This window comes from Talpa europaea (genome assembly GCF_964194135.1).
Source record: "Talpa europaea genome assembly, chromosome: 4".
Taxonomy (NCBI): domain Eukaryota; kingdom Metazoa; phylum Chordata; class Mammalia; order Eulipotyphla; family Talpidae; genus Talpa; species Talpa europaea.
Window position 1 is genome coordinate 17,748,803 of NC_140070.1, and position 57,698 is coordinate 17,806,500.

Below are 57,698 nucleotides of genomic sequence, written 5' to 3' on the forward strand. Positions count from 1 at the left end.
CACCGCAGACCCCGCACTGCAGACCCGCTCCCGCCGCGCTCCGCGTCCGAGCTCGCGCCGCCCGCCGCGGGGTAGAAGAGCTCGGCGGGGGCTGGCCTGGCCCAAGCCCCGCCCCGGCCCAAGCCCCGCCCCGGCCCAAGCCCCGCCCCGCCTCCTCCCGCCGCGGGATAGGTGAGGTCGGCGGGGGCTGGCCCGCCCCAAGCCCCGCCCCGGCCCAAGCCCCGCCCCGCCTCCTCCCGCCGCCGGGGTAGGTGAGGTCGGCGGGGGCTGGTCCGCCCGAAGCCCCGCCCCGCCCCCGGCCCAAGCCCCGCCTCCTCCCGCCGCCGGGGTAGGTGAGCTCGGCGGGAGCTGGCCCGCCCGAAGCCCCGCCCACTCCCAGAAGCCCCGCCTCAGCCCCGCCTCCTGAGGGGCCGGCCCGCGGCGGCGCCGCAGAGTCCCCCCAGTCCCGCCCCGCCCAACGCCCCGCCCCACGGCCCGCTCTACTCCCCGCCCCACTCCCCGCCCCGCTTCCATCCGCCGCTGCGTCCCTCCAGCCCCGCCCCGCGCCGTCAGAAGCGGGCTCCAGCCCTGGCCCCGCCCCCCGAGCGCCGAGGACCCCAGGCGGCTTCCTTATAGGCCCCGCGCGCTCCGCGCCGTCGCGCCGCGTCACGCTCCGGCCCCGCCCCCGCGCTCGATTTGAAGCCGGCGTCCGGCCGCCGCGTCCCCGCCGCCGGGAGCTGAAAAAGCGCGGGCTTCCGCCCGGGGCGGGGGTTTGTGGGGTGTACCCGCCGCAGGCCGCAGGCCACGGCGCGCCCCAGGGGCGGAAAGAGGAGTCAGGGGTGGCCTGAGGGCTAGTCCGACCTCCGGGAGGGCGAGGAGCGAGGAGCAGGCCGCGGCGCCGAGTGGGCCGCCGGCCTCACGTCCTGCCGGCCCCTCCCCGAGGTAGAGCCGGGGGTGCTGCTGTCCAGCAGCTTTTGTTTGGGGGTGGCGCGCCTTTCAGACGCTCTTGCTGACTGAGTCGTTGGCAGAGGCGAGCCCCGACCCTGGCGCGCACAGTTCAGCGGCTGGTCGCCAGGGGAGCTGCCCTGTTCCCCGCCCAGGAGCACCTGCCTTGAACCAGCGCCCGGGGACGGGGAGGCTGAGCCGAGCCGCCAGGTGAAGCTCTGTAAAGTGCAAGGCAAGTGGACTAACGGGCGAGCTTTCTCCTGCTCTAGGCTGGCACCCTCCTACTGCCGAGGTGGAGACAAGTAAGGACACTTGGAAGATAGGTGAGGAGCCTGGCAGGGACAGCATTGTCTTGGTGTAGCACCCCTTTCCTGAGGCTCCCTGCCAGAAGGTGCCTTAGACTTGTGGCAAGCTTTCAGGCCAACTCAGTTTGGCTGGATTGGGGGAGGGTGGGGGAGGGGGTTGGTTATTTTAGGTGTTTCATTGGGAAACTCGTATTAGAAACTTCTCTCTGCACACTAATTTTGTTAAAAGGTCTAACACACTGAGTATGCTTCATTTCCCTTGGGCATAGGGATGGCCAGATTGCCTTTAGAAGGAGCACATTTGGGGGGGTCCCTGAGTACCCCTGTCATGCCCTTAAAACATTTTCAACCGGGTCCTGACATTCTGAGAATAAGTCAGAGACTTATTGTTAAGAATTAGCTCGCGGGCAACAGTTTTGCCTGTTGAGGTATAAACCAATCCTCAATCTTGTGAGGATTGTAGAAAGGGTGAACTGGAAAAGAACAATGTGTCACCATTTTCTTAGCCCTTAAAAGAGATTTTTGAGAGATTTAAATATGAACTACTTCTATTCAGGCATTTACAGGCAAAATGACCGAAATGGGGGGAAAATTAGTGTATTTAATTTCTTAAGGTGTTACACATCTGGGAAATAAAGTATAATATTTAGTAATTAACATGCATGGTTATAGTTGACCGCAAACAAAAAGCTCTCAGCTATTCCTCCAGCGACATGAGTTTATTTGGAAACAACAACAAAAAGGCAATTTGGCAAATAAAACCTCATGCCCAGGCACAGGGACCCTTCCTTAGAACTAAAGCCAATGCCCCCACTTTCCTGATGGGGCAGGGAAGCAAGATCACTTCTCAGGAATGCAAGGCATGTAGTTTGCTGATTCCAGTACACTCTGTTAGCCTGCAGACCTTAATTAAAAAGGGCTTCTGCATATTAATTTATTTTTTTAAAGATTTATTTATGTGTACAAGAGCTGGGGTACAGGCTAGAGCCAGAGCATGGAACAGAACTGGCAGACTGACGAAATACACTGATGAGGGGAGCAATACACTGATGAGGGGAGTGGGGGGCTAGACAGGAGGGTCTGTTGCGCCATGTGGGTTGCTCCTTGGTCAGCCGGGGATAGAACTCATGCTGCAGAGGCTGTGGATTGCTTCATAGTGTTTAACCCCTTGCGCCACCAGGGAGGCCCTGTATGTTAATTTTAAAATACACACACACACAAGCACACGCATGTACGCACACTAGCATTTGTTGAGTACTTATCCTGTGCTCTTAGATCTTCCCAATACTTTTTTTTTAATTCTTTCAATAACCCTGTATGTAGGAATTCCAACCCCAACCTGAGCTTAAAAAGGTTAAATAGTTTGGTTTTTGCTAAAAGAGTCATCACTGGAGTTAAACTTGGATCCCAGGAATACAATTTGGGCCTTTTCTTCATCCCTCCCAAATTGAAAGACGCCCAATGGTGGCTGTCCTTTTCTTGTTAAAAAAAACCTGAAGAGGACCCACTCTTAACCTCACCTGTGTGGTTCAGCGCTGCAGGTATTCGCAAGGAAGGCATTGGCATTATCATCCTTACCCCAGGATGATACCCAACACCCCACCCCCCAGCTAACTGGCCTAGGAAATGCTAAAGCATTAACAGTTTTCTGCTTTACTAATTGATTTTCTAGAGAAACTTTAATTACAGCAAACCAGCTGACGGAAAAGTCTTCTGACTCTAGTAATTTCCTTTTCACAGAAGTGGCAGAACTTGATCTGGGCTTTGAAGGGGAAGAATTTGGGGAAGTCCTTCTAGGTGAGAAAAATAAGCAGGAGAGCATTTGGCTTGGAGGGGCAGGGGTCAGTCATTAGCATTCATTGGTGAGCGACTGAACAATAAGGGTAAGAGATTTGAGGTGGATTCTGGAGAGAGTTTGGGCTTGTGGTAAACTAGTGCGAATTGAGCGATGCTCTGAGTGGGTAATGAGTGGCCCTATGAAAATGATTGTAAAGGTAATTGGTCTGGCAGGATTATGCTGTTTGGATGGAAGCTTCTGTGAGGATTGTAGAAAGGGTGAACTGGAAAAGAACAATATGTCACCATTTTCTTAGCCCTTAAAAGAGATTTTTGAGAGATTTAAATATGAACTACTTCTATTCAGGCATTTACAGGCAAAATGATCGAAATGGGGAAAAAATTAGTATATTTAATTTCTTAAGGTGTTACACATCTGGGAAATAAAGTATAATATTGCAAATGAATTTTAATCATATACTTTATTATGAATACCTTAGCAGTGGGAGAAATAGTATAAATGTACTCCAAAAAGAAGCCATAAAAAGAATCATATTAAGGAAATATTGCCAAATAGTAGAACAGTACTGACTAGAACTAGCACATGTATGCTAAAATACAAACTACTTCAGTCTTAAAGCAGAGGGAGAAGTTGGAATTGGGAACCAGCCAAATAAGGAAACTAGGACTAGGCTAGGGAGAATCATGGCATGGCAGTGAAGGCAGTGTTCTTGAAGCATCATGCCCCTGGAAACGGGGCCATCATGTGGCATGGCTGGGCAAATCCAGATAGAAACATAGTCAGAACTACCTAGGTTGACCTTCTGAGTAATCTGTTCACCTCCATCCGGTCCCTTCTCACACTACCATTAAACTAAAAGCACTAAGCCAGCTGCTTTTGTAGCCTGGTCATCCTTAGTTGTAAAATCAGAATCAAACATGGTTTAAACATTCCAGTGCATTGTTAAAAAATAACGCTTTTATGCCTACTATTTAAAAATATAATAATTACTTTTCTTTGGAATTTGGGAAATGTTAACAACAGTGTGGTTGCTGTGTGAATAAACGTTTTGCAATTTTAGGAAAGAAAGCAGCACTCTTTCTATACCAGGAATTAAAAGCATTTCTAATATGGTAACATTCTCCCAGAGGGTGGGGATAAGGAATATGATCGTCTAAAGCCAGACTGTGGGGCCTCCCCAGTGGCACAGCGGTTGAGCGCTGGGTTGCGAAGCTGCCCGCAGCCTCTGCGGCGCCGGTTCGATCCCCGGCTGCTCCCCGGCCACCGGAGGAGGGTCCCACATGGCGCGCAGACCTCTCCTGCCGCCCGCTGCTCCCCTCAGCAGTGTACTTCGGTCCTTCTGCCTGCTCTGCTCCCCGCTCTGGCTCTGGTGAATTCTCTCACCCTCCCGTGCTTCTGACTGTACCCAGTGCATGTATAAACAAAACAAACAAACAAACCAGCAAACAAATAAATAAAGCATGCCTCTTTAAAAAAAAAAAAAAAAATATATTATAAAAAAAAAAAAAAAAAAAAAAAAAAAAAATAAAGCCAGACTGTGGATGCCTTCCTCGTCTCCATTTCCTCTGCCTTTGTCATCCAGCCCTGCTGCTCAAATAGTTCAGGCCCCAGTTGTCTTCCATCCCTCAACACAGCTGGTAAAATTTTCAAGCTGTGCCAAGCAAAGGAGGGCATAATATATTCTGAACTTTTTTCTCTGTTGACTCATGGTTTACTCCTCCCAGTAAGTATTAAACTGGGTTTTCATTGTGACTGCATAACTGTATTTTTAATTTTTTAAATTTTTTTTGAAAAAGATTTATTTTTAGGGCCTCCCTAGTGGCAGAGTGGTTAAATCTCAGCGCTATCAAGCTATCCGCAGCTACTGCAGCACGAGTTTGAGCCCCAGCCAGGGAGGTGACCCACATGGCGCAGCAGACCTCTCCTGTCTTGCCTGCTGCTCCCCTCAGCAGTGCATTTCAGTGGATCTGTCTGTTCTGTTCCCCACTCTGTCTCTGCTGAATCCTCTCACCCCCCACACCTCTTATTTTTATTATGCATATAAGAACTGGGGTGCAGGCCAGAAGTGCAGGGAGCAGGGGGGCTGTGGATAGCTTGATAGCGCTGAGACTTAACCCCTGTACCACCGGGGAGGTCCCCTGTGACTTCATGAGTTTCATGTATGACCAAGCACCCCTTTGGTCATATCAGTAACTTTACAAATGAAAAAATTTTGTCAGTGTCACTAGGTATCAACATCCAACCCCAAAACTTAATAGCAACCAAAAAAAGCCCAAATTTATTTTCTCTTACATTTTGGTGGAGTGAATGACTGTTTCTTCACTTGAACTTACTTGGGCTTCCTCATACTTTGAATTTGGATGATGACTAGATGATCTAAAACGTCTTAACTCATCTGAGCGTTGATGCTGGCTCATGGTTGGGGTACTTTGATTTCTTCTCCAGATGATCTTTTATCTTCTTTGAAGCTGGTGTTACAAGACAATCTCATGGCAGGACTCCAGAATAGCTATATATGAGGACATAGCAATTCTTAAACACTTGCTGCTTCACATCTGTAGATGTGATGTTGACATGAGCAAGTCATATGGCCAAGTCCAGTGTCATTATGGGAGTCAATTTAGGTGGCATCTCTATGGGAAGAATAGCAAAGAATGTGGGACCATTCTTTAAAATCTATAGTGGAAACTTTCTCTTTTCTTATAGAAACGTCTTCTTTCATTTGTAAGTAAACCGTAATTCCAAATGGAAAAGTATTGACAGGTCAACTTCTTGGCATTGCTAATGTGGACGTAAAACCACCTCAATAAACAGGTTAAAATGTGATCATTTCACACTGACAACAAAAACGCAGTTATTAATAGACAAGGTTAAGATTTGTCTTTCCCTTTTTAAAAATCATACTTATGGTTACTATAGACATCCAAAGCCCCAGCAAGCTTTTATTAGAATTCCCACTCATACACTGTGTTATCCCTCCAACTAGCAGATGTGGTAGAAGAGAGGAACAATAGACAATCTGGAAGAGAGAGCTAAGAGCTGCTTTTTGGTGCCTCAAGATGAAGTTGGCACTAAGAAGTAGTTGCACAGGAATAAAGCCAAGGTAGTAATGCCAGCTAGGCAAAGTAGATAGTGCTTAATGCAATGAAATGGTTATGTTAAACACCATAGTGATACCAAAAAGTCATATTTAAATGAGACTTTGTAATTTATAAAACATTTTCATATGTTTTAACACATCCTCAAAATAACTATGTGAAATATCTGAGATACTCCCATTTTGAAGTTCATTAAGATTCAGGGAACTTGTCCCAAATTACAGTATATTGGAAGGAGGAGGCAGTATCTAAAGATTTCTGATAATCATCACTGCTTTCATTTCACATTAAAACATAAAGCTTCACATTAAAACATAAAGCAGACAGGAGTCAGCATTGGGAAATGAATTTTGAAGTTTTATCAGACAAGGTATAATGTAAGTAAAGATTTTATTTTTGCGTAGAAGAACTGGGGTATAGGCCAGAGATGGGGGTGAAGTGAGAAGATACATGGGGGCGGGGAGGGGGAATTAATGCCCTTTTTGTTTGTTTTAGTAGTAATTGATAGAAATCTTACTTGGACTAGGATTTGCTCCCCCCATACTTCTGAACAAATGAAGAGAAAATGGGAAGTAACACTGAAACAAATTGAAGAACGAGCAGCCCTTTATGAGAAGAAACCTTTGTCCTCAGCATACAGACCAAGATTGTCCAAGTCAGAAGAACCACCTTCCATTTGGAAACTATTTCATCGACAAGCTCAAGCTTTTAATTTTGTTAAAAGCTGTAAGGAGGTAGTTTGTTCTTTTTTTAAGCGCTACTGTAACTTAAGATTCAAAAAAAAAATCTGTTTATCTTCATTTCAGACCACATACTCTACCAGGAGAATTTAATTGTAGTCTTAATATCACAGTATTTAGAAAACATCACTATGAATCATTGACCATTTAATTTATACTAATAAGAAAAAAGAATAAAGTCAGTTGAAAATATAATGAAATTTAAATGAAGCTATGCTTAGCACAGAGTGACTTTTTTTTTTTTTTTTTTTTTGGGACCCTCGCCTGCGGCCGGGGAACGAACCGGCGCTACAGAGGCTGCGAGCAGCCTTACAGCCCAGGGCTCAACCACTGTACCACCAGGGGAGTCCCCAGAGTGACTATTTTTATGGACGGAAAATAATGACTAAGTTTAAAACTAATCCTATGAATGAGTGGAATATGAGGTTTTTAGGAAGAAATGGAGGAAAGAAGTGAATTTAAGGACTAGGAAATGAAAATGTCTCCAATATCATAACTTAGAATTAAGTAAAATTGTAGTGCTGGAGCACACATGTACTTATTTTTCTACTCTGTCCTTTTGTGCTCTGGACTAGTAGGGGATATTTATAATCATTTGTAACACATTAGGCAAGTGGGAAGAGGTGCTTGCTACATGCCAGCCTTCCAAAGGGCATGGTGCCCCCAAATAAACAGATATATATGGCATCACTGGTTTGTTGGACACTGTGGAGGATACAAAGAAATATAATGGAAAGGTAAGATACATATAAGGAATCTAACATAGATACATTGTATCTGGTCACTGATACCACTTCAAACTAAGTGCTAAGTTTTTGTGGGAGGGTGGTCCTTTTTCCCCCAATAAAGAAAAACTCAGATCTCATCAGACAGGCTTAGGAAATATAGGAAAACCTTTCATGCTCATTTTGTATAAGCCTAATTCGGGTATCATAAATTTAAATACAGATTCATTTGATTTTATATAAAAAAATACGATTTTGCTGGACTGAGAATCACAGGTCCATGAAATTTATCTCAAGAATATTTTTAATAGGATAAAACAACTTAGTCCTTCTCTGATTCTTACTCAAAAATATGGGTGTTTTATTCCTTTATAGGCTCAACATAAACACTTACCTTAAGTACCTTAGCATTTACATAGTTTTAAAAAATAAGTTTAATTTTATAAACAAAAACTAAGAGGAAGTCAAGAGTAGAGTGATTAAAATATGATTTATCTTTTTTATTTCTCATCTGGATATCCTGATCGTTTCTGCCTTATGTCTTACTTGAGTGATTAGGACATACAAATAACTAGGTTTTGTTTGGCATTGATCTGGTAAGTTTTCTTGTTTTTAATACATATGTTCAAATTTCAGCTTTGAAATTTAAAAAAGATTTTTTAAATTGGGGTAACATTAGTTTACAACATTGTATATGATTTAGACATATAGGACAAGTTTTGAAAATTTGATGGTAAAATTCTTCATGAACATTTTATAGGTATAGTTGAATTTAGACATGCATTGACTGATTTTTTTTAATGTTCTTTTTGATGTTATGAAGGATGTTCATGTATTTGCTCTGGAATACAAAGGGAGCGATGGACAACGTGTTTACCTTGTAACAACATATACTGAACTTTGGTTTTACTATAAATTACGGTAAGTAGTTTGTAAAGGAAAACACGTTAAAGTTACTCTGCCTTCATCTAGCAATGTTTGTGACATTAATTCACACTGAATTGTTTTCATAGTTCTCAAACAAACAACTAATTACCAGTTGCTCCGTTTCTTTAAGAATTGAATTCTGGAGGTACCTTAGAAACATTGAATTATATCACCAGGTGTTGGGAGAAAAGCAGCTCTGAGTGAAGGGAGGGAGGGAGGGACAGAAGGGAAATTCGTATACTATTTGTGGCACGTAATGACACAATTCCCCCATCCCTTTTCCTTGTTCGAATTACTGCAAATCTTTGTTGTGTTCAGATGCCATCTGAACTTCACTTAGCACAAGTTATCATTTACTTATCAAGTCAGCAACTATTCTTACTAATCCACATTAAAAATGTCAGCAGGAGTGTAATTGCAAACATGAGCACTGAAAGTTCATTGAAGTGAGGTAATTCAGAATATTTTTAAATCAATTTTTAAAATATTAAAGTGTGTTACATAATACCAAGATCATCTGTGAATAAATAATAGTATGATGTTGACAGTATCTTAAATATTACAAAATATGATTGATATATCTTGTTTGATAGTAATTATAAGCCATAAACTTTTGATGAGTAAATATTATAAGCCATAAACTTTTGATGAGTAATTGTTCAGTTAATCATTGTCATTTATCATTAAATTACAGATAACAGTGATTTTGAGAATTAAGACCAACTTTTGTGATTTAAAAGATATAAGATATAAACCTAACAATCTTAAATTATTCAATTCAGAAAAAATCTCTTACACTGCTATGAAGTCATTCCTGAAAATGCTGTATGCAAGCTTTATTTTGATTTGGAATTTAACAAACTTGTTAATCCTGGAGCTGATGGGAAAAAAATGGTTGCATTACTCATTGAGGTAAATGCAGACACATGTTTTTCTCCTTGTCTGTGTATCTCTTCATTCACTCATTTACCCATTAATTGAATCCAGGCTATATAATAAGTAGGGTCTGTTTTTCTTGCTACTTTGGCTTTCATTTCTTACTCTTACTTCTATGAGTAAACTGCAAAAAATGAGGAAGATTCTGTTTATGTCCTAGGTTTAATAATATTACTATATCTAGTAAAAAAGAAGCAGCATTTTGGGCATTTTTTGTGTTTTTTAAATTATGTTACATTATAGACAGCTGACTCTGGTAAAGGCTAGGCAAACTAATTTTTACTGTCAGGTACTGAGTTGGACTTCAAGAAAACTGATAAAAATAGTTTCGGAATTTGTAAATTGTCAAGAATTTTGGAACTTTGTTTTGTATCATAAGTGAGGAAACAAAGATCTAGAGAGAGTGATCCTTACTCAAGGTCTTAGAGTTTATTGGTGAAGCCTACTTTAAAAATAGAATTTATCACTTAACAAATTGAAAAGAACATAGATATATATTTATGATTTAGCACCTTCAACTAGGAAATTACTAGCAAAAGAAATAGTATGGGTTTGTGTTGGTAAGCTCTATTAGGTTTGTTTATAAAAGCTTTTAAGATTGTATTGTATTAAGTTGTATTAAAATGACATTAAAATGGGCCTCATAGTAGGTATTAACACTTTCTGTTAACTTTTCTCTTAGATATTAATTGTAGGAGATTCATTTTATAATTAAAGTATCCAAATTAAAATATTTTTGATAAAAAATGAGATTATTTTGGTCCTCTTCTATTTTAAATTTATTTGAAAAATACATGCAAATCCTGTTTTTTAAAAGTCATGGAATATTAACTTGCTCTGGACTTTGAAGCAGGGGTTATATACATTTAATTAATCTCCCCAACAATAACAGAAATAAAAGTTGTGTTTTTCATAAAATAGCCATCGGATCCTCAAAAATAAATTGTTTTATTTCATGTCGTTGGTAATTACATTTTATGTGTTTGTGTGTTTGATGTACTACTATAATTAAAGGTAGGATTTATTGTGTGGACTCTGTGTGGCCAAGGAATTAAAACTCAGAGGTTTTCACTGGCACTTTTAATATGATACCATTACTAAAGAAATACCACATTGTTAGAAACTAAAACTATTCAAACTATTCAATACGAGTTCAAATTCCCCTTGTAACAGTATTAATAAACACTGGCACAACAAAGACCATGTAAGTGTTTAAATTTTTTCCCTCCTAATTTTTTTGTACCATCTTATTCAAGTTGTTTCGAACATCTAAATCTTCTATGTCAGCAGAAATTGGAAAATTTTGTAGCTTGGCATTATTATCATGCTGGTAGAAAAGTTATTCAGATCATTTTACTTACTATAACCTTTATAAATGATTATATTGATTATATTGAAATCAACTTTTTTTTATTGGTTGCTTTGTATGTAACCGTATAATACAATAAGTATTCTTCCTTTTGATTCTCTGAGGAAGCATATAAGTTAGTTCTTATCAGGTGATTGATAACTCATTATATAATATACTTTGATTCAGTGACTTAACTGACATTTCAGTAAGTTACTTCTGCAAATTAGAATAAATTATGGTGTTAAAGCATTTTAAAAACTGGTGACAGGTAACATTGATCAAACAATCATTTATTTTAAACCTATGGATTTTATAATAGTTATAAATATTTAACAAAATTTTACTTAAAGTTTAGCTTGGAAAAGAGAATGTAGATCATGATTACTTACATTACCTTTAAAGTCATTAAGTTGATTATGTATAGCTCCAGAGTGCAGAGCTAAACTATTTGTCAAAAGATTTTCAGCCTCTAGGAAAGTGTCACTGCCTAGCCACTATGAATACAGTGGTTATACCAAAAAGGACGTGGTTTCTGCTTTCATAGGATTTATAGGCTAAATTAGGATAGATTTGCTGCCATAATAAAGACCTAAAATAAAGTGACAAGATAGAAATTTTGTCTCATGTAATAGCTGTATGCTGCTCCACTGTTCTAGGAACTAGGCTTGTAGCTTTGCTTGTTCCTGAGATATTGCCCTTGTATTTACAAAATTCAGGGTGGCTAGCCCTGTTTGCATTCTAGTCTGTAGAAAATGGGGAAACGGTGGGCATGCCCTGGTCTTTAAGACTATAACTTAGAAATGGCATACTTTGCTTCTGCTCGCATATTGTTGGCCAGAACTTGGTCACCTGGCCACACCTACTACAAGGGAGACTTAGAAATGTCCTGATATCTTAACATCAGGATTCTATTTCTACAGAAGATGGAGATAATCAAATAATGAGGGATAGCCTGTATAATTACACAGGAAACCTATGTCAAAATAATCACAAATTAGCATAAAATTGTAGCTATGTATAAAAAACACAAAGGGAGATAGTATGGGGGAATTTGTGCATAGGGAAATTAAGGAAGCTTTCTGAGAAAGTGAGAATTTACTGAAGAAGAGTAAGATCAAAGAACGTGTCAAAATGGCAATAGTAAATATAACTTACTGTATAACTTGAAGTGCTTGGCAGTATACAGTGCATTTATTTATTTTGCTTCCTTGCACTTCCCCGCCCCCCCCACACACACACAGCTTTGAAAGTTATGTTCCAGCCCTGTGCTAATAACAGTTTAATTTTATTTACTCCTTAAAATAATCCTAAAAGTTAGTTCCTGTGGTTATTCCAAGTTTTGCAATCATGGATTGCTGTAAGCTTTGACCAGACATAGAGCAGGCAAGCGTCAAAGCCAGAACTCACACCTAGATCTTTGTGACTCCAATCTTGTGCCTGTTTGCCACCTTCCCCTAATGCATTACTACTGTTAATAGCAGTGTCATCTAGCTCTAGAAGCTATTTTTCTATTTTTATTGAGGCTACAGTGGTTTATGATGCTATATGTGATTTAGAGGTATAAGGTCATACCCTGCAGGTACAATTGTTACCACACCACACCCCCGACCAAATCACCCAATAGTCCATTGTGCCCTTCCTCCTGGGCTATATTTTTGGAAGTAGGTTTGTGCACTGTATCTGTGAGGAATTTTCTAATAACAAACAATGAAAAACTCAGAACTCAGATGCTTAAAAAGAAATATTTTTATTGTGATTTTAGAGATTAATGTGTAAGGTAAATTGTTCAACTTCTAATAGATCTTTCATCTTAAGATCCTGTGAATTTTTGTAACAAACATGTATACTAATTTATGTATTTTAATGCATAATTTGATAAGAATTGTGTAATATTCTAGCAGAAAAAAATGAAAAATGAATTAGACTTGTAAGACACTAGAATTTTGCTGTTGGAAAAATTTTTAAGTAAATTACATTAATTTTTTTGGATTTTGTGTTTTTAGCATGTTTGTAAAGCACTTCAAGAGTTATACAAGGTTAATTGTTCAGCAGAAGATGTTTTCAACTTGGATTCTAGCACTGATGAAAAATTTAGCCGCCATTTAATATTTCAGCTCCATGATGTGGCATTTAAAGATAATGCTCATGTAGGTAAGTAGTATACTATTTTCTAAAAAATCATGGGAGTTAATATTAAAAACTTATTTTCCTTTTTTAAAAATCCTGTATCAAGTTTTATAAGTTTTGTTAACTTACCCTCAAAAATGTCATTTTTGTTTTTAGTATTTGCCCTTACCTCTAGACCTGTCTTCTGTTCTAGACACATTAACCTATTCTGATATCCTTAGCATTGGCGCCTCCTGCTCTAGATACTGGGATGACTGTGCACATACTGGTGCTGGTTTCTGCTCCACCAGAAGTCATTTCCTAAGTTTTCTTGCTCGTGGCATGAGAGGCCTAGTTTGAGTGCTATCTGTAATCTCCTTTCTGACCTTTACTCAGCCTTGCTTGAACCTTAGCTTTTAGTATATGAGGACTGGGGCTTGGATTCCAGGTCACAACCAGGAAGCCCATGTTTATTGTTTGAAGCCGAACCTGGGGATTGAGAAGTCTAGGTGTATAAGCCTGAAAGTGTAACCAGATTATTTGTTCCAGGACTGGACTTTTAGAATATAGGACCAGGTATAGGATAAAGTCAGTTTGAGGGGAAACAAGGAGGCCTAGAATAGAAACTAAAAACCAAGATCTAAATAGAACTCCAAATCCTGAATGTTTATCAAAGCATGGGTAGGACTAGTATTCCTAGGTCCAAACAGGAAATTGACTGAAGTTTAGGTAATCCATTTTAGAGCTACAAGCATCTGATAGTTTCAAGGGTAACTAAGGGTAAAAGGCATGAACACAACCACTAAAGTACTGCTATAAAAGTCAAGAACCTAATTGCTAGAAATTGGCAGCTCTAGGTCTGATCTACAGTTACGTACACACGTAGCACATCATAGCAGTCCATTTTCTGTTGGTTTATTTTTTTAAAAAGATTGATTTATTTATACAAGAACTGGGGTACAGGCCAGATGTATGGGAGGGTGAGAGGATTCACCAGAGACAGAGCAGGGAACAGAACAGGCAGACTGACAAAATACACTGCTGAGGAGAGCAGTGGGTGAGACAGGAGAGGTCTGCTGTGCCATGTGGGTTTCTCCCCGGCCGGCCTGGATCCAACCCGCACTGCAGAGGCTGCGGACAGCTTCATGGTGTAGTGCTCAACTGCCTGCACCACCAGGGAGGCCCTTCTGTTGGTTTAGTTGGACATTTCATCCTTGTTTCTTTATATTTCCTTGTATTATTTGTATTTCTTAGATATTGTTAATTATAGAATCTGTCTTTGTCTATCATGACTTTATCATTTATGTATTGATGACTTGCAAATCTTTATCTTCGGCCCATATTATAGATGCTGAACTCATACTGCCACTGCCAGCCCCACACAGACTCTTCAACTTAGTCTGTTCTGGACTGAACTTGTTTTTTCTCCTGTGATTGTATATTAGTGAGTAGTATTACCCAATTACCAAGTAGAAACTCTGGTGTCCTCTTTAACATCTCTTTGTCTCTACCATTTAGTCAGCTAAAGTGATCCACTTGAAGAACCTCAAGGATGTATAATAACGTGATCCACTTGTGTAATTCCTCAAAGATGATTTATTATCTTCAGGAAAAGACCCAGTGGCTTAGCTTACAAAAGGAGGTCTGCTGTGCTCTAGCCACATCTTTCTCCACTCAGCCCTTCTTACTCTGTCTTGTCTTTAGCCCCCACCACAGTCACACTTTCTCAGTGTTTGGGCCTTTGCACTTTTGGATTTGCAGTCTGACCAGATCTCAACAGATATATTTAATTCACCTGATCTGCTCAGACTCAGCATAGATATTGTCATCTCAGAAACTGAGAAATTTCCCAAACCCTAAGAAATAGGTTAGAGTTTTTGCAAAGTGCCTAGTGCTTATTATGTCCAAACATTCACCACTTCCTGAAGTAACTGTAATTTCCTGTGTGTTGTTTTGTTTTGTTTTTTGACTTCTCTATTATACTTAATGTTGTGTTGTTGGTTTTTTAAGGGCAGGTATTGTTTCTTGTTCACTGTTGTATTTCCAGAACTTAACATGTAATACTACCTTTATCAGTAATAATACTGTAATAGTAACAGCACCAGCAATAATAAATGCAAGCAGGCATTTAATAAATATTTGTTAAGTGAATGACTAAGTAGCTCTACTGTCAGGTTGTGGAGGCAGAGTCCTACACAAGATATTTCTTTGGTTCTTATTTACTCCTTGTAGTCTGCTCTGACTCCTAGCAACAAGGCTAAAAATTGAGATTCGTTGCTAGGGAAGAAAGGGAGAATAGAAATTTGTCAGATAATAAGCAGTCTCTGCTGCAGACGTCTTCTAAAAGGAGATAACTTTCAAGCTCTGCTTTAATTCAAATGCCATTGAATAGACAAAGATAAGAAGGACTTTACTATCAGAACAGCATAAGCAAAATTATGGAAGATGAGTTTGTAGCTGGTTTGGAGAGCAGGGATTCTCGTGTGGTTAGAGTGACTGACAATCAGATAAGTAGGATGACATCTGAGATGTCTTTCCTCTAAAATAGTGAGCTGCAGAATCAAATATGTGGGAAAAATTAAATAATCCAAATTTCCCTTCAATTCCTTTTCATCAATTTATCACTTGATGGCATCTGTTTCTTATTGTCAGCCTTTCAGAAAGGGGAACTAGAGTAAGTTTATGTGAACACAGTATGTTAGCAAAATATATACATTTGGTTTCCCTAAATATATTCTTCTGCCAGCCTGCCATACGTAGTATCTGAAATTCCTATGATTGATTAGTTCTTTTGAGTTTTTCCCAGCCAATAAAATAGTCCCTGTATTAATGGCCAGGTAGGTGTGACAAGGAGAGAAGTAGAAAGCAGAGTGGTTTGCTGGGGGCTTGAATTAGTATTTCTGCTGGTTATGCTGTCATATATTCTGTCCATGTTAGCTCCTTGCCAAAGGTCAGAGGCCTACCTGGCCTCTCTAGCACCTTTGTAAATGGCTTGGCAACTATGTCCTCATTTTGACTGGTGTCAATCTCAAAGAATGTTGACTGAATCAATGCATATTTAAAATGCTTTATTGTATGTCATAATTTATTTTTTTATTCTATTTGCCTTATCTCCCACCTTCCACAGGTAATCATGTTATTTATGTAATTGCATGAACCAAATGTTTTTGCTTTCATTTTGATGGTTAGTGTTTTATAAGATAATGGATTTGTTTCTGTGCCTAGCAAAGTGATTCTAATTTGGAAAAAGTATTTTGAATTTAGAACTTTTGTATCTTATAATTTTAGGGCTCAAGCTGTCTGGTACACAAAGTTACATAAAACCCAGGCTGTATAGTTTTACAAATTAAAACTAAGTTTTTTTTTGCCCTCGGACATATTTACACATAATTTTATACAAGCAACTTAACCAAAACATACAGTATATAATATATGAGGGTTTCAAGGTGTTCTAGATTAATTACAACTTTTCTTGGTAAGGATAGGGCCACTAAGACTCAGAGTTCCTAGGATAAAAGTTGAAATGTACCTGATTGGTTTAGTTCTGAACTTTATTGATGAGGCCATGAATCATCTTAAAACCATTTACAGGGCGAAGCAGGAGTACCCAGGTTTTAAGGGCACATTATAGCAGGTAAAGGAGAGAGAATAAGCTTCTGAGAAATTAGCTGATGTCCGGACTCAGGGAGAGTATGGCAGCAATCCTTTCTGTTTCTGTGCATATTCTTGGGAGCACCATTTACTCCTTTAAACCCTTCATTCTTCAATCATTGACTGTGGAGATAAATTCCACTCAATTTGTATTAATGAAAGTGGTGCTTTTTTTGGTGACAGAACATTAGGTTCAGACCTAATTAGCCACATTGACCCATCTTCTCATAACCTTCCTTCCTACAAGGATTTTTGTATAAGGGACACTGAGCTTCCTTAAAAGAAGAATGCAGTCCATTTTAAAGCCAGAAATAAAAATAAGCCTTGGTGAGTAAAATTGTTGTGTAGATTTGTGCCTAGATCTTAAGTTATAATTTGTGGAAAAGAAGAATTAGGTAAATCATCTCTTTTTTAGGTCATTTTGTGAGAAAAATTTTGCAGCCTGCTTTTCACTTAATTGCCAGTGAAGATGACCATAGGATCCAAGGAACAACAGCCCATGGATTTTCCCATTATTCTGAAACATCAATCAGACAAGGAGTTTCCTTTAGCAAAATATCCACAGATGAAGATACAGATGAGAGCCGGACACTGAACTCAGAGAAACTGGAGAGGCTGGCGTCAGCTGAAAAAAGCAATTCTGATCTTTCATTTTTAGTTGTGAAGAATAACTTAGGAGAAAAGCAACTTTTTGTTGACTTAGGTGAGTAAAATTCACAGCACTGTTAACTGCCCTGTGCGCTTCCAGAAGAAACCAGTCAGTGCCCACCATCTCTGGGCTTCGGCTCTTGGCCACCACTGCCCACAGTGGCCATGGCATCGCCAGCAGGATGTGATCAGTGAGCTCAGGTGTTAGAAGTTAACTCAGTTTCTGTTCAGAGAAAGTACCTGAACAGAAAGGTCCTGTGGGACATAAGCACCAGGCCTGTAGGAATGTCAGACTGAGTGGTTGTGACCGGCTGCTGCTCTGAAACATCCAGAGGATTCCTATCCAAGTCTTGACAGGGGGCAGCTAGACCAGCACTCTCCAGTACTGCTGAAAATTAGATGAAATAAAATTTAAAAACAGACACAATATAAATAAGGTCTCGTGTGGCAAAGCATGACTGGGTGTTTTCTTCACTGAGGAGATCGGAGTAGTGGCAAGTCAAAGCTTACCTGCTAGGACTGTGTTCCCTTCTGCCCGGCTGGCCCCTGGTCTCTGAGATGAGGAAGTGCAGAGAACTGGGCAACAAGCCGTAGCCTGGTTAGTGACACACATGCAGTCATAACCCACCATTCAACAGCTCTAATTTGGTGAACTAAATCTCATTTTGAGGGCCTCCCCGGTGGCACAGTGGTTGAGCGCTGGGTTGCGAAGCTGCCCGCTGCCTCTGCAGCGCCGTTTCAATCCCCTGCTGTCTGCGAGGGTCCCACATCATGTGCAGTCCTCTCCGGCCGCCCACTGCTCCCCTCAGCAGTGTACTTCGTCAGTCCGCCTGTTCTGCTCTTCTCTCTGGCTCTGGTGAATTCTGTCACCCTCCCGCACTTCTGACTGTACCCAGTGCTTGTATAAATAAATAAATAAAATCTTCAAAAAAAAAAAAATCTCATTTTGAGATTGTAACTTGTGATTGAAAAAGCCAAAAGAGCGGTTTAAAAAAAAAATTTATGCATACAAGAGCTGGGGTGTAGGCCAGAGGTGTGGGGGAGGGATGTGAGAGGATTCACCAGAGACAGAGTGGGGAGCACAACAGGCAGATCTACTGAAATACACTGCTCGGGAGCAGCGGGTGAGACAGGAAGTCTGCTGGGCCATCTGGGTAGCTCCCTTTCCGGGGATTGAACTTGTACTGCAGTGGCTGGTGATAGCTTGATAGTGCTGAGACTTTAACCCCCTGCGCCACTAGGGAGGGTCTAATATATTGTTTTTGAAGTCTTATTGTCTGGTAAAATATGTTCTCCAGCTTTGTTATTTTAAATTTCTTGACTGTCATTGACTGCACTTCCACTTAAATTTTAGAGTCAACTTGTCATATTTACACACATACACACACACACTTGCATTCACACTCTCACACTCATGTATACATGCATGCACATACCCTGCCAGAATTTTGATTTAAGTTGCATTGAATCTGTAACCTTGAAGTGACACTTTTATAGTATCGAGGCTTCTAATGAATGTGGATATCCCTCCATTTACTTAGTTCTCTACTTTGAGTAACGTTTAAAAATTTTCTAAGTAGAGGTTTTACTATTTTTTTGTTAGATTTATTCTAGGTATTTTACTTTTTTGGTGCTTCCCTCTTTTTCTGAGAATATGGCACCACAAATCCTCACTGCCTCGGAAGCTCTCTGGTAATTTCAAGCTTTTTTCCTAATACATTTGGCCAACGTTTTTGTTTTTAATGGAAAGGTTGCCCCAAAATAATCTGATTTGCTATTTCTAGGCATTGTATTCATTCAGGTCAACTCCAATTTATTTTAACTTAGCATATTGCTGATATTTTGTTTACAGCTACATTTTATTTTTTATTTTATTTTTTAATTTATTTTTAAAGAGGCATGTATTTTATTTATTTATTTATTTGTTTATACATGCACTGAGTACAGTCAGAAGCGCGGGAGGGTGAGCGAATTCACCAGAGCCAGAGCGGGGAGCAGAGCAGGCAGAAGGACCGAAGTACACTGCTGAGGGGAGCAGCGGGCGGCAGGAGAGGTCTGCGCGCCATGTGGGACCCTCCTCCGGTGGCCAGGGAGCAGCCGGGGATCGAACCGGCGCCACAGAGGCCACAGACAGCTTCTCAACCCAGCGCTCAACCGCTGCGCCACCGGGGAGGCCCTACAGCTACATTTTAGAAAATAGTGTCTTCTAATAATGCTATGCAAAAATTGTATTTGCTGATTGTAACCACTAGTCACTGAAAATGCACATTCAAATTGTTTTATTGATTTTTAATATAGGTGTTTATACAAGAAATAGAAACTTTCGACTGTATAAATCATCAAAAATAGGAAAGCATGTGACTTTGGAGATTGCTGAAGATAACAAATTTGTTCCTAAACAGTCTAAGAATGTTTCTGAAGAAAATCAGTATTTCCTCTCCTCTCTGGTCAGCAATGTCAGGTACATATTACCAGAATTAATCCATTGTGTATTCATGAATATTTATTAAGTAGTCAATGGCATTGTATGAAAATCTGAATTATATAAATTCATCCTACCTCTCTAAGAAGAGAATTCTTAAAATCCTAGACTGTTTTCTCCATTAGCTAAAATGTAGTAAGTTATTTTTTAACCACCTAATTTTTTCTTTATATCCTTTTATAGTTGTATTTTATAAATTTTCCAGTTTTTCTAAAACAATTACCACTTCTGTAAAGAAGAAAATAAAAATTACTTATACTTGGAAATATAATTGCAAGTAATATCTCTTTCATAAATGGATGTACATACATATAACTTCAAAAAATTTTTTGATATCATAAGTATTGCCTGTTTTATACACTCAAAATATATCAGAATGTCTATCAAATTAATTGTCAGCACTTTATTGCAAATGAAACTTTCAGTGCTTACATAATTAAAGTGTGTAAGACATCTTTCAACAGAAATTTGCCTTCTTTGCCTTTCATTTTGGAGTGGCAAGTTTTGTCAACCCCAAAACATGGTTAAGGATCACACTAAGTTGCCTTGCTTAGTTAACTTGGTTTAATTCTTGTCCCTTTGTTTTCCCTAGGTAGAAATTTTTTTTTTAAGATTTATTTATTTAATTTATTTATACAAGCACTGGGTACAGTCAGAAGTACGGGAGGGTGAGCGAATTCACCAGAGCCAGAGCGGGGAGCAGAGCAGGCAGAAGGACCGAAGTACACTGCTGAGGGGAGCAGCGGGCGGCAGGAGAGGTCTGCACGCCATGTGGGACCCTCCTCTGATGGCCAGGGAGCGGCCAGGGAGCAGCCGGGGATTGAACCGATGCTGCAGAGGCTGCGGGCAGCTTCGCAACCCAGCACTCAACCGCTGCGCCATCGGGGAGGCCCACCCTAGATAGAATTTTTAATAGAAATTCCATAACGATGAATTTTATAACACTTGAAATACATTGTTGTAGCGACAGTAGTGTCAGGATGTCTAGTTGACAGCAGTTACCCATAGGGTAAAGAAGGGTTGTTTTTCTTCATGTATTTCTCAACTCTTTCAGCTCTTTTGTAATATCTCACAGAAGTAAAGTCACAAATTTAGCTTTCTTTTCTTTAGAATGGAAATAATACCACCTATATTGTGGAGTTGTGAGGATTGATTTAAAACTTTTCAGGCGAAAGTGCTTGAATATGGTATCTTAGTAAACGTTAGTTGTTAGCAGTAGTAGTTTCTGAAGTTCAAAAAATAAAGTAGAATAAAAATTATAATTTATACTGCCCATCATTGACACCAGAATTAGATCACATTCTATCATTTATGAGAAAAGCAAACCAGTTGGCTGTAATAACCTCCTGATTACCCAATCTCATTTCTTTTGTAGTTCTGGTATTAATTTCATAGAAATGGAGAGGTCTACTCACTAAGGTCACCTTAATTGTCTTTTGATATTCAAATAAACAATCAGGAAATTGTTGAAATAACAATAACAGGAAATTGTTGAAATAACAATAACAATCCTTCCTGAAATAAAGAATACATTTTTATGGTTATAAATGAATTTTCTTAATTTTAATCCTTTTTACCTTTGCTTTTATCTATTAACTTTGTCTTGCTAGTCACTCATTCACAGTTTATTTTTTAAATTTTTTTTTTATTCAGTTTAAAAATTATTTTGTAACAAAAATGTAAAAGGCTCTGTATGTTTGTGGAATAGAATTAGACTTCAATCAATAGCTTAAGTTAGGACTTAAGTTAGGGTCCTCTGATTCTGTAATTGGGAAAAGTATTTTAGTCAATCACCATCCTATTTTTTCATATGGTAGTTTTGTGCTTTTGTAGGCAAAAGTGGCATAAATATCCTAGAACAAATAGCTGCTGAACAAAGGACTTGAAGATGGAACTATTTGAAATTCAGTTTGCTTTCTGTTGCCTTGTCTCTTTATATCTTATTTTGTTTCTATGATTTTGCAGATTCTCAGATACTTTACGAATTCTTACATGTGACACACCTCAGATTAAAGAAAAAGGAGTGGAATATTTTAACAGTGCCAACACTTCAGGTAATTTTAAGAAAATTTAAAGTATAAAACCTAACCTGTTTTGCCTTACAAATCTTAAATCTCAAGTATTCCTAGCTATACTTTTATTTCTTTATTTTTTAAACGTTGATTTATTTATACAAGAACTGGGGTACAGGCCAGATGCGCAGGAGGGTGAGAGAATTCACCAGAGACAGAGCAGGGAGCAGATCAGGCAGACAACCAAAATAACTGCTGAGGGGAGCAGCGGGCGAGTCAGGAGAGGTCTGCTGTGTCAGGTGGGATTCTCGTTGGCAGGCTGGGATCGAACCCGCGCTGCAGAGGCTGTGGACCACCTGCACCACCAGGGAGGCCCTATACTTTATTTTTTTTTTAATTTATTTATTTATGCATATAACAGCAGGGGTATAGGCCAGAGGTGGGGAGCAGAACAGGCAGATCTACTGAAATACACTGCCGAGGGGAGCAGTGGTGAGATAGGAGAAGTCTGCTGCACCGTGTGGGTTAGCTCCCTGGCCAGGGATCAAGCTCATGCTGCAGTGGCTGCAGATAGCTTGCTAGTGCTAAGACTCAGCCCCGTGTGCCACCAGGGAGGCTCTCCTGTCTATACTTTTGAACTAAGTTTCTGTCCAAAATGAAATGCTATAAAATTATATTAAAGCTTATTAATTTTTTTATATGGTTTTTCAAAACAGTACAAAAATTAGATTTGTTTTGAACACCTATTGAGATTTAAAAAAAACTAAAAGTTCCTCTTTCTCCCTTGTCCCCTGTTAGAGATGGATAACACATTATTTCCTATTTCACTTAACAGAATTTTTTATATTTCTTTTCTATGGAGATTCCTAGTTCTTGTAATGGCTGCAGTTTTTCATGAAACCTGTTTCATTCCTACAGTGATCTTGCAGGTTATTTTCTAAGATTTTATATGTAAACTGTCCAGAAAACATTTTTTGTAAACAGATTTTGGTCTGTCATTGTAACAGTGAAAAAACTGCAATCTGAAATGTACGACAGAATGGAATTGATCACACTATAAAATACTCTTGTAGCCTTTAAATTTATAGTAGGGCCTCCCTGGTGGCGCAGTTGGTTGAGCGCAGCACTGTGAAGCTGTCCGCAGCCTCTGCAGTGCGGGTTCTATTCCAGCTGGCCGGCGAGAATCCCACATGGCGCGGCAGACCTCTCCTGACTCACCCGCTGCTTCCCCCAGCAGTGATTTTCGGTCTGTCTGCCGGTTCTGCTCCCTGCTGTCTCTGGTGAATCTTCTCACCCTCCCACATATCTGGCCTGTACGTGGGTTCTTAAAAAATAAAATTTATAGTAGACTCAAATTATGTGTGATATGATCACAAGTTTGTTAAAAAAATGGGTATTATGTTTATTTTCTTCTGGTTGTTTAAACAGTTTTTTCAAGGCAGAGCTTTAAGTTTCTCTCACTTCTACTTTATTTAGTAAAACTGTTCTAATCATATTTATTTTGTAAGTGAAATATAAGCTTTAAGAAAACTAGATTCTATCTTTAAAAACTGAGATTTTAAAAAAGGTATTCTAATTAATTCTTACAGTTGATTCTAAGTACAAAATATAATTGAGTTATTGCCCTATAGCTGAAGGCTACCAGGGAACACACCAGTCTTGAGCAAACTGAATTACTGGTTACAGTGAAAGAGAAAACAGACCCAAGGGAACTGTGGAGCATCTCAGTAAAAGGGTGTTAGAAGAAGACTTAAAGGATTCAGACTTACGTGATTTTGAGGAGAGTCCAAGGAAATGTTGCTTTGTTTTGAATTGGGTATAGTCAGGGATAATTCTAAGTCTGACTAATCTAATTCTGACAAATGAATTATCTTGAAAAATCTTATCTAGAAGGAAGATGATAAGGAGACTAAAGCTATAATTGGTAAAGGAAGCAGCAGTTACTTTTGTTAGGATAGGGAGGGAAGAATTTGGTTATTTTAGTGGTTTGGAAATTGTTCATGTTTGGTCTGTGTTCAGACATGATTAGGGTGGCGTTGTTTTCTCTTGAGTCATCATGGCCATAGAATGGCCTTAAGTGACAGTGAAGTTGTGTGAAATAGTTTATGATTAGCAGGTTAGCAGGGCTGGGCTGCAAGTATACCCAGTCAGTTTGCAGCAATACCAAGGCCTAGCTAATAGTACTAAGCCAGCTCCTGGATATAAGGGGCTGAGAGAATTTGATTGGATTGAAAGGATTTAATTGCATTTTATGAAAATTAGTTCTTTGAGAGATTTGCATTTTACCTACTTCCCTGTAGGTACAGGGACCCATGTACTAGTAGGCAAATTGCAAAAAAGGGAATAAAAACTAGGTGGTTATAAACCCATATTGTACTAAATACTAGTTTAATCTGAATTTAGCTCAACTTTAAGCTGTTATAATTTATAATTTTTGTTTCTGTTGCAGTGGAAACCATTGAAGGTTTTCAGTGTTCACCCTACCCTGAAATTGATCACTTTGTTCGTTCTTTGGTGAATAAAAATGGCATTAAAGGAGGTAAAGATATCTTAATATTAACTGTTATATGATATGGTGATAACACATTTAGAAACATTATTTACATTCCAGGAATTCGGCGTTGGAACTACTTTTTCCCAGAAGAATTACTGGTTTATGATATTTGTAAATATCGCTGGTGCGAAAACATTGGAAGAGCCCACAAGAGTAACAATATCATGTGAGAAATACTGTTCATTAATAAGTTTTTTATATTTAACCATTATCATTTAAATGTTCATAATTTTTAAATGAAATTGAGAATGTAAAAATGTTTTTATAATAGATTTAGTTTTAGCTTTACTAATAATTTTAAAGATACAAGAAATCAGAAGTCACAAGGCCTGAGACATGCAGCATGGTTGATAGGTCCTTTCCGCGTGCCTTTCCTGACGCAGGAGGAAAGCTGAGGCAGAGTGAGCAGGACCATACCCAGCAGGGAAGTGATGAGGTTATGAAACATCTACTGTTTGAACTCAAAATTACATAGCATGTGCGGCAATTCCAGGGAACCGTAGCCTTATTAAACAAGCACTGGGTTTATTTCCTGTATGCAGGAATCAGAAAAAGCCTGCAGAGAGCACTCTGTAGATAAGGACTTTCCTCCAAGCAATTATTGGTTCAGAGTTTCCCAGACTTTGCTTGTGGTGCCTGTAGTTTTTCCACATGGCTCTGAAGCTGGAAAATAAACAGCTAATAGTTATGTTTATTAATTAGTTTCAGTCAATTTAATAAGTATTGTCATAACAGATTAGTAGCTTTTTGGATCAACAGTAAGTTGAACATAAAAGAAAATATTTTTATTTCACTCTTACATGTAATTGTTGTGGATGGGATATGTCCCCTTTTGAGTATTGTATAACCTCTTAAATCCTTGAGTCAGAAAGAACACTGCCACCCTCCTTCGTCTTTGCTATTTTTTTGTTAAGTCCTTAAGAGTCTAAATTTTCCCCTAAGGATGATTTAAGCTCAATCTGACATATTTTAATGTATATTATCTATTCCATCCTTAGGATTTTCTAATTTCTATTATGATTTTTCCTTGAGCCATTGTTTATTTAAAATTAGTTTTTAATTTTCATGTAATTTCTTTTGTAGTCGGAGAATGTGTTGTGTGAACTAAATATTTGATGAGAATCACATTGTAGAGCTAGCAGTCAGTTTTTATAATTCTGTATGTGATTGAAGAACTGCTTCTAATTATCTGAAGCACTATTTTTATATACCGATTATCAAACTTGCTCATTGCTTTTTACTTGTGTTGAATTTTCCACACCCTTTATGGAATTTTTTGTGGTTATTTTATCATTTACAAAGAATTTTTTAAAATATTTATGGTAGATTTGTTTTTCCTTGAGATTCTGTTAGCTTCAAAACACATAAGAGGAAAGCTATCTTATTTGGTGGCTACAGGCTGAGAATTATGCCATCCTGCAAGTAACGTTTATCAATGTCTGAAGTCCATTTTGTGTGATATTTTTTGACAGCCACAGTTTACTTTTGGTTATCTATTTCCATCCTTCTACTTTGTATCTTTTCTCTAAATCTTAAGCCTATCTCTTGTAAACAGCACATAACTAGATTTTGTTTTCTACCCAGTGGGTTATTAACAAATATTTTTCTTTTTTTACATAAAGGATTTTAGTTGATTTGAAAAATGAAATTTGGTATCAAAAATGTCACGACCCTGTATGCAAAGCAGAAAACTTCAAATCTGAGTGTGAGTTATTAATTTTTGTTACCTAATTTTTACTTTGTGATAAATATAATTATTATAGTTTTACTATATTTCTGACCCAGGTTTTCCGTTACCTGCTGAAGTTTCTTTGCTGTTTCTCCTTAGAGAGGTAAGTGCAGTCTTTTTTCTTGTTACTTGGTACAGTATATATGAAGTAGAAATAGGGTGTCTACTGAGCTCAGATAGGTTTTAAACACACTGGCACATGTTGTTTTCACTTAGAAATACAATGTAGTGACTCAGCACATAATATAAACCTCATTCTTTCACTGTTGATACCTACTTAAACTGTCACAAACATTTAAGAAGTTTCTCATATTTTCCCTTTACATAGTGTACCAAAATACCCTGTTTCTTTAAACAACTGTATCTGTAAGAAGAAATGTATCAAAGAGTATATGTATTTTAAATTTTGGTAGATAACCACCAGCTTGCCAAACACATTTTTCTCTTAACCAATGTAGATGTTTTGGTATACATCTTAACAGAATTTGTATTATGTGTGCTATTTTATATATATGCACATATATACATACATACACATACAGTCACATATGAAAGAATGTACCACAGGAACTACTGGTATATACAAATTTGGAGTTTCAGGGCTATCTGAGCTATAATGGCAGTAACGTATAAATAAATGAACTCATATTCCTATGTTGATTGGTACAATCTAGGTATAATACCTTGAGTATATAATGAAATTATCACATTGAATAACCTGTATTTTCTTATGAGACTCTTGCTTACCTTCCCCTTTGGATATAAAGGAAGAAGAGTTGATGACAGATCAAATAACAAACAGTGAAGCCAAGAACCTTCATAAACCATCTAGTACATTGTCAACAGAGATATCTTCTGATGCCAATTGGAATGATGACACTGATGATACTTATTTTTTGGAAGCCACTGAAGACGCTGAACTAGCTGAAGCTGCAGAGGTCAGTCTTCTCAGGTATAATAGTGGCCTGGATGAAATTCCTGATGAACTAATTATAGAAGTATTACAAGATGAAAAGAGTAGCTAATTAACCATGGACACTTATAGAACCAGGTAATTAATTTGCCTGAAGGCACACATTAACTTCTTAATAAACAGGTTTAAAGCAACATTTTAATTTCTACATCTTAGGTTTTACAGAAAACTTGCTTCAGTGTACTTCAGTAAGGAATGAAATTTTTAAGCCAAGTTGTTATATGTTTGGAGACACTAACCAGGAAAGATAATTATTACTACTCTATAAACAAACAACTATGAACATTAGGTATCATCAGTTAATTTGAATGATGAGGAGAAACCTATCTCCCCTTTCAAAAGTGCAATTTCAGAAGATAACAGACAGGCACCTTTTAGTAGATTCATTCCTGGTCAAGGAGCATCTCTAATTGATGGTTGATACTTTGCAGATGGTTTTCAGCTCCCAAAAGGGTTCTTGCTTTACATAACATAGCTGGAAGGCTGGATAAATCATACTGTTGAAGGAAGATAAGCAGGTATTTTGATATGTTACACAGCTCTAAATATTATGACAAATGTCAGTTTTGATAGCACTAGGATCATTAAGAAAATTGGTTTCCTTAGGACACATTTGTTAATATAAACTTGCAGAGGAAGTCTTTTGCAACATTTGAGCTGATCTCATCTCAGAAGACCAGTCCTTTCAAATAACTGGCACCTGAATTATTTAACGGTCATTCCTGGGGTAGGTCAGAAGTTGGTTTGACCTCATGACTACTATTTATCTACAAAAATTGGTGAAACTTGACTGTCACCAGCTTTCAGGGAGGAACAAGGGGAAAAGCTAACATTTGGGGCTAGATTTTTTAGTAGGAAAAGAAAGACCCAGATATCTAATCTGTAAAATAAAAAGGATAGATGCTAGTAGAGAAGTCTAAAAAAGGGCACTGAGGGCATGTAAAGATGTTAGTAGGAATTGTGTGTTTACCAAATTCAGTCAGTGCTATTGTTTTTCCAAGTTTAATAACCAAATCCCCACCTCAAGTATTTTTAGAACTTTTACTATATCAACGTTAGGCTCAGGAGAATTAAATTTTTAATACTTTTCTATAACTTAATCATTTTTAGGAATCTGAGCTAGTTATAATAGCAGTATGCCACATTTTCTATATGTCCTTTTTATGTTTCTCAACTTTCTGGACAAAGAGCAAAAGAAGTTGCTCTTTAAAAGATCTGAGTGGTCTTACACTGATCACAATTATAATGAAGGAAAGCACAGTTATTCACTTGGGATTGTAACAGGTAAACATCCCTTGATGAAATTCAATTCTCTAGAGCATAAAAACCTTAAGTCAGCATTTTAGATTTTTCTCTATTCCTGCAGCTTTCACTAAGTAGCTAAAAAAGTGACATGACCAATTTTCACTTGCTTTGAGTTGCATCTACATTTCTTTCCTGAAAACTGGTATTTTACCATGCAAAAGCCCTATATTTTCTGAAGTACAGTTAAAAATAAAAATGGAAGTTACCGTTTCCTTTACACCTGGTTTTTTCTCTTGAATATCTGAATAATCTTGATGAAGTTGCTTTAAATTAGATAAGAAATTTGCTGCTTTCTCAAGGGAAGTTTTTTTCTCCTTAAGTTCATCATGTTTTGTTTGTAGTTGTTTCAGCTGTGGTTCTAACCTAAAACAAAAATTTTCCAAAGTGTAACAGACCATAGTGTATGAGACTGAATATAAGTCTACTTAGGGGGTTACTATGGATAAATTACCTCCCTGTGCCTTTAATGCAAAGCAGTAGCAAGTTAGATTTTTCACATGTCAAGTTAAAATAGTGTTGAATCCCATTTTTCTCTTACTATGTCTTTTCAAAATATACTTCTCAACTTCTAAGATTAAATTTAGAACAGTAACACAAAAGGCTGATCTGTAAAATATGCCTGCATGATCTCACATTGACAATTGTAAAGACCAGGGCCTTACATAGACATAACCTACTTCACAGGATTATGATGGTTAATGAGATTTAGGACAGTGTCCGGCACGTGGGAAACTTGAGACTTGTCTATCACTTTATTACTTTGAATTTTATATTTCTTGCCGTGAGCCAATGAAAAGTATCATAGGCCTGCAAAACAAGTGGAATAACAGCCAACTTCTAAACTCCTGTAGCAAACTACTTAATTTCATCTTTCCTGATAATACCACTATCAAGCTATTTAAAACTCCTTAGGAGCAGAGAGCTTATCTGATACTGCTTATTACACTGCTTTACCAACAACCCGCCAATTTGCATAACAGACCTAGATTTATAGAAGACTGCTAAGAAATACTAGCTCTGTGGCTGATGTGTGCTCCAGCCTTCCTACAACTTGAGAATGAACTCCTGTAAGTGCCATGGAAAAATTAGGTTTGAATAACATTGACAAAAAATGTTACCAGTTAGTCACCGTGAAGCACTTCTGTGTATTTACTCATTAATTCTCACAATACCTAATGTGGTATATAATTACTTTGCTCATTTACAAATGAGGAAACTGACTACTAGGAGGTTAAGTAATCTGTTTAAGGCTGCACAGCCAGTACATGGGAGGGCCTTGATTCCAACTCAGGTAGTCTAGTTTCAGATTTTCTGCATTAAACCTCTAGTAAGACTGCCACTGAGGTTAGGGTGGCGACATCTGACAGCAGGTAGAGCAGTGCTAGTGAAAAAGCTTCAACCTAGAAGCATAACTTTCCTTCATTGTGTTTCCAGGCTGTCGTGGATAACAGGGTTTTAATGCAACATAGCTGCAAGTTTTACTAGTCCCACGTAACACTAATTAATCGTGTAGGAATATTCTCAAAGAGGTTTTTGGTAATATCTTACCGAAGCAGTTCATCCTGGATTTCAATCAAGCGCTGCCTTTTCTTTTCAGTATCTGAAATTATCTAAATACAATTTTCTCTGTTAATTTTTTTTTAAATGTTTGAGCACCTACAGTGTCAGTGTTGGAATTACAGTAGGAAACAAGGCAGACCCAATTCTTAACTATCATGCAATTTAGTCTAACAGGGAAGACAGGCATTACATACAAACAGTAAGTATGCAGTTATAACTTGTGATATGTGCTAATGATGGAAAAGAACAGGGAACTCTGAATAAGAATCACAGGGATATTACTTCAGGAAGGCTTTAAAGAGGAAGTGGGGGCCAGATCTTGATCCTTGGATATATAAAACAAGGACTTTAGGAAAAAGTTGGTACACTAAGAAAATATTAAAAGCTGGGGAACATCATGGTCCAATTTGTACTTGAGATAAATATCTCAATCACCACTTTTAGTGACTGACATTCCATTGCTGAGGCAGGCAGACAGTTCCCACATGCAGAAATCACCAATCAGAATTATACACTAATGAAAGTACATACATTTTAAATCCATTTCTATTATAAACATAGAAGGAGAGCTGGTCTTTTGTTCCTGGAGTCACACAAGTTTAAAGCTAGAACTGCAGAGGTCATTTGGCCTAACTCTAAGCTTCCTGGATTGTTTCTCCTTGCACACCTGCTGTATAGTTTCTCAGTGCTGCAGCACTAAAGTAGCAGCAGCACCAGGATGAGAAGACTCCTGACCCTCTATTCTACAAGATTTTTCTTTTGGACAGCCATAGGAGTGATACATGGACATTTACTTAATCTTTTATCCATATAAGTGGTAATTCTGACAGTCATTTATAAGCTACCTTTGGGACTAGAGATGGCTCAAATTTCTCTTGTCTTATAAAGACAGGGCCTCCCTGATGGTGTTGGGCTTAAATCTCAGCACTATCACCGCTGTGGCCTGAGTTCAATCCCCAGCCAGGGAGCTAACCCACATACAGTGCAGCAGACTTCTCCTGTCTTGCCCCCTGCTCCCCTCAGCAGTGTATTACGGTAGAGCCGCATGTTCTCCTCCCCACTTTCTCTCTGGTGAATCCTCTCACCCCCCGCACCTCAAGCCTACACCCCAGTTCTTGTATGCATAAATAATAAAAATAAATCTTTGTTAAAAAAAAAAAAAGGATTACAAGGACAGTCTGGAAGCCTTAGGAAACAAAGATGATTAGCATCCCCTTAACTTGCATTAATAGTACTCATGCAATCTACCACAAGCACAGCCAAATAAAAGCCTAACTAAAAAGACAGAAAATCTTTATTAATTTCAAAGGTCATAAAACCTAGAATCAAGTCATTACTTAAACCTACATGTCAGTATGTTATGTAACTACATTCCCCTAATCACACAAGTGATTTACCTTAGCATTCTTCCTTTTCAGAGTTTTTACCATCTGGACTTCTTTAAGCTACATAAAACAAAAAAAATATTTGCATGCATTCTCTAAAATGAAACATTTTTTAGTTTAACATTTATCACATTTAGCGTAAAAACAGCATGTGAAGTATGAGTAGGTCTAATAAGTTACTTACTAAATTGCTGGCAAATGCAAGCTTTTCTAATAGTATGATGTCTCCAGATTAGTAAATAAGAATTTAGACCAATAAATTGTCTCAATGAACTTACCATTTTGATGAGTTCTTCTTTAATATTAGAATGAAATTTATCGATGGCATCCTTTAAAATTTTAGATTCTATTTTTTGTCTATGGGGAGTAAAACAAAATAATGATCAAATTAGTTATATACAGCATTTTGAAAGGTATGTTTCATGTGCAATTTGGCATATGCCTTTTGAATATCTAACATGGTAATAATGGTCAGCCTACAGCCTTTTCTCAGTCTCAAATACTACAAGTATCTCAAGAAAACGAAAACGAGAACTATTTCCCCTTAAACTCTAGGGTACATGGTCATCGTATCTCTGTGCAGTGGTCATGGCCAGAGATGTTACCAAGGAATGTAGAAATAAATACTTAGAACTATTCCCAATCTTTTCCTGCTGTCTTGTCCAGTCACCACAGCCCTTAACCCCTCTGTCTGCTTACGACCAGAGGAATAACTGTGTAACACATCTGAACTAGCCAACAGAATGAAAAGGTAGAAAAATTTGCACATCATCTCACAAGAGGTTAAGAATGTGGAGAAACTGGAAGCCTCGTACACTGAGGATTGTAAAAATAACCGCTATGAGAAAGTGTGGAGATTCCTTAAAAAACTAAAAATAGAACTACTTTATGATCCAGCAACACACTTGTGGAGAGACACAGATACACACTAAAAGAACTGAAAGCAGGACACTGAAGAGTTAACTGCACACCCACTGTGAGTTACAGTACTATTCATAGCCAAGGCAGATGAATGAGTAAAGAAATTGTATGTGTGTATAAAATTTATAAGAAATAAATAATTGTTCTTTGTCCCGGGTTCTGGCATACAGCTCACACTCTTGGAAATCCTAAGTGATAAGAGCCAGGAAAGTATTTTGTTACATTAATAACATGACTTTGTATGTACCCAAGAACAGGAACTGATTGCCAGGAGAATCCACCATGTGATTAGAGTATTGCACTTTTTGTCTCATTCCCCTAACCTCTGTGCCCCTGAGATGAAACCTCTGTAGAATCGCAAAAGGATGAGGTTTGGAGAACTTCCATGCTGACCGACACATGGAGATCTGGGGATGGTGGTGCACTTCCAGAGGGTATGGAAGTTCTAAGTCCCCTTCCACACACTTGCCCTGTGCATCTCTTCCTCTGGCTGTTCCTGAGTTTTATCTGTTATAATAAACTGGTAACTAGCAAGTAAAAATGTTTCCCTGGGTGAACCACTCTAGCAAGTTAGTTAACCCCAAGGAGGGGGTCATGGGAACTTGTAATTTATAGCCAGTTGGTCAGAAGCACAGTGACAACCTGGATTTGCTACTCGCATCTGAATTAGAGGACAGTCTTATGGAACATGTTATCTCTGGGTGTCAAAATTGGGTTGAATTGTGGGATACCCAGCTGGTGGCTCAGAATTGTTATGTTGGACTGAAGAAGTACTACATACCAAAAGTTGTGGAATGTGCAAAAGTGGTGCATCTAGGGAAATTTTGTAGGCAGTTACATCACAACTTCATGAGACTTACTTATATTCTAAGAAGACTGTTTCAAATGCAGACAGAACAACATCTAACTCCATGATGTCACTTGTTTTCTTTCCTTTCAGACACCAAATATGTACATAGTCAGAAGTATCTAGAACATTAAGATAAGTTAATTTATTATCCTATTATCAACGGTTTGGCTCTAATTTCAGGGTTCTGAAAGCCCAAAACAAAAATAGTTCCACCAAATTGGTAACAATGTAGTTGAAGAAGTGAGTTTGACTTCTTCCATACGCTTTTTCCTATTCCTGTGCATTGTGTCACAGACCCCTGTCTGTAATGTCTCTCTCAGCCATCCTCTTGGTTCCCCCTTTCCGATGAAGCAGCCAAAAGCAATGCTACTTTTTAATTATCTTGCTGCATCTTTGTCTGCTGCTATACAACACTACTCTTTATTAACAGTATTTTCTGAATTTTAATATACCTGATAGGCCACTTCTAGAACACATCAAGATTACTCAGTGCATTGATGCAGCTGTAGTAAAATACAGTAAGATACTTAAAACTACATGGCATATCATGAATGAAATGTTATGCATTCATTAAAATGGTGTTGTGGAATACTTAATTACAAGTGCATGATCTGAAAAGCTCAGTAAAAAGAACTGAATAATAGAGACCAAAAAACAGGGTGATTATTTTTGGGTGATGGAACTATAGCTGATTTTATTTTCCTTGCCATATCTTCTAAATTTTCTAAAATAAACACTTTATAATAAAAATATTTTTTTAAAAGAACTGAAGAAAGAAAATTACTTTCTTCCTAAATGTTTTTCAACAAACTATCTTATGTCAATAAAATTGACACAAAGCAACATGGATGAATCTCAAAAAATAGTGAGAAAGAAAACTATGAAAAACAGTTGATGAAAATTTTAAGTGGATTAGTGGACAGGAGGTGATAAAGCAAAATAAATGTTAATAGTAAAATCTATGTGGAGGGCCTCCCTGGTGGCGCAGGCAGTTGAGTGCAGTGCTGTGAAGCTGTTCACAGCCTCTGCAGCTCGGGTTTGATCCCAGCCAGCCATGGAGATACCCACATGGCACGGCAGACCTCTCCTGTCTTGCCCGCTGCTCCCCTCAACAGTTTATTTTGGTCTGTCTGCCTGTTCTGCTCCCCGCTCTGTCTCTGTGAATCCTCTCACCCTCCCGCACATCTGGTCTTGTACCCCTGTTCTTGTATGCATGAATAAATCTTAAAAAAAAAATAAAATCTATGTGGTGGGTATAGGAATATGTACTGTGAATTCATCTTTGTTGTATGTTGAAAGTTTTCATGATATGATGGAGAAAACTGGTTACTCTAAAGTCATAGTATTAATTTTTAAAGTGGCAATTTTATGTACTTGTAATTTACTAAACAGCTTTTTAAATAAAATTCTTCCGAGTGACAAAGTATAAAGCTCTATTGTGTACCTGAGTCTCCATTTCTTTTCTTCTTTTTGCCACGAGACAGCTCCTTTTTCTGAATTTCCTACAAAAAAAAAATGAGACTCTTATGAAGGAAAAATGTTTTCTCTTACAACATAAAAATTAAGACAGTATTATCAAAAACTCACTATTTTAGTTATAATTGTCATTAATTCTAAATTAACATACTAGTTAGCTATATAAAATAGCTATCTAAGAAAACAGTACAAAAATTAAACTGTCTTAAAATAAAAACTAAAACTTTCAGTTGCCTTGTAGCAAGAACTTGAACATTTTTATTTAAGATAACAATGTGTGGAATCACTTAATTTCTGCTGCCATTATGATGAATTAACAGAGCTGCTAATTGCCCTAACAATGCTAAAATGGGGGAAGGAGCTAGCAACTTTATTCAGACACGGACAGCAGGGAACTCAGGACTGAATTCCCTGAAAAAGGGGAAACTCAGAAGGTGAGCCCACTGAATGCCTCCTCCCCAGGTTGGGAACAACTGCCAGATAGCAGCACAGCAAGCTAAAGTCCAAGCAGAGAGTGGCAGTCCTGCTCAGCTGAAGAGGCAGAAATCTGAGTATGCAGCTGAAGAACTTGGGAAAAGTTGCTCAGAGAAGAGTGTCAGAGATCCATGTGGACATTCCCTAGAAACAACAGAAACTTATTCTCTGACAGTTCTGCAGGTTAGAAGTCAAAGTAGGTTTCACTGGCCCAAAACCAAGCTGTCACGGAGAGCATTTCCTCCAGGGATTTGGAGGGTGATCTGGTCCTTGTCCCTTCCAGCTTTGGTGGCTGGCGCATAACTTTAACCATGGCCACATCACCTCAATCTCTCTGCCTCCATCTTCACATTGCCTTCTCCTCTGTGTGTCTACTCTGTGTCTGCCTCTTATGTAGATACTTGTGATACCTCTGATGGGTCCTCCATGTAATCCAGAGTCACTTGGAATTAGGACACGGACATATTTTTGGAGGCCACTATTCTGCACACTATATATGGGCTTCATTGCAGACTGTAAATTGCAAAAGAGTAGTCATGGAAACTTAAGACCAAGTGATATAAATGTATCCACTTTGCAGATATCAGAGTGAGAGCGATCTAGAAGAAAAATGGTCAGAAACTCTAAGGAACCTGTGTGACAACACTAAATGATTTAAAATAGGAGTCCAGAAATAAAAGGAAAGTGGAAGTAGGGTAGGCTGAAGTAGAAGATGGTGTAGCAGAGAAACCTTACCATACAATAGGAAATTTCTGAATATGAGAAAGGATTGTTTTTTGAAAACACGAAGCCAACTGAACTAATGATTGACATATTAAGAGCCTCACCAAAAGACATATGTCAACAATCTTAGCATACATAATTGATAACTCTTGTGGCATCTTTTTTTCCAAGGAAATGATCAAGGATAGGCACAAAGATTTAGTTACAAAAAGATTTTTTTAAAGTTTTAAAACTGCAACATGAGTAAGAAATTACCTATGACACTCATGAGTGAAATGCTGTATATGCATTAAACGGTATTGTAGACTAATGACTGACATGGCCCTACTGAGGATGAGACACTCTCAGTGAAGGTATGGAGAAACAGAGCAAAAACCCTTCATAGTGGCTATTTTTGGTTGATGGAACTAAAGGGATTTTTACATTCTTTGCCTTCTAAAATTTCTAAAACATATTTTGTAATAAGAAAAATAGAAAATTTATCTTTTTAAATCTTTTTAAAGAATAAGAGACAATGTTTTATTTTCCTCCTAAACATTTTCAGATCAACTTTTTTCTCTCCAGGACAAAGGCAGACACTCTTACCGGCTGATTTTCTCTTGCCAGGGTCTCTCTTTCAACAGAGGACTCGGCGCTAGGGGCTCCTCTCTGTAGATGAGTAAGTGATTCAGGTGGTTTCTCTGGAAGTTCTGACGCTGCTGTAGCTGGTGCAGCTTCATGTTGTGAACTTATTTTCTTTCCTGGTTTGACTTTTCTTCTTACATCAGTTTCTTCATCGCTTTCAGATTCATCACTAATGGGCTTGAGTTTTCTTGGCTGTATCAAGAAAACAGCGTTACTGGACTCAGAAAATACAAATGCTTGTTCTTACTGTAGTAGCAGATAACCGTAAGACCCACATTTATCATTTCTAAACCTCAAAATTAAACATAATAGGAAAATAAGAAATTTCTAAACCTCAAAATTAAAAAAAACAAAATTAAACATAAACATGATTACTGGGTAGGATGGGAAACTTCGATGAAAGAGCTCCAGATAAGTCCTTACAAATCATGCTACCTTCATATACACCATCCATACTCTCTTATGAGTGCACCAAGGACTGACAAAGCGCATGGAGACAGGAGACCTCTTTAATAAAAAACACATTATGGCCTCAATGATGGCCTATCAACGCTATGGCCTGAGTTCGATCCCCGGCCAGAGAGCTAGCCCACATATGGCGCACACATGTCTTGCCTGCTGCTCCCCTCAGCAGTGTATTTCAGTAAATCTGCCTGTTCTGCTCCTCACTCTGTCTCTTGTAAAACCTCTCCCCCCGTACCTCTCGCCTATACCCCAGTTTTCTACATAAAAACAAAAATTGTCTCTTAAAAAAAAATTGGACATAAGAATATTTCACTTTTTGTTATAAAAGTAACTTCTCAACCACAATATTCTTTTCTACAAAAAAAAATGTTGCTGCAGAACCTTTTCTGTATTTACAACCAATCTAAATAGGACACGAAATATCTTAGTAATTAAAATAGAAAAGAGAACTCCTACATACCTGTCCTGCATGAAATTTTACAGGCTCGTTTTCACTTGTTTCAGTTTCAGAAGTGTCTGAGCTATACCAAAGAACAAGCCGTTAGTTTCTTGCACATTATTTCACTTTATCCACATGTCTTCTCTAAGTTGACTGTCCAATATGAAAGCTTGGTTTAACTAGATTTCTCACTCATCATGCTGCGTTCCCAGATTTACTGATCTTCATCATCTTCCCACACCCAGACCACAGCCATTTGTGCTGGGAAGGTAGCGGAGCCCCATGACTGCAGCACCTTGTGGTCATGTCTGAGAACCTCACAGGCGCCCCCCGACCACCGGCCCCCCCACAACTCCAATGACACTCCCGATTCTCGAAGAAAAACCTAATTTGGCTCCAAAGATCTTAAACAAGATTTAGTTTTCTAAGTTTCTATCTTAAAGGGCTTCTCAGAAACCCCATAAATCATGAATAAACAATTGCTTAAAATCTCATCGTACCTTCTTTTTGCTTCTTTTCCTTGAGGAGTTGAAGGAACAGATGGTCCGCAGAATTCTTCTTCATCAGCATATATAGCAGTGCTGTGTAGAGGAGGGTCTACATAAGACAAAGTTCAACTTTAAGTCTGCTTGGCAGCGTTTAAGTCTGTTCCCTTATAATGGAGTAAGAAGCAATTTTGGTTTAAATGGCTGACAAAATCATAATGACAACTGCTTCCCAAATGTTTTTGCTCTCACGTCTCAACAATAAAATATTTCAACCACTTCACCAATACATGGGTATCTATTAACTATGTTCTCTTTTTCTGTAGGTGTATATATTACATGGAATTTTTTAGTGACAAAGTACATATAAACAGGAAGTCTAAGTTTCTCTTTCCTTTCCTGTCAGAGCCCCATCACTCTGCTCAGGAAACGGCTACACTGATGATAAACTTGAAGGCTCAGCCATGCCTGGCCTAATCTTATGACTCTGTTGCCTCACAAAATACTGAGGACACAGTGGCACACGACATTTATGAAAGAATGGCCCTTTGGCGAGGGTTTCCGGTCCTTCCCCACCTTCCACCCTCCTACTTTCCGCTGCATTGCTAGAGTCTTTAGTTAGCATAAAAAGTTCACTTGCAGAAGATAAAGAGCCGAAGTAGCCCTGATGGAAAGTTGTTCCTTCCTGCTCTGCAACAGGAGTAGCACAAGGGACCTTGGCACAATGGGCCGGGGCTACAGCAGGGGAAGAACTTGGGGGTGAGGGGGGTGGCCAGTGCTGACAGAGCTGAACTGCCACAAGGGTTGGGAGGAGGGGCGGCCTGCTGAGAGCTAAGCAGTTATTTCTTCATGCTCAAATTCTGCGCTGACAGCACACATGTAAACAACATGTTTTCAAATAAGCAGCTGCTTAAACCATGAACATAGCAACTACACAATTTTAAAGTTACTTTACTTTCAAAAGTACTGTGGATTACCCTCAACTAGGCAAAGGGATTCGTTTACTACTGTGAATACCAAGAGGCCTGGCCCAATCCTGACTCCGTCTGTAACCAGTCATGTAAGCTGGACTCTTATACTCATCATTAAAAGATAAATAACCCAATTTTAAAAGGAGTAAGAGATTTGAATAGATGGGGCTCCAAAGGAAATAAATGTCCACTAAGCACACTGAAAAGATGATCGGCATTGTAAGTCTTAAAAAAAAAAAAAAAAAAAAAACCCACAAGTGAGGATGTGAGAAATTGGAATGACTACACATTACCAGTGGGAATATAAAATAGTGCCTCAAAATATTAAAGCCACGATGCCTCAAAATATTAAACACAGAATTATCTTATGATCCAGCAATTTCACTTGTGGGCATAAAACCAGATACTTGCACACTCATGTTCACAGCAGCGTGATTCACAATGGTCAAAGACAGAAGTATCTAAACCTCAACTGATGGATAAATGAACAAAATGTGATATAGACACAGGATGGGATGTTAAAAGAAATTCTGGCACATGCTATGAAGACATAACGCTAAGTGAGATAAGCCTGCCCCGAAAGGACAAATGCGGTGAGTCCTCTCAGAGCAGGTATCTAGAGTAGTCGAATTCATAGGCCCAAAATTGGGACAGGGGGGAGCAGGGAGTGAGGAGCTGCTGTTCAATGGGTCTAAAGTTTCAGTTGGAAGAAATGAAAATGTTCTTTCTGGAGATGGATGGTGATGATGGTTACATAATGTGAATGGACTTAATGCTATAGACCTACAGGATTAAAAGTTCAAATGGTGGCTGTTTTGTGTGTACATTTGACCACAAACACAATGAGACATCACACTCACCAGAAAGGCTAGAATAAAGGCAGATAATAAGAAGTGGTCACACGTGGCAGGTGGCACTGTACAGCGGTGCAACCTGTTTGTAAAACTGCTGCTCAAAGGGTGAAGTATACAGAATTACTAGTGAATCAGCAATTCCACCCCTCGGTGTGTACCCAAGAGAAATAAAAACAGACGTCCATTCGTCCCACACAGAACCTGGCATAGATGTTCACAGAGGTTCACTGGCATTGGCCAAAAAGTAGAAATGCCCCAAATGTACATCAGCTGGTGCCTGGAGAACACAATGTGGTCGAAGCTATCCAAACGATGGCCTACTGAGCCACAGAGACGTGCGGGAATGAAGCACTGATGCTCGCTACGACTTAGATGAGTCCCGAGCACACAAGGGTAAAAGGAAGAAGCCACAAGAAAGGCCCATATAACAGCAACTCCAAGTCTGTGACAGGTCTGGAATAGGCAAATCATTAAGGCAGGAAGTAGGTTTATGGTTGATGGGGTCTGGGAAGAAAGACAGATGGGAGTGACTACTAATGGGTACAGTAGGGTTCTCCTCAGAGCGGTAAAAATATTCTGGAGTAAGATAATGGTGACGGTTGTACAATGCTGTGAGTATACTAAACCACCACGGAACCGCACACTTTAAAAGGGAGAATTTTATGGTGAGTCAATTACATCTTGATTTTTTAAATCATGTCATTTTATTATCAGATTTTTTGCTATTTCTTTTAGATAAGTCACTAAAACATTTTTAGGAAGTCATAATAAAAGATGAATCCCGGGAATGATTACTGTTCATCTTATAAGAGGCACAATATTTTAACAAAAAATTAGACTGAAAAATATCAGATGCCACACTAAAAACATGTGAGAAGGTTTTTTTTTCCCCCAAAATTCTCTTAAAACTGATGCCAACAAAAATCCCCAATCACTGCAGTTTTAGATTTAGGGGCACGTGGCACTTTGGCTATCATTTTTGGTCTCTGCAGTGGCCACTGACACAGAGACAGAAGGAATCGCATCTGGACAACTCGCATATTCCTGGACAACCGGGCACCAGCGCTGTCATCCTCACAACCCAAGGAACACCAGTGAAGCTCTCCCACTGGCTCTCCTGAAGCATCTGCTGCCTCGGCATGTTTAAGGAAAGGGGAAATCATCCATCTTCTCTACCCAACATCTCCCCAAACATTCCTCTTGCTACATGAACACAATATAACAGATGTTCTCTCTTGACTGTTGAGTTTGATCAAATTGAGGAGGGTTCTTAGTTCTAATATACCCAGAAGTAAGAAAAATTAATTCAAATTAGTGAGTACTCCTCAGATGATATTTATATGCAGACAATGGATTTTTATATTTAAAGATTTGTCTAAATCTTTATTAGTGGTTCGTCTCAATTACTGCTTAAATTACTTTAAAAAATGTAGGGTAAAGGTTTAAAATACTAACCAAAGGTTTCATAAGGTTCTTCATCTTTCTCATTTTCATCCAGCTTGCCAGGGCTCGAGGTATCAGAAGTGTAATCAAATGCATTAGTGGGTTCGTGCTTTCGGCCAGCTCTCTGAAAGTGAACAGATCAGCGTCATTGAAACGACTCTAACAAAGAACACTGCAAGATCACGCCTGCTGCCTCTGTCACCTACAGATGCCATCCGGAACACTCCGGTGGGGGAGAAGGACATAGACTGATGATGTAAACCATGGGGTGAAAAAATTTTCCTATAAAGGACCAGAAATTAAATATAGTAGACTTTGGAGGTCCTAAGTTCTCTTCAAAAGACCTTAAAAGGTCTCTCTGCCGAACTGTTCAACTCAGCCATTGTGGAGTGACAATGCAGGAAAAAGCAAGCCTGGCTGTGTTAAAACAACTGATGGACACTGAAATGGGAATTTCATATCATTTTCATGTCATGAGGTATTCTTGGTTTTATTTCAACCATGTGAAAACCACTCTTAGCTTGCAGGGCTGGACAAAATCAGGTGGTGGGTCAGATTTGGCCCCGAGGCTGCAGCGGGCCGTGTCCCCAGGAGTACACCTGTATACCTGGAAGACTATAAACACGGTTCAAAAGTCCAGGCTGAAGGAGAGCGACCAGGGTTTACAGTTCACTGTGCTGACAAGCCTCATGAGGTTTGTTACCACAAATCCTATCAAAAGACCAAAACATACAGAAAGGGAGAAATACTTCAACAGTAGCTGGGGAAAAAAGAAGAATGTACATTCACAGACAAGACAAGATGAGGAAATGTGGGGAGATATAAAGGAGAGGGAATAAAACTAACAAACAGAACAAAAGCATCGCCACTCACAGACCCTCAATGAAAGAAATCATCCAGTCTTGGGGGCTGGAACGCCAAAAGCAGCCAACAGAGCCTCGATGCTCCCTGCGGCAAATGGGGCCGCCCGCAGGTAGATGACCCCTTCCCAAAGGAGGAAAGGAGAGCAGGATTCTGAAGAGACATTTGCAGATGCACTGGGCTTTCTGCTAAGGCTGGGGGTATGGGTAAAGGATCCCTGAGCACCCTGGTTTTCAGCCACCGGGGCAGAGAACTGAGACAGACCCATGCCAAAAAGCAAAGCACTAAGTCTGGGGGAGCGGAGAGCTGAGCAAAACCCGGCAGAGTATCCTGGGGCTTCCCAGAGAGAAGGGCTGTTTTGTATAGTTCTGTGATTTAAGAATGGTTTTCAGGGTCTCCCTGGTGGCGCAGGGGTTAAAGTCTCAGGGCCTTCAAGCTATAACAGGCCACGCAGCTGACCCACATGGCACAGCAGACCTCTCCTGTCTCGCCCGCTGCTCCCCTCAGCAGTGTACTTCCGTAGATCCGACTGTTCTGCTCCCTGCTCTGTCTCTGATGAATCCTCTCACCTCCCAGCCCCTGCACCTCTGGCCTACACCCCAGTTCTTGTATGCATAAATAAAATAAATCTGGGCCCCCCCAGTGGCGCAGCAGTTGAGCGCTGGGCTGTGAAGCTGCCCACAGCCTCTGCAGCGCGGGTTCGATCCCCGGCCACAGAGCGAGGGTCCCACATGGCGCGCAGACCTCTCCTGCCGCCCGCTGCTCCCCTCAGCAGTGTACTTCGGTCCTTCTGCCTGCTCTGCTCCCCGCTCTGGCTCTGGTGAATTCTCTCACCCTCCCGCGCTTCTGACTGTACCCAGTGCTTGTATAAATAAGTAAAAAATAAAATAAATAAATAATGAAATTCCAATTTCATTATCCGTAAGGTTTTACCTTCAGAGTAAAAGAGTCACCCTCGGGGCTGCAGGGTGGAGAGACCACACAAGACAGAGGACTTGAGGCGCAGGACAGAGCAGGGAGCACCCTGGCTCCAGGGGCCCCAGGAAACAGCTCCTTTATAAGGCTCCAAGACCAACCACGTGAGCCGTGGAAAGCTAACTTGGCTTAGCTCCCAAGGATTTAAAGAAGTGTACTTGCCTTTAATAAACATTTATCCTAAGTAAAACTATAACGTTGCCTAATTGGAATATTAGGAAATCAAACAGTGGTTGAAAACCACGAAGCTAGAAATAGCTAGAAGTAACTGCAACTTTTACATGTCAACTATCCAAGTAAATAAAGCCAACTTTGGCCCAGAAAAAAAATGTTGACAGTGGTCTTTTTCTCCAAAATTTTGGTAAATGTGGGAAAAGGAATATACTTTTTCACTACAATAAAACACTGAGCTTACCAAGTGAGGACTATGAAACTGAGGTGCCCACAAAATTCTGTATTGTCAATGATGAGAAATTACAGTAAAATGTAAAAGGATAACTCACATCATCCGTGGAATGCGCTCTTCCGAAAGTATTCTTGGAATATCTCGCACTGTCAAACAGCAAAAACACAGAGTTAGGAAATATTTAAAATTATTGAGGAAAACACTAACTTGCAACGCTGTTTTGAGGTAACAGAAAAATACATACAGGTCTCCGTCCTGGCTGCAAGCACAGCATTCCTGACACTCTTGTAAATGCCTAAGTGCTAAGAGCACCAGGAGTGTCCTTGGTATAGTGGGGTGACTCTGGGTAGGCTCATGATGGAGAGTGGGCCCCCAAAAGACCAAACCACGATGAGAAGCTTGGAGTTTTCACCTGCACTTCATTCTTCATAGAGGCTCAAAACGCATGCTTGTCAGGGAGCCTCCATAAACTCCCCCCATGTAGGAGTTTCTAAGAGCTTCCTGGTTGGTGAACACCTCCATACCGGGAGGGTGACGCACCCCAACTCCAGTAGGACAGAAGCGCCCGTACCTCCCCGGGGCTGTTCATCTGTATCCTTTATCATGTCCTTTAACAAGGTGGGAAGCAGAAGGAAGTGCTTCAGAGATCTGCAAGTCGCTCTAAGTGGTCCAACCTAGGGAACCTCCAATTTGTAACCAAATTGACAGACATGGATAAGCTGGGAGCCTAGTGCTTTTGATATCAGTAGACTTGTGGAAATGAGTCCTTAACTTGTAGACTTTGAAGCTGTCTCTGGGAGGAGAGGGTCAGAATGAAGTGAAGTTGCCGGGTACCTGCTTCGTGTGGTAGAAACCCACACACACAACTGGGTGCAGAGCATGACACCTTCCCAAGCATTTCAAATTACATTCTTCATTAGCTGCATTAACAGTGTATGTTCAATGACGTTCAGGTGATGGCACTATCCTTTTAGAAAGCAGAAGCCATGTTTCACATAATTACATTTTTATAGGTGAAACCACATCACTAGTGTATAAACTCACATAACCTCTCTCCCTCAGAAACATGGAAAATTCCCAGTCTTGCTTTTTTCCTTCTCTTGGAGGGTCCAGTCAATAACAATGGCTGTTTCTGCAGAATTCAGCAAAAGGGAGGCATACTAACATTTACTAAGCACTATTTACTAACATTAACTAAGCACTCGGCATACTAACAATTTACTAAGCACTGTTTCATCCCGGGCCTGGCTCACAAGCAGACATTTTTCACTTAGCACTAAACATGCCATAGGCAGGCGTGAATCCCATCTTATAGCTGTGGATTTATTCACAGCAACACTTGGCCAGGAAGGAGAGAAGCCTGCATTAAAAACTACGTCAGCCCAAATCCAGAGCCTGCTCTTTCCACCCCTTCAAGTCCCCTCCATTGGGCATTAGAAGGATACAGCTGTGTATCTTCACCATCATAAAGTAAACGAGGTCAAACAACACTGACTAGGGTTAAAAACTGGAAATCAGAGAAGCAGGAGATGATAGCCTCAGTGTGACCCAGGACTCTACAATTCTCTGGGAACACGCTTGACCAGTACCGTGCACAGTCCCTGACTATTAGTTCAATAAACATGAGCTTAGCTTGTGATAATGCCCATTCTGTGTTTGCCCTTGTTAATTGCCTTTTTATACACTTTCTTTCCTGGATGCTTTGTCATTTTTCCAGCCCAAGAAAACAGAAAGTCAGTTCTTAGTATACAAGTACATTCACCACCTTGGCCTCACCCTATCACTGACAGGAGAAGTGGGTAGGATACCCCCAAATTCTACATGCTTCTGACAACACTCCCATCACTGTTGCCTCCAACTTCAAACACACTGTGCAGATAACTGTGGATGGCAAAATCAGTTTAGTGCATCTAAACCAATATTTCATTGAGTAATACTTTGATATAATTTCCAATTTTCAGAGAATTCACAAGAATAGTTTAAGATCCTTCTGTATACCCTTTGCCCAGGTTTGCCAACTGTTTACATTTTGTCTCATTTGCTTTGTATGTGAGTGGTAACCTACAGACACTGAGTAACTAGAGACACTGTGCACCCCTAAACACGTGTGCATCTTTCCTAGGAGGGTATTATCTTGCGTAGTCACTGCACCATTTCCAAATCAAGAAATTCAACATTGGCATGATGATGTAAATTCCAGTCCAGCTCCAAATTTCAACGGTTGCTCTATAATAGCCTCTAAGGTCTTTCCCCAGTATTTAAAAAAGGAAATATTAGAGAATATAAGACATAAGATTGACCTGGATTGTCCTGGATATGAGCTACTGCGTGTAGATGCGCAGATGTGTGCTATAATGTAATAAACATTACTATGAAAAACAGGGGAAAAAAGTAGAAATTGCTTGCAGCTGTAGATCTTCAACTTTGGGCAACAGAATCACCTGTAGGGCTTGTTAAAACAGACTGTTGGCCCCATTCCCAAAGGGTCTGCTGGTTTCATTTCTAACATGTTACCAAGGTTCATTTAGTTGTCAAAACCCACAGAGACAGGTAGAACAGGTATTCATTTTATGGCAATGATGATTCTGTTAGTTCCATGATATACGAATGGTCACAGCCACGTAACAGAAACAGGGCTAGAAATCAGATAACGTAACTTCTTAACCTAAATTCTTTCTACTGTCTCTTGCTTGTGCTAAAAAAATACGGTCACATTTCCTCCTTACCTTAGGCTAGGAGCAGGAAGGGGCTTTCAAAAGATGGAAACCTTTGTAAATCCATATGTAAGATTTTTGGTGTATTTGCTCCAGTGCATTTTAGGGGAGGAATAAACAGATTTCATGAGTCCCGGAGGCAAAAAAGTAGTGTGTGGGGGGTGGAGGGAAGAAAAAATTGAAAACCCAAAGCCACTGGCCTAACAGTTTAACTCTCCTCAGCTGGCCTTCAATGCCTCTGTTCTGTCCAAATCCTCTTCTCCTTTAGGGGAGTCTTCCCCCCTTCCATACTGGCCACAGGAGTCTAGACTGTTTATTCCAAATCTACACTCTGTCCTGCTCCAGCCTTCCTTACTCTCTCCTTAACTCATCTTCTACCTTCACCCTGCATCTACAAATGCCCCCTTCTCCAGGCAGTCTCCCCACAGCCTAGGCACAACTCCCCCATGCATGACTGTACCCAGCATTACCAAGGCCAGACCTTTCCAGCCTGGCTAAGTCTGAGCCTCTGACTTGCCCAAGGTACGGCCAACAAGGTGTTTGTCAGTGAAGCCATGGAGAATAACAGTTAGGGAGCAGTTTATTTAAAGATGCATACCCTTTGTTAAAAAATTGCATGACACCCCCCCTTGCGCTTCATTAAGGATAGGAAGGGGAGGCCTGATAGCCCCCTCTCCCCTGCCCCCCGCCCAGACAGTGTTTTGGTTCAGCTTTTCAGTCTGTGATTTGAATTACAAAAACAGATGGACCTTGAAAATAAAAATATTACAAGGAATGTGAGACTATTAAGTACTTGCTAGATACTTTGTTTCAAAATAGTTTGAGATTCTACGGTCCAACCACTATGGAAAGCTGTGTGGAGAGTCCTCAACCTGCTAAAGATGGAGCTTCCATATGACCCAGCAATTCCACTCCTAGGCATTTACCCAAAGGACACAGAAACATTAATTCCAAAGAGCACCTGCACCCCTATGTTTATAGCAGCACTACTTACAATAGCTAAGCTTCGGAAACAACCCAAATGCCCAAAAATAGATGTCTGGATCAAGAAGATGTGGTACATATACACCATGGAATATTACTCAGCAATCAAAAAGATAAACTCATGCAATTTGCAGCAACATGGATGGCGCTGGAAGGGATCATGCTCAGCGAAATAAGCCAGAAAGAAAAAGAAAAATACCGGATGGTCTCACTCATAGCAGGAATCTAGAAAACTTAAATAAGGGACCAGGAAAAAGACTAATTGCAATAAAGTAAAAATCAAATTCAACAAGCAACTATAAACCAGAGACACACTTGGAGGCGGGGGTTGGCTCAAAACAAGTAGGGTGGTAATTGTATGGGGAGTATAACCAAGCTGAAAATGCAAATTGTGCAAAGTGAAAAATGATGTAAAAAGTACATAAAATAAAATAATTTAAAAAAATGAACAATGATGTAAAATAGAAATATGTTTTTAAAATAAAAAAAAAAAAATAGTTTGAGACTCCAGGCAACACCCGCCCCCACACAGCAATACCAGCTGGGGCGTTCTTCCTGCCCAGCGGGCACAGTCCTGGACTCCAAGTCCTCTAACGGCCGCCCCATCCCCCCCCCCCAAACGGCCCCCCGCGTCTCCCCCCCCCGGGCCCCCCCGCCCCCCCCACCCCGGAACGGCCGCCGCAGCCGGGACGCCGGGCCGAGGCCCCAGGTCTGGGAGCCCCACAGCGGCGGAGCCTCCGGACGTCCCCGAGGCGCCGCCGCGGCAGGGGGCGCGGAAGACAGAGCCGGTCACCGGGCCCGCGTCACGGGGTCCCCAGAACTTACCCCGCGCGCCCCCGGGGTCCCGCCCGCCGCGGCGGGGCCATCGGCCCAGGCAGCTCCCGCGCAGCGCAGCCCGCGAAACTCCCGCCGGCCCCGGCCGCCCCGGCGACCAATCAGGGCGGAGCGGGCGCCCCGCCCCCTCCCTGGCCCGGCCCGGCCCGGGCTCCGCCCCTGCGGGAGCTCGAGGGAAAACCCGGTCTGGCTTAAGCACGAATGCGGAGCTGGACTCCGCGCATCACAGCTGCTGACAGTCGAGGATTTGCCGGGTTTTCCCTCCACACGCGAGAAGGGTGGACCCCGCCTCCGGGGTGATGGAAGGGGAGGACCCCCCCTCCCCGCCTTTCACCCCCACCCCGCACCAGTCAGGTGGATCCGAACTCTGGTGGGGATTCATGCAGCGTGGGCCCTGGAGCAATGTCTACACTAAGGCTGCACCAAATAGACAGGCTTTGGAGTCTAGTCTGTTGCTGTTTTTCACCAGTGGCGGAAGCTTAGCATGTTGTTTTTACTTCTATCCCAGGTTTTTTCATTGATAAATGAGGAGGATCTCTTCTGCAACTAATCTTTTCTGTTTGAAAATGTATTATCATTTTTGATTGCTGAATAATATTCCATTGTGTACATGTGCCACATCTTCTTGATCCAGTCGTCTATGTTTGGGCATTTGGGTTGTTTCCAGGTTTCACCTATTGTAAATAGTGCTCAATAAACAGAGGGGTGCAGGTGGTCTTTTGAATCAATGTTTTTGTGTCCTTTGGGTAGATCCCTAAGAGTGGAATTGCCGGGTCATATGGTAGCTCCATTTTTAGTAGACTGAGGAGCCCCCACACAGCTTTCAACAATGGTTGGACCAGCTTGCACTCCCACCAGCAGTGCAGGAGAGTTCCTTTTTCACCACATCCTCACCAACATTTGTTGTTGCTTGTTTTTTTGATATGTGCCATTCTTACTGGTGAAAGGTGGTATCTCAGTGTGGTTTTGATTTGCATTTCCCTGATGATAAGGGATGTTGAACATTTTGCAGCCATAGCAGCAACGTGGATGGAGAGAGAAGGAATTATGCTCAGTGAAATAAGCCAGAAGGAAGACGAAAAATTTCAGATGGTTTCACTTATAGCAGGAATATAGGGGAACCAAATAAGACATCATTAAAAAATAATAACAGTACAAAACACAACAAAGCAAAAACAGAACCGGAGACATCCTGCAGGGGAGGAGGCAGGAGAAGGATCAGAGGGAGGGACAGAGGAGCACAGGGGACTAAGGTGATGGTGCACAGGTGCATTGGGGGAAGGAAACTCTATGGGGACTACACCTGAGGGGGTGGGGAGGAAGCAAATATTGTTTAAAAAGGTACAATGATGTAAAAAAAATTTAAAAATACTATTAAAAAATAAAAATGTATTACCATAGGAAAGAATGATGTTGGACTGTCACCACACCATGTATATCAGTGAACTCAGAGTGGATAAAAGATGGAAATATAAGAACTAGAACTACAAAATCCTTATAAGGAAACATAGGACATAGTCTTCTTGACTTTGGATGTTGCGATAATGTCTTGGATTAGACGCCAGAGTCAAAGTTTGAGATGATAAAAAATTTCTGGTGAGGGAGAGTGGTGACTGCGCAACCGTGTGAAAGCACGTAATGCCACTGAATTCTCTGTAAAAATCAGAATGATCAATTTTGTTGTGTGTATTTTACTGCAATAAAAATGACATGTTTCATGCACAAGAAATAGGTAATAAGCAACACTTGTGTACACCCCACTGGATCCAGAAAGAAATCATTACACACATAACTCTGGGCCTGACTGAATGGGACTCTTCCTCCAAGGATAACCACGCTTATGATTTTGTGTTTACCAGTCCCAAATAATGTATTAGTTATTGTGTGTTTTGGAAATTTATTCAAATGATATTTGGCATGCAATCTGCAAGTGTTCTTACTCAAAATGCTTTTTAGATTTATCCAGAGTAATGCATTTAGCTGTACTTCATTTCCGTTGTCTTTTGAATGTATTATGTAAATAGCCACACTTTTTACCCATTTTCCTGGGCTTGGGTGCATCAGCTGTTTTCAATCTCTTTGCTGTTACCAAAATGCCCGCCTAATGTAAGATGGAACATGTGAGCAAACTCTGAGGAAATTCAGAGATGGAGAACAGGTAACTATCGGGAGATAGAGGATGTCCACATGGTGAGTCCTTAGTTTTATCATATGCATTCATGTTTGGAAAAAGGAAAAAAAAAAACCCTATTGCTTTTGTAAGATACTATGAGAACTCAAGAATACAAAGCATCATATCCTTGGAATAATGAGTGGTTGGGCATGAACATTTTGTTGTGAAAATACATATATTCCCTGTGGAGTAGGTATATATGTGTATTAATTCCATATTTTGGAACTGTTTGATCTATAAATGAGAATATAAACAAGAATTTATTATTTATCTTGCAGGATTATGAAGATAAGCAGTAAAGAATATGGTGGTTCGTGTGTGTGTGTGTGTGTGTGTGTGTGTGTGTGTTATTTTTTACTGTGCCTCTGCTTTTTTCTAGTGAGCCCTTCTATTGAATTTTCTGTTCGGTAATGTGCCCACTAGAGGGCAGATAAAGAAAGGAACTAGAAATCTCACATTCTAGTTGGAGACCAGAGCTACTCATTTTCATGCATTGTAAATAATGACTCAAAGGCAGCAAAAGATTAGTAAGACTAGATATCCTAACTGCCCTTGCTTAACTCATTTTTCCCCTTCCTGATCATCATCTTCTTTCACAATTTATCAAATTCATTTCTGTAAATTTCCCTTAAGGCAGAGTAACATTTTCTATTGTGGAAAAAGGAAGTGACTGGATTTCTCTTGACTTGTTTTCTAATCAATAAAGTGGGACTAAAGATTGTAATACTACCTCCAGGGTGGCTGTGATTAAATGAGCCGATGTGTGCAAGTGTGTAACAGGACCAGGGAGTATGCTAAGTTGTGCATGAGTTGTATTGTTCTTTTGTTTAAATACTGTCTCAAAATGTTTCCTATTAATCTCGAATGGCTGTCTAGAGAAGAGCTGTGACTAAAATCAATAAAGCAAAGAACTTCAGAAAAAAAAAAAAAGTCATTTATTTCCCAAATTTTCCTAGTTTCTTGTTTAACTTTCTATAGCGCCTACTAATTTTGGGGTACAGAGGAATAACCCACTAAACCTGGCAGTTCTCACCAGGAATAAACTGAAGGCGTTATCTGTTTTAAACAGACCAACTGCTCAACCTCTGTAACTATGACAGTGCAAAACAAACCCAAAACGTCCCAGAGGAGGAAAGGGTGGGGCAGGGCTGAAGGAGAGCTTCACTAGGCTTCTCTCTTTAAAAAAAAGAGGAAACAACATTCAGAAGGAGGTATTCCGGGTAGACTTAAAGTGGGAGGGCAGATGTTTCCGTTGTAGCAAAGAGCAATGGCATTAGATTCCTTCACATGCCACACACTTCCCAACACTCCCCTGGCTGTTAACCTGACTACTGAGCTTGCTCTGTCACGAATGTTCTGCTTTTTTTCCAGACCTCACTGGCACTGCTCCTACCCAAGCTGAGATCACATGGCTAAATAGGTCTACATCATGAAGACGCAATGTCACATGTTTCAGATTCCGTTCCCAGCTCCCTGCGGGGCCGAGAGTCTGTGCAGGAATCCTGGCAGAAGCATTGTAGCAAAATCCAGGATTTCTCTAGTTTAGGAATAGGCGACTTCTAACCTGCTATTTTATAACTTCCAAATGAGTTCTAAGAAATCCAAATGATTTGAGAAAGGGAAAAGAAAAAGAAAAAACATCCCCTCCAAAGAAAATATGTCTTAAGGAAATAAGATGTCTATAACAGAAACTTAGCTCGGTGATTCTCTGAAGCGATGGTCAAAACAGAACTTTTTTTTAACAGTCCGGAGTTCTTATATTTTTCCACCCTGCTCATGCCGTGACTTCACGGGGTGTGGGGTCCATCAGCTCAGGCTTTTTACTGGTCTTTAAAATGTGTGCTACTTTGGGTGCAACGGGTTGGCGCTGCAGTTGACCACAAGAACCTTTCTCTCTGGCTTGTTTTTTTTCCTGAACATTTCATTCACACGTAAGATTGCTTAATATGCCCAGCGGGTGCATTAATTCTCTGGGCAAGAACCTTGTTTGTTTACAAGGTCAAAGGCCTGCTGGGTAACACGGTGGACTCCTCCAGGATCACATTATAACCTGTTGGGGCATTCTTTTTTCAACAGTGCTCTTCTTTTTGAGGCCAATGTCACCTTTCTTGTAGAGTCACAGGTCTGTGGCTAAAGCAGTAACTCCTTGTTTTCCAAAAGTTCTAGAGGACAGAGAGCAGATGCTTCTTCTCTTTGCTCATTTAGGTGAGCTCCTGGAAGGTGAGTTGGACTGGGAAAAAAAAAGCTTTCTGAGAAAAGTTTTCATTCCTCTCTGACCTTGCTTACCCTGACACTACCTTTGAGTGGCCTGAAAATAAACACACGTGTGAGGCTGAGCTTGTTCAGAGTTCACGGCAACACCCAACACCGCAAGGATCCTCTCTGCTCAGCCAAGAGTGGCGCCATGGGAAAGCAAAGCTCCCATCAGCAATGACCTACAGACAAGCCTGGTTCACAGAGGCTTCCCCCTTAAGTCCCCAGGAGACACAAAAGCTGCCTCCTCGAATTGTCTGTAGGAGACAGCTCCCCACTCTCTGGGTGATGTCCCACAATTCATCGGCCAGCTCATTCACCGTTTTGATTTTGTCATTTAGCATAAAAAGGTCCTTACCACTCTTCCCATTCAACTCACACCACGCCAAGCCACAAACATGTTCAACTCTTGTCTTCTGAACGTCAAGAATCAGAGAAGGCTTCCTGAAGGAAGTGACACCAGGATGTAACTGAACAAAGGAGAAGGAGTCAGCTAGGCCAGGGAAAGACCATGTTTTAGGGAGAGAGCATATGCAAAGGCCCAAAGGAGAGCATGAGCATGATGCATTCTGGGATCTAGAACAGGCTGGGGTGTGGCTGGAACCCGGTGGGGAGGTAACAAAAGATGAGGCTAGGTTGACAAGCAGGGCCCTCCCTGTCCCTGTACAGGCCAGCAACAATGGCACCATTGTCCAAAATGTAGATTGTCAAGCATGATTGATTGCAAATCTGCCTTTTAAGATTCCCAAAGGGGTCTGACACACAACAAGGTTGAGGACGCTCTCAAATACGTTAAGCAGTTCAGACTTGAAAGCAGTAGGACAGCTCTGGAAGATTAGGCCCCGGCACCACGAGGTATGACTGGTGCTTCTGAAAATCATTCTAGTTGTCAAGTGGAGAGAGAGTGGGTGAGTTAAGTAGGGACCAAAATAGGAGGCTAGGAGACGAGGTCAATTAAGAGGTGGGTGTGACTGTCCTGGCAAGAGATGGGAGCCACCTTATTGAGTAGAAGGAATAAGGGAGGAACGTGGACAGAGAGAGATGACAGGAGAAAGCTTCAGGAAGATGTGGATGCTGAGGCTGCCTGAGGCAGCCCTGGAAGTTCTCCCAAATCCAAGGCCCACTGACAACTCAGACTTGGCAGGGCTGGGCTGGCAGGAGGGCAGGGCGGGTAAGGCAGTATCAGTGGGTGTGGGAAAGCAAGACTCAAAAATGAGAGTCGCTCTGCCTCTGCACTGGTTACCTAATGCAGAATGTGAGCAAACTTGTTTTAATACACCCTTCACGTGTCCCACCCCCTGGTGCCTTCCAGCCCCTGCACAGGCGCCGCTGCTCGCCCATCCCTCGCCCTCCAAACTGACAAGCCCTGTGTGGAGCAGGAAGCCTGCCAAGGGTGCTTAGGGGGGAAATGCAGCAGCCTTAGTACTTAGCAGGGACAATTTCTGTTAAGTGAAATTTGACAGCATAAATCTTTTCCCCTCCCCATTAAAAAAATCTCAACAAAAGAGAATGCATAGGAATTTACACGCAAAATGCCTTTGTGGAAGAAGAAACCCTGCTTCCAGCCAAGAGCTGAACCCCTCTGTACTTGAAGCTGTGGAGTTCATCCAGCTTTCTACCAGTTGAGTTCCTCAACGAGTGGAAGAGTTCAAAGTCAAAAGGAAAAAATCTAGATTCATTTTTATGCCAAATATGTAGATAATAGTGGAGGAGGGTGACTTTCCCAATCACCCATGCTGAGTGGAGGAGTGAGTTTGCTAGGAACACACAATCTAAACACCTACTCTAGGAAGCCATGGGCAACAGAAGGTGGGATGTGGGCAGGGCTTGCCCTCGCGGGTCAGCTATCCTGGAGCTGTGATTTCTCAGCACTGGGTGCCAGTCTGCTGTGCTAAGGTGTTGGAAGAATGGTCTCTGGGCTCTGAAGCTTTGGTCTTTGGAGACTTTCCATAATCAACAGAGGGGGTGGAGGCTGAGGGGGTGAGGAATGCTCTGGGTCTGGTCAGTCTAACAGATCCATGGCCTCACCTCTCCAATGCTGCCAGGGCCTGTGCCCTCTGTCCATCTGCTCCACGCAAGCAATCGGGGAGACTGGCAGGCTTCTCTTCTGCTTATGATGCTGTGAAAAGAAACCATCACTGGAAATATGGATGAAAAATGAAAGTGAAATCCCAGAGGCCGTGGCTTACCCTCCCCCACTCGGTGACATGACTTAGAGGGCAAACAGGTACAGAGCTGACCTTTGGACAAACCTCGATTGAACTGCTTGGAGATTTTCTCCGTGAGTTCTGAGTTCATGAATTCAACCAATGGCAGATGTGGGGGTTGAATAACTGATTATAAGTTACACATGGACTTTTGAGTGTGGGGTGGGGGACAAGGATCTTGTCTGCTCACTGCTGTGTCCCCACAGCTTCGGACAATGCCTGGCACTTAGCTCATGGTCAACACAAAACTGTGGAGCAATCACCTGCCTAACGGGTGTTTTGTGAGAATTAAAAGAGAATGTCAGCAAAGAACACAGCACAACGTGCTGACCACAGCAAAACCAAAATGCCCATACCTCTCGCTACTTTCAGAGTTGCTAATTTCTAGAACTTCTAGGGGATCTCATGAGCAAAGGTCAGTGATCCAGCTTTATGCATATTTGCTTCCAAAAAGAACAGTCAGTTCCACCAAACATTTTGGTCCTTGATGGATCTGGGTTCGCCAACCTCACAGAGGGAAACCGTATTTAATTTCTGAGGAGCCATAAAACCAGAATAAGACTCTGTGATGTGGCATTAGCTTCTTCTGCCAGGACAAAGAATAATCCCGAGACAGGAATCGAAACCATTGATGCTGCAGCTTTGAGGCAAGACTGTTGGCACCAAGAACAGTCCAGTGACGTTTCAGCACATTCACTGCCAGAGACGGACAAGAGGAAACATCCTGGGCGTGAGTTGGAAGCTCAGTGTCAAGGGTCAGACTCTTCTGCCCATGTATGTGACACTGAAGGAGTTATTACGTGCTTCAGTTTCCTCATTTGCAGAATAGGGATGATGATAGATTTGACTTAAAGGGTTGTAAACATAAAATGGGTCATCTCTGTAAAATGCTAGGCCCAGCATGTGGCAACACTCACTACAGTTCAGTTATTAGTATTATTCCAAGTCATCTAAAAATAGAGAATAGAGCAAAATATTTAACTAGCAAATGCCAAATACACTTGAAAACAAACTGCTTTTCTGAATTTAGATCTAGGATGAGGGTGTGTCACAGCTGGAGCCTGCAGGGAGGGTTCCGAGCTTAGAGGGCTCAGGATTACCCTATGACTCAGTGACTCCACATCTGGGTAGATCCCCCAAGGAACTTGAAAGCAGGCACTGAAAGCTATGTGTAAACCAGTGTTCTTAGAGATATGATTCTCAATAATTAAGAGGTGAGAACAACCTAAATGCCCATCAACAAATGAATGGATAAACAAATGGGCTATGATCATACAATAAAATTATTACTCATTCAAGAGAATGAATAGTATTATCCAAGGAGGAAGGACATTCTGACTCATCATACGACATGGGTGAGCTTGTGGGGATAATGCTAAGTGAGATAAGCCAGGCACAAAAAGACAAATACTGTATGATTCACTTATATGAGGCTCCCAGAGTGGCCAAATTCATAGAGGCAGGAAGTAGAAGAGGGGCTGCCAGGGGCAGTGGTACAATGCAGGCAGTTTAATGCAGGCAGTTTCTGGTGTTTAATGCAGGCAGTTTCTGGTGTGCAAGATGAGCAGCTGGTGGCAATGCTGACTGACTTAACGCCACTGAACCTCTACACTGATTAACATGGCAAACTTTACTACAACAACTTTTAAAAAAGGTAAAAAGAAAACAGTGCTTCTATCAACCTCATTGAAAGAGCAGTGTTGTTCGGGATTTCAAGTATGTGTTCAAATGAGATTTATTTAAGGGACAACTACTAGTTGTTAAGTCCTGTGTTCCTGATAAGGGAGGGAACATGAGGGTCAGGCCTGTGTTTCAGATTCCAACTCTTGTTAGGGAAGAAGAGGGAAAAAAAAAAGATAAGAGGAAGAAAAAGACAAGGCTCTTCAAATACAAAGGCGAATGAATTAGGAGCCTTACCGGAGATAATGTGCTCAGGGTTATGCTTTAGAGGAAGAACACAAAATCACCACGTCAAACAGAATTTCAGGGCAGAGGGAGGTGGAAGGACTTAAATACAGCAGACTAGCTAAGAAACTGGGGGTTGATTAATTATGAAAAAGAACATCTTTAAAATGATGGCTTAAAGGAGTCATAGAGGAAAAGAAAAAAGTTGGCTGCTATAAATGAGCTATCTTCTAAAATAGCTGCACTCCAAAAGAATTACCAAAACACAACAGAATTAAATCCACCACAGAATCATTAACTACAGCCAATGTAACTTTCCAGAAAAGAATTGGAGTTTTCAAGAATATGGACATCATCCACGCTGATTTTCTTCTCACACAGTAGGACAGAGGCCAGAGGCCCAGGCTCAGCACCTGTGAAGCCACAATTAAGTCCCTGGAGCACGGAGACGGTGAGGGCTGGCGGCTGGGGCCATTCCAGCTCTTCACCAGGGCACAGCAAAAGCCGCCCCCTGGCATGAAAAGAAAGGCTTCACCCACTTGAAATGCAGAAATATTTATTTTGGTTTCCTTCATTGTTTTTGGAAATTGTTTTGGTTTATAAAACATAGAAAGAGCCAACACTTAAAGCAAACACTCAAAACCCCATGTGACAAAATTATTGACTTTTTGTGCAATTAAGAACCAACATATGAAGTTCGGCTACCGGATAGTGTTATGACAGTGACAATTCCTTAGTGCAAACCCAGTTGTGCTTGTAGAATACAGGTACTCTCACACATCCAAAAACAACTGCTTTCAATGTAGAAATGACTACTTAATTCAGTCATGTGTGGCAAAGATTTGTAGTAAGGTGAAATGCTGCTAATTTCCCAAATTAACTTAAAAAAAAAAAAATCCCTCGAGTTTATCCCAGATAATTAGTTCTCCAGATTTCTATCCTGTACCCTAGAATTTTGGCTTGTCAAATACATTTCACAGAAATCAGGCAGCTTTATGGTAGGAGAGCTTATGTTTATTACTGTCCATTGCCGTTAAGTATCCAAGTATATCTACTCCCTCACTGTTTTTCAAAGACATGCCTTGCCTGAGAGTTTGTTCTGGGGGGAAAAGCCAGTTAATCACAACAGGATCTTTTGGTATGAAAACCACATTAAAAATCCATTGGCCGTTACCAACAGGGACGGGTGGCACAGTGAAGAGAAAGTGGAACACAACTTAGGCATCACCATTGAGCATGGTGGATCCAGGCAATTATTTCCCTCTTGAAATGCTTGTCTTCACTGTAGAGTCTAAGGCAGATTTTTAAACAACCCCCTAGGTAGGAATGGAGGGAGGGAATCTGGTCTGAGGAGGGTCCGAGGGCACTCTTGGTGTGAGCCAGGACGCATTCGCATGGAGAACAGCCATTGGCCTGAGACTCCTCTGAGCCAGGTCTTTCTTCCTTCGCGTC

The 57,698-nt window shown here is 40.5% G+C and overlaps 2 protein-coding genes across 2 annotated transcripts; one reads left to right on the forward strand and one right to left on the reverse strand.

The window, feature by feature from the left end:
* Nucleotides 1-6,679: 6,679 nt before the first annotated feature.
* Nucleotides 6,680-27,011, forward strand: PRIMPOL (primase and DNA directed polymerase; the record flags this gene model as incomplete). Its single annotated transcript, XM_084232184.1, has 12 exons — nucleotides 6,680-6,859; nucleotides 8,414-8,511; nucleotides 9,300-9,429; nucleotides 12,808-12,955; nucleotides 16,977-17,264; nucleotides 19,508-19,670; nucleotides 21,657-21,745; nucleotides 24,153-24,242; nucleotides 24,315-24,423; nucleotides 25,880-25,962; nucleotides 26,043-26,089; nucleotides 26,754-27,011. 12 exons carry the CDS (start codon nucleotides 6,680-6,682, stop codon nucleotides 27,009-27,011), a joined length of 1,683 nt encoding a protein of 560 aa, XP_084088310.1.
* A 331-nt stretch (nucleotides 27,012-27,342) lies between these two features.
* Nucleotides 27,343-43,781, reverse strand: CENPU (centromere protein U; the record flags this gene model as incomplete). Its single annotated transcript, XM_084232185.1, has 14 exons — nucleotides 27,343-27,456; nucleotides 28,471-28,627; nucleotides 29,813-29,874; nucleotides 31,222-31,269; nucleotides 31,488-31,566; nucleotides 32,991-33,099; nucleotides 34,425-34,482; nucleotides 36,239-36,469; nucleotides 37,203-37,263; nucleotides 37,682-37,778; nucleotides 40,947-41,058; nucleotides 41,141-41,216; nucleotides 43,274-43,322; nucleotides 43,748-43,781. 14 exons carry the CDS (start codon nucleotides 43,779-43,781, stop codon nucleotides 27,343-27,345), a joined length of 1,287 nt encoding a protein of 428 aa, XP_084088311.1.
* Between the last annotated feature and the right edge of the window lie 13,917 nt (nucleotides 43,782-57,698).